We start from the raw sequence: 72,089 nt of genomic DNA on the forward strand, positions 1-72,089 counted from the left end.
CCTCACACTCATCAATAATGAATTTCTACCATGAAATCCATCTTCAGCACCGCTAACTCAACATCCCACTCAAACAGTTATGTAACGCTGCACTAGACTGACGCTGAAATGCCACACAGAACAGCCAACATGGCATTCTCCAAGATGGTGGGGACAATGGCGGGTCCCTATCAGGGCCCCTCCAGACCCGCCTGCCCGGACCCCCAGCTTTCCTGCCAGACCTTTTGCCCTGACATTTTGAAATGAGCACACTGGGTCAGTGGCGGTAACAAGCCACCACTGCGATGTCATTCCTGATTTGGGCTGCGCTGCCATTCTCCGACTTTCACACAACAACAGGGGGGGAGCGGAGGCACTTTTATTGGGAGTCCATTGGCTGGGGCGCTGACCTTTCCATCAGCGCTTTTACTGGAATAAACGCCCGATTAGCGCTGTTATGCCAAGTTGGACTGTGACAGTGATGGCTGGCAGGTGTGAGCTGAGCCTGCAGGTTGCTGTGCACCGGATGAGAACCTTTCAGACAAGTGTAGCGTTATGTGCTGACTGCAGTCTCTTAAAATAGGGGCTTTGCACCAAAACTTGTTTCTTGTCATAGGCCCTTTAAGGGGTGAGGGGTAAGGTGTTTCTATGGGGGATATGAGCGATCACAGTTTGCTTTAACCATACAATACATTAAGTCATTTTTATGTATTCATTTATTTGTGGGAAAAATTATGTTTGTGGGAAAGATTTTTGTAATTAAAATCTTTTCTGAGATTAAAAGCAGTGCATGAACTTTATTTTTATTCAAACCACACTGAGCTGTAAACCTTACCACAATAGCTTTGTATGACCTCAAGCCCAATAATAAATAAAATAGCTTTTGTGGAAAGTTTGCAGTCATCTGATAAATGGATTAAGATTAAGAAGATTATTAAGATTAAGTTTATTCATCATGTTGCATGCAATTCACGCACAAATTACATTGTTGGAAAATGTGGCCATGCAAAGAAATCATAAGAAAGAGCAGGGAGACATGTTTGAAGTTTGCTATGCAGAGTGATTTGATGATGATTCGATGTGATCATTGTAGAAATAAATCAGTATCTAAATGACATCCTAGGCTTTATTAAATTAATCACAAGTGGATTTGATTTAATGTCCGGCCATAAAAATGTAAAGCAAAGTATTTAATAGGCAGAAAACCTGATTTAGACAACCACAGATAAAAAATATCATTACGGCACAGTATGTGATCATAAATCTGCTGTGTGGAAAAGGCTTGGCCTGCAGAAAGTACTGCATAAAAATGCCAAAAGTGGTTTTAATTGACCTTGATTCTACACAGAGCGACATTTGGTGAGGTCTTGTCTCTCCTGTCATTTGTAAGTATATATACTGCGACAGTATATAATCAATATATTCCTCCATTCTATATTTAGCTTGAAAGAAACACGGATAATAATGAGGAGATCCCTGCAAAGTATCCTTACACATTGCCGTTATGTCACCTGACAGCATTTCATGTGGGAGAAAATGATCGCACTGGAGGCTAATTGACCTTGATGGTATTCATCATCCTCATCATCATCTGCAGAGGAATGTGGACAGCATCACGGTCAGATGAAGACGCAGTGATGTTATGACAACAGTGTACAGTTGGGAAGTGTCTAAAGTAATGTGCTTATATTCTTGGAAATAGGCCGTGGGTGGGCAGATCGTGGGGTAAAAATAAAGAGCAAAGAGGATGAGTCACCGTTCCCTCAATCCCAGCCTGGATATAAATACACGCACATACACACACGAGCGCATGTATACGCTTTTCCACGCGTGGCTGCCATTACATAAGCTGGAGCGTGGGAGGTGTGATGTGATGCATGTATAATTGATCAATGTGGGGACTGGACTGAGGGGGTAAAGCTCTTAACCCAGGCAGGCCCCCCCAAACACTTCACTGATGTTTTGGCTGAATTAAAACGGACAAAGCATTGGAAATGAGACTTCAGTGTTACGTCAGTAAAGTGACAGATGGCCCAGAGGCATCACACCGCTGCAAAAAAGAAAAGAAAAAGCACTTATCAAACATGACACTAAGCGAGGAGAAAGATCAGATTGTCACAGTTGTGGAGAAGAAGAAGAAGTGGGGGAAAGACAGCTGAGAAATCTCCCTGAAGTAAGAGAAAGCTACTGTCACATCAGCTCACATCCACTCAAGGCTGAGTACCTGCATGGAATATTAAAGAAGTATACAGCAGCTCACTAAACAATACCTGTGTGGGGAGTTTGTCGCAAAATTGGCTCCAGATGCGCTGAAGTGTTGTTATTGTTTCTTATCATGTCAGCAAATACTGGAAATGATTAAAAAGTGAAGAAACACATCATTTAAATAATAAAGGTCATCAGCTGCTACTATTAAAAATTCCAGTAAGAATAAAAGTGCAGGTTTGACTGGCTGTATAGGGAATATATACTTATACATAAACTTTGCACCAATCCTTATATTTTATTTATTTATTTTCTATGTGAACACATTCAGTATGTATTAGGAGGACCCAACCTGAGCCTCTATGCTTCTGTTTTGTCCACAGGGGGCGTTAGAGTGTTTATAACTCAGTGCTGCAGGAAGCTTCACTGCACAGCAGAGCTCTAACCCACACATCACAGCGTTTACATTATCCCATATGAACCGCTGTTTACCTTCAAACAGAGGACACAGTCTGCTGTAGGTGTGTTTTGTACTCGACTATCTGCAAGAGAAGAAAGCTGCAGTTGCTGCCAGCAGAGGGTCGAGGGAGGAATAAAGAATTTAGAGAGCAGTGCTGAGGAGAGGCTGCGTTTGATTTGGATTCCAGCATGTATAACTTCTTCAAATCATATCTTACTACGTGTTTCTCCAACTTGACTGATTGGCACCGGTGAAGGATAGTTTTTCTGTTATCGTTTGATACATCACAAGTCAATTATGACAACATTTATCAGAGTTGATGAGGTACAAAGATGTAAAGCTGTGATTCGCTTCATAGCATTTTATAGCTACTATAAAGTGAAGAACTTAAACCGTCGTGTGTGACCTCGGCAGTGAAACGTGACCTTCTTCCACACACACACACACACACACATCTCCCAGGGGAGATATTAGATGTCATATTTCATTAACCGAGGCCAAGAAAGTTTCACTTCCCCATAAATATCAGATGAACCCATGGCGAGAGGATGAAAAGTAATCAAACCAAAACAAGTTTCACTAAAACAAACCACTCAAAACAAAACACAAACACATCGATATTCGGTCACTTGAGTCACTGAGCTTCTTATCTCGGGTCATCGCTTTGCAGATCTTTGTATTTTCTCCAGTCAAATGTTGATTAGTATAAATGTGAAGGGAAAAGCACTTTGCTCTGTCACAAGATCTTTACCTTCCAACCCGCAGGGAATCGATGACGCAGCCGAGGGAGGAGACGTCAGCAGCACGGTGACCTATAGGTTGACGCGCTCTGTCTCTGGTGTTGTCACTCAGTGGTCTCTGCAGTGAGAGCTTATTCACTGTAATGTGTACTGTGACTGTACGAATCAGCTGATGCATGACTTGTGTGTCTATTCCTGCAAGTTTATGCCTCAAATGTTCCTCAGGCATTGTGCGGTTGATACAAACTTCATATCGTGCAAAGATTTTACCATTGCTTTTTAGTATTTCAGGTTTAAAGTTGGATGTGTTGTATGTATTCGATGTGTTACTGTATTTCCTATGCAAATGATTAAGTACAGCACAATCCCCTATTTACTTCTGACTTGTTACTTTCACTTCTGCAAAGTAATCTGAAGCGTTTTTACAGAAGAACTTCTCGGAAAGATAGTGGAATTCATCTCTGATTATTGTTATTCTCTCCTTCATCCTGGAAAGACCGTAGAGTTCATATTCCACACATCTGCTCTTTCCTCTCAAAAATGGTGTATTAACAAGGACCTGTCATCTCTTCAGGCTGACACTTCATGCATTTTCCCTTATTAGCACCGCCTGGCTTTCCCAACAGCAGGGATTTTTCCCACTGAGGTCATTTTCTCTGGAAACGTTGAGACAATATCAGGCTTCTCTTGAAAAACCGCACAACTTCCGCATCCAGGATTCTCAGTCTGGTCTCCAGCAGGTCTGCTCACTGCGGCTTCGGCTCTGTGTCATACCCCCCGAGTCTATTTGGGTCCTCCAGGTTGGCGGCTGTAGGTAAGTGGAAACACTGCATGGAGGAAATCTGTGCCGGTGACACCGAAAATCCTAGAGAAATAGGAAGTTTGGCCAGGCTTGAAAGAGCCGTTTAAAAAAAGAAAACTGGTTCGTGTTGGTCACATGGCAACAGTGGAAAAAAAACATTTTTCCAAAAGGCTCATTTTGTAGGGCGTTGAGAGCCAGATTGAGCCACCGGGGATGAAGGGGGCACAGGAACGGGGTTTACCACAGCAACGCTTTTCCCAGAAATGCCGTCTAAAGCTGGCGTTGGTAAAGTGATTTTCTCACCAGGGATTATTAGTGTCAGGCACAACACTTTCTCACTTAGCAGCCTCCTCTTCTGCTCCGTGTAGCAGCTCAATTGCTTTAGTTTGAGGAGATTTCTGCATTAACCAAACTCTAATTAAAACCGCCCAGTTGACCACAATTGATTCCGAGTGGTTGCACGTTATTTGTATCAAGCAGGATGTCACCACTCTGCGTCTGTGATTATGGAGGAACAAAGGCAGCTGCTGCTCTCTGACTTGTGATCAGGTATTCACTGCACAGCTCTGCACAACCTGCACAGCCATGATGGATGACATTGGGATACCATCAAATGTTCCCTTTTTAATGGCCAACGATCATCATCACCCTCCCTCTACCCCTCTCTCTCTCTCTCTCTCTCTCTCTCTCTCTCTCTCTCTCTCTCACATACACACACCTTCATGCACTGTCCTTCCCTATTTTCTTTTATAGATAAGCATCTCTGGATCTGTGCCCAGGCCCGTTTCGCAGTAGTTCCTTTTATGATCCTTGCGTACGGGAAAAATAAAGTCTGCAGGATCTTGGTAGTTTACGGTTTCAGTCATTTGTGTGTGTGTGAAAATGCCACATACCACATGTTGACATGTTGTTCATGCATGACCTTTTCAGTGTGACGGATCGTTCAGATCGGGATCACATGATGACACACCGATAGGGCCACATGTACTCACTTTATATGGTGTGTTTCTGTTTATCTTTCCGTGTCAGCCTTGTGTGTCAGCCTCGTCTGTACACAATGAACGGAACCAATCCACTTCTGAAGAGGCTTTCAGAAGGTTCTAACTTGGTTACGTCCACAAACACCATCGAAACTCTAATAACCACATTGTACAAGATATGGGAACTTGTGTTTTTGTTGCTTTTATATTGTAATTGAAATCAAATTCTATATGAAATCTACCACCAATATCTCTGACTTGTGCTTTTACTTGTCTGTCTACCATAGTTGACTTTGATATTGACCTTCATACTTGAAAATGTGCCAGTGAATGCATCAAAGATTTAAGGAGGCACTTCAGATTTCAACATTCAACTCCCCCCTTTTGAAACTGGAATGATCACCGGCATCACCGGTACAACAGTGGGGAAAGCCTGGATGTTGCAAACGGGGGAAGCTTCTATATCCGCCCGGACGTCGACAGACTGTCACATGTGTGTGTGAATGGAGCTTTGAGGCAGTGAGAGCTGTATAGAGAGAGTGCTCGGCGCTGTACTCTGCTACACAAAGAGACAGCTCGTGTGCGGGGATGCCTGGTGTTGTTATTGTACGGCTCAGGGAAGGCAGAAAGGCTCCCTGACCTTGAATTCATCTAGCCGAGCTGATTGCTCACACAAAGTAACGTAATCTGACTCACGTTGTTACTGTTCAGCTGCTACATTGTGCTGGTGTTGCAGTTGTGCTTGAAGAAAGGACGGGGCAATGTTTGTTTGGGTAAAGCCATAAATAACGAGGCTATTTCAGGTTGTGCAGGTAGTAAAAAGGTGGTGAATGTTCAATTTGTTTATAGCACCAGGATGGGCTATCATAGTAGAGATATTTCCCCTCCTGGTGGCGGTAAAATATCCCGTGGAAGCAACATTTCTGGACACCAGCGGGGCCATCTTATTAATAATGTGTATCAATGAGCGTTAAATCCGGCAGCCACGTGGTTAGAGTATGTCCTATCGCTTTAGCAATGAGGAGTGTGTGTGTGTCTGTCTGTGTGTGTATGTGTGTGTGTGTGTGTGTGTGTGTGTGTGTGTGTGTAAGGGTGGCTGGAGGGTGGAGTCTCAGCGTTTCCATGGCGACAGTCTCAGTTATGTAACAGATGAGGTGGTGTAAACAGAGCAACCAGCAGTGTGTCTCCTCCACCTTGTTACATTTCTGGTGAGAATCTAAGTTAGATTTTTCAAACGGCAGCGTATCAGATCGGGAGCGTATCTGTCTGAACCCTCGTTGCGCGGCTGATAAAAAGACTTCTTTATGGCTACAAATTACACAGACCACAGCGGACATTATAGCCTCATAAATGAGCGTTTACAACCACGCATGGCAGCTCTAATTGAAAATACTGAAATATAGTTTGTTAGGGAGACTAATGGCTGCTTGTGCACAGGTTCTGGATTCTATAATGGTGTCTGGATGGTAAACTGTCACATGTGATATGTGTATATGGTAAGGCTTATCTCCAGAGGGCAGCTTGGTGGCACATCTATTGTATTTATACAGGGTGTTTACAGCCTGTTTGTTTCATATCTGCAGGAATAGTGAGAGTGCGGAGAAATGGATGAAAGGACACCACCCTATAAATACTTAAGCAACATCAATCTTTATCCCTCACACTTCACTACAGTACATGCCAACAGAAATAGGACACTTGAGATATTCCCTCATTAATACGCTCTTTCTTTGCAAGGCCGCTTTCAATAAATATCTAGTTTTGCTACAAAGGAAAACAAGAATATTTATTTGAAAAAGCAGAGGAGCCCCCATAAACGTGGGCCACAGACAGCTGCAAACAGAAGTCCCCTTCCCTTCTCCGCAGTCACATAAGAGGCTATTGTTCAGGGGGACAGTGCTGGTGGACAGCTGTGCTTATTTTCTGAAAGCGGTCCAGGATATTAATAGCCTCGCCGCCATTCACTAACGCGGTCGTGGGGGCAGTTGAGGAAGTCCCCTACTTCAATATGACCAAATGGAGATTATATTGCCTCTCTGACAAAGATCTCACTGGCACATGGCGGAGCTTTGGGGATGACAGGGACTCCAAACAGAGCGACCTCGTGGTGAAGAAAATCCCTCCAGAGCTTCGTAGAGGCAGATGAGCGGAGACGAAGGCAGACCCAGAAGCAGCCCTTCAGTCTGTAAGTGGATACTCAGGTCTATGTATAAGAGGCAGAGGTGTCCGGATCGCTCCTCTTCATCACATTAAATCTACAACTCTGCTGAACCTTAAAGAAGCAACTGGATCTTCTCCAGCTCTCCCCAACAAAAACAACTCTGGCTTTTATCTGAGCTCACATTGACTTTGGCTCAAAGAGAGGCAGTTACGGGACTCAATTAATAAACAATTGTTCTATTCTTGGCAGTGCAGGAGCTCAAAAGCAAACAAGCTGTCCTGTGGTTATGTAAAACGCCTTTCACATTGTAAATCACATATTCTCCACTCCTTATCTTTTATCTCATAATCAAAAAAAGCTAAAAACTTTGGAGTGAGTGTCCAGACAGACAGCAGTAAAAACAAATTTAGAAACAAATGTATAAATATCTCAAAGAGAATCTTCACTAGAGTTGTTGGTAATGTTCTTCATAATGAGCCTTGTTATGTCAGAAAGGGAAACTATCCTCATTCAATCACATAAAACAGACAGAGGAATGGACTCATTTGCTGCGTCCATTCCACATTGTTGCATACAAAATGTCAACACTTATTTCCTATTCTTGCACGAAATGTTCCCCCTTATTCAAATGTGCCATTTTAAATTGTTGCAAGTTGAAACAGGTGAGTCACAAAGCTCAACACAGAGCCAGGAGTCCCACTCTGCAGTCAGCGGGTAGCCTGTGAACTGATGGTGGGTGGCTGTCGCACAATCACTTATTAATGGGTAGATCTGCCTCGCTGGAGCAAAGTTTCTCCAGGGTGAGGCTGTGTTTCTCTGTGCCAGTTTGCAGCAATTAACGGCAGCTATGTCTCGATAAGAAATATTACAAGTTCAAGCTGCGTTGCATTTCAGTAATCTAGGTCATCTGCTCATAGATGCAAAAGTCTATCCAGGTCTAATTAGTTTTGTTTTTCCGTTAATTCAAAGCATCCAACAGTGCCTTACGAGTACGGTGATGTTTTCCTCCTGTACCTCATTTTCCTGTCACCCCTGTTCACACACAGCACTGCACCACAAAATGGCTGCTGGCGTGAGAAGTTTCCAAGTGATTTACGCATTTATCAAGAGGAGGTATCTGTTAACGACGTGGCAAAAAATAGCGTAACCTTTTTCGTGCGTTGATGTGTCATCGCTGGACCTTCGCACCCTGACGCTGCCCATGATTCGAGGAATACAAGCGTTGGGATATAAATAACAGCTTCATCTTTTGGCAAGAGACGCACCGCTGCAGCCAACCCACTGCTGCACTTTCTTCTGCTGCTGTGGGCATAGAAACTTTATCCCATGAGCTATTCAACCACTGAAAATGGATGACTGCGCTGACACGAGGGTAAAACATAGCCTAAATTCAAAGGCCATCAGAAAATCTTGCTGAGAAAGCTTCACAAGTCCTTTACTTAACTGACACTTCTGAATTCTATTCTGTTCTACTTTTATTTAAATAATGAAACACCTGCAGGTAGATTGAGACTATTTTTAGTGGTTTCCGACGCATATCACCTTGTTTCGCAGGATTTTAATCACCCTGAGAATGTGTTAGATTATTGCGCTGTCCTAGCATATTTAAAGTACATTTCCACGAGTTTAAAGGAAATTAAAACACATTTACTGCTTTTATGATTCAACACTAAACTAGGCAACTTGATAAGATAAAATCTATCATGGGTAATTTTAGAGTGCAGGTGAAACAAATGTGTAAAAAGCTAAGTGTGAATATAAAATTTTAAATATTATCTGCTTGGCTATGTTGGGTTATATTGTTATTATATTCTTTTATCCATCTACATTACTGTGACAGCTGCACGTTGCACAATAACGTACAACACAAAGACGCTATGAGAACATTTCACAATAGTAGTGTTTAGAATACCAACAGAATGATGAAGTAGCCCAACCTGGTGCCAAACTGGACCGGCTACAACATTTAAATACTGTTTACACATTGGTATTTTACACTTTAAAAGAAGCTACACTTGATACTGAAGTACGTTTTGCTGCTAATAATTGTTTAATTTTAAAAGTCCTAGATCAAAATGTAAACTGAGGGGGTGGCTCCACCAGCCAAAAATCAAAACACATGATATGAGCCTGCAGTGGCCTCCAAATTAATTGGCAGGTCATTCAATACATGGATTAACTGACAATAAAAGCGTGTGCGTGGACTCCTGCCCCCCACAACTCTGCACAGAAGCAGAAGCTATGGAGAGTAGATGGATGGAAAATAAAGAACACTATATTTTTAACAACATGTGGCAGAGATAAAGCAACTTATTTATGCATGTATTTGTGTACACCTAATGGCTAAAAATAAATAAATAGAGGTGTTGTTGTTCACCAAAACCCATCTGACTTGACTTAACAGCATGCCATCTTTATTAAGAATCCTAAATGTTTTATTTTGGGGGATATGGTCAAACTTGTATAAATGAAACAATTGTGTGGTTATTTGAGAGGAGAGGAGAGTCAAACAGCACTGCCCTGTGTGTATTATTGAACTGTTGGTCTGTCTGGCACCAGCTGGAGGCCACGGCTCATCCGCCTTTATTATCCACCACCCGGGGAACCGGCTCTGGTGCAGAGAGACCCGCTGTTGTGTCCCTGCTGCGGGTTTGTGCATGGGAAAGCCCGGTCGGCAGTGGCGGAGGGGCACAACGTGACCTGACAACAAGGAACCTCCGGGAAAACCGTCAGTCCTAAACTATGTGCACAGAGAGGGCGGGTGGGGGCCTTAAGGAGGAGTCACGACAAACGGCACGGCCTGGACCTCCTCACCGGCCGACTAGGGAGGCGTCTATACTTCCACCGAAGACGTAAAACAAGCTATGGGTTCAATTACACCTTGAGGCCAGAGTGACATATTGGCTACAGCCCCAACGATACTTAAAATAATGTCGGCCGTGCTGCCGGCGCGGTTGTCAGAATCCTCCCGCTGTCGGAGCGCTCACCCCGCGGCTGGGAGGCGGAGACGGGACCCCCGTTGACGTCAGTGGGCCTGTCTGTTTCCTGCAATAGAAAGTGAGAGAGAAGGTGAAGGCAGAAAACACTGAGCCGCACTCCCTCCTCACACTAAAGGTGTGTTTCAAGCCTGACAGTTGCCAAACACCGCACTTGTGAGTATGAATAAACCGCGTGTGAGTGTTCCTGCTGTGTTTCCCCGTGTGTGTTTGCTGCCGGAGCGGCTTCCAGTCACTGGGAGCCCGCTCTCGCTAGCTGCAGCACCCGTGCAGTCGGACATGCTTTTGTCGCTGTCTGCCGTGTGTTTGCTCCTTCGTGTTTGCTTGTCGTCAACTTTGCGGCATGTGAGCGTCTGCTTCGGGCCGTAGTGACGCACCGAGAAGCCGCTAAGCTAGCTGTTGTTTCGGTGTTTGGACTTCTTCTGCAGAGAAACCGTCCTGAGCTGCGTGGAAGCAACTTGGGGCTCTCCGCTCGTCTTGCGCAGCGCTCATTGTTGCTCTTTTTTATTTTACACCGCGGACAAGCTAGAAAACCTCTTTGTGTCACCTGGCGTGCGTCCATTTATTCACCGCCTTTATTAACACAGTAGCAAAACAGTTTAAAGTGAAGCCCTGGTGGTGTTTTGTTGCATAAGGGCAAGTGTCCCGTTCAGGCGCTGTTGCAGAGACAGAGGGGTTTTCCCTGGCTCCTCCCTCGCTCACGGGGCGTTCAAGTGTTGCAACAGGCACAGAAATAAGCTATTCCCACGCGTGTTCCTGCTGCGTGCATGCAGTCATCCGAATACATTCACATCCATCATCTTTTGCTATGTAACGTGCTCACCATTTCCCCCGAAGTGACCTCAACACGGCCGCTTGACATTTTCAGCGTCTGTGTTTATATTTTTATGACGAGCTTTTTATTTTTATTTCTTTTTTTTTTTTTTTAAACCCTCGCACCCTCGTCTAACCTGCGGCGCTGCCCTTGTTTTCGTGGCCATGAGAGGCGTTTGTGTTTTGATCCTCAGGTGTGAGCGGAAACATGACTCAGACACCTGCAGGTACATACCTCGCTGTTAGGACATTGCGTTACAGAGCAGCTTAGGGCTTGAATCGCCAGTATGCTGCTTTGCCTGTCAGTATCAGGGTGTTTCCTCAAATATCTGTGTCCTCGCTCACACACACACACACGTACACGCACACGTACACGCACGCACGCACGCAGGCAGCGCTGGCAGACGGACTGACAGACACGCAGTGAAAATGAGCACGTCTCTCTCATCCATCGCGTCCGCGCCTTCGGATTTGTTGTGATTTGCTTTTTGTGGTACATCACTGCAGAAACCAGGTGAGCATCTCTCCGTGAAGCTTAAAACCCCTGCGACTATTAAAAAAAAACAAAAACGTCCTTAAAATGGTTCTAAACGCGACCTGGTGCATGCGCCGAAATCCACCGTGAGATGATGTCATTGCTCTAGCGCCACATGTACCCACTCTATGGAGAAAAAAAAAAAATCCTCATCCAGTTGTAGTAAATGTTATGTAATGTTGGTGAGGGGGAAACAAAGGCTGATTCCTCAAGCACTGCGCTCACTGCAACGTGCACTGGAATGGCAGGAGGTGGGGGCGAGGAGGTGCAGCAGAGGAACAACTCAGTGATGTAGTGGCAAAGAAATGCATCCAAATATCTAAGGATATCATTTGATTTCACGCCGATTCCTCTCAACTGTGCAGACGTTAGCTCTTACTCACGGCGTCTCAGGGGGCCAGAGGAGAATCTGCACTGCTGTGGGACTCAAAGGTTGACAATCTTAGTAACATTTAACTTGGAACACCCACCTTTTTTTTCCACTCTTGCATTCACTGAACCCGAATTTGCATGAAAACTATATTATGGTGAAACCGAGAAGGAGTTAAACTGTTTTTTGAAAGGTTCACGTCCCTTTGCAGTGATATAACTTTTCTATGCAGATCAGTCAGACACCTCCAAACACACACACACACGCAGGACCTTGTTGTTTGCACCGAACTGACATTTGCAGACTCTTGCGATCGGAATCTGACCTGTCAATCAGATGTTTTCCGTGACAACAACAGCCTAAGACACCACCTCTTAGTTTGGGGACCACGGTGGCGGATCACACCTGCTGCAGGGGTTATGCTGATATGGAGAAAACACATTCGCACCTCCTCCCACTGACAGTAGCCTGAGCCGCACTGCACATTAATGCTGCGCTGCTCGGGGAGAAGAGGCTTTCCATCTGGCCTGACATGAAGAGTCGGGCCGGCACACCTGTTTGAGGGATAAACTCGATCAATGGGCACAGTCCTGGACTCCCTGACAGCTGCCAAGGGAGGGCAAGGGAGAAGAGTACACACGGCAAGGCCAGCGCAGTGCCGTATTGATCCGTGGCGTTCATGTTCAGCTCATTCTGACTCTGTGCATGTGTGTGTTTTCCCTAGATGTTCCCAGACCGTGCCTCAGGAGTCAGCTCGTCTCAAGGTCCAACATTAGAATCTACTTTTCCCAAGATGCATCTGTGAGCCGAGGCAGGAAAATGCCACGCACCAAGCAGAACAACCCCAAAAATTTGAAAGGTGAGTCCTCAGATTGTGGCCGGATTTTGGACTTGTGCGTTGTCAGTTGTTGCTGGTTGTTACATTAGGACACGCAGTAGGTCTGCAGTGAGTGATTCTGTGGGATATAGTGAGTATGATGGCGTCCTGAGACTTCACAGCAGGCGGAGAAAAGGGTCAAGCTGTGTTTTGGGGTTTGATGTCTTCTGCCTCCGTCGTTGTGCTCAGTGTCTTTGTTTTCATGGCAACAATTTCAACATGTCCCGTCCCCCCCCACGTGAGCTCGCCACCGTGAGCAGACGGGGCTGGTTTTGATTTGTCTTTACAGATGCATACTTATTGTTATCCTTACAGTCGAGCGGAGACTTTCTGTGGTTGCATTGTTTGCTTTTCATCCCCCTTTTTAAAGGATATCACGTGATCTGCCGTTCCATCAATGACTTCGCCTATGTCTGGATGTTTCCCCTCTCTCTCTCCCTCGCGTAAAAATAGAAAAACAACAACAGAAACAAAGGAGCATATTGCTGCGTTTTTAAGACAGAAAACCTATTGGCTCGGCGGATTTTGTGTTGTGTCGAGAAATGACAGATTTACATGTTAACAGACGTTGGCAGTTCACAGAGCTAGGAAATTTGCAGCGTTACATGCTGGGTGTGAAAATGTGCATCACTGCCATTCCTCAGCAGCGGATCCACAGAGCAGCTTTCCTCATGTCTGCGAGCAGCCAGCCAGATCCCTCTGTTTATTTTAGCATATAAACACTTCCTGCATGCGTGTTTTTTTTTTTTGATTGAGCTTACTCAGCCAAACAACATAAATAATTAAGTTTGAGGACGGCACATTACATTGCCCAACTGAGGCCGATTGAAGCGGCAGCCAAATTAAACAGAGTTCTATTTTTAATGGTGGCAGGGACGAGCGCCGCATCTGACGCAGTGTTTCTGGATTTGTTTTTTTTGTCGTCTTGAGGCTCAAACGTGTGCACTTGTGAAGACTTGGAGCAGATAGTGTTTTGATTTGAGTCCTGCAGTCTCGCGTCTCTGCAGGACCTCAAGGTGTTTTCAATTATATACAAGCATTAAATTGAACAATTCGCCGTGTTCACATCATGGTAGTTTGATGATTGTCTTTATTCAAGGTTTATTTCAGTCTTAAAACCCCTGTAAGGTTTTATCTTTAACACCATTAAAGCATCTCAGAGGTGCTAATCTAAACCTGATCTAACTTGCCATCCCTGATGACATGAATGACTCTTCCTCATCAGCTCGCTGCTTGTCGGGACATTTGTTTGGCTCTTGTACGTATTTTGCCGTTTGCCCCCCTCTTCATGGCTTCTCCTCCAGGCCTGCACTCAGGCGTTTTCCTTCACCAGGCAGGAAATGCTGAGTGCATGCTATCACATGCTCCTACTGTGCTGTGGAGAATGTCTTTCCTGGAAACTCAAAGCAGCCTCCTCACGCCTCCTAAAGCCATCACATGACCATGCTTAGCCCACAACTAGCTTTGCAAATCATGGTAGTTTTTGAAGCTAAATGACCCTCTGTAGTTTGGCGTTCCTGCTCTTTGTGAATGACTCTGCAGTGTTTATACTCGGGTCAGATGGTGAACAGCTAAGGTGGTTTTTAATTCAGGATTCTGAGCTTGAGCCTTAGAGAGTTGCTCGGCCTTCTGACCCTGATGTACTGTAAGAAAGTCTCGACACACTTTGTCCTGTCAGAGGACACAAAGACGTTGTTGTTGTATTGACGGCGTCCTGGCCTAACTGCATTACTGACATGATCAGGTTTAAGGCAACAATGCATTCTTGCTTGTGTGTGTGTGTGTGTGTGTGTGTGTCCATGTGCGTCACTCACTGTCATTAATGTACAGTAGCAGCTTTGGCCCAAATAGGACACTAAGACAACACACACACAGCACAGAGTAAAAGTGTATACAAGGCATATAAACGGGAGGGAATTGGCAAAGAATGAACACAAAGAGCTTATATACATGCAGCTGTGGTAAGGAATTATGCTTTCTTTCAAAAATGTGCATCATCTTTGGGAATGTTGAAAGCCTTCCATACTTCCATACTTGGTGCTGAATGACAGTCACATGAAGTGTCTGCAGATTTAGGCTGCTTTCTGTTATTATCCCCCTTTCTTCCCCCTAACATAACAAAAGAATCCCAAATGTTTCAGTTTGATGGATGATGGTTCCACTCTGCCCAAGGTCTTGTGGACGTGGGTAATATGTAGGTGGGTTCAGGGACGTTCTGGGTTTCGGTGAATAGGGAAGGCAAAAGGAAAATGGACTTTTGGTTGTTTTTCTGTTCAGTTTTGTCAGGATACTTAAAAAAAAAACCCACAGCTGTTGCATTCATGGAACAATCGTGTCAGCTAAACAAACAACGAGGAACGGGCGAAGTAGAGAAATGCAATTTTTACCCACTCACTTCTTCATTCCATCGACATGTGTGTTTCTCTCGGTGCTATGTGCTTTGACTTCTCATCCTTTCGACTTATTTAATGTATAGTCCATGGACTTGTGTGTGTGTTTTCTGTGTGCGTGTGGAGCATCAGGAACGATGTTATGACGCAGTTTGCGGGCAACGAGGCAGGAAGTCAGGAACTCCTGTCCCTCTCCTCAGAGTCTTTTGTTTACTTCTGTCAAACAGCTGGTCTCCAAGCAGCTCTGGCGGGACACAGTAGTTTCCCCTTTAGACATACACACACACTCACACTCTCTCTCTCCCTCTATTTCTCTCTCTCTCCCTCTCTCCTGCAGTGGATATCCACAGAAATACAGTTTACTGCTCACTTCCAGGCAAACATAGCAATAATGAAATAGTCAGTCTAAATGACTTACTGGAATACGTGCATTAAAACAAATAGTGCATTACTACTTTACATTATTATTCTATGATATTATAATGAACAAACCTGAGGGTAAACGTGTGTTGCAGTCAGGATCAGTGCAGGGCATCGGACCAAACGACTCACAATGGAACCCCGTGTGGAGGTTTGTGCTTCTAATGAGACTTGTTCTGTAACACAAAGCACAGCATTAATATCTTAGTGTGTCTATTGCAACTGCAGGAGTGGCTGATGAGTGCCGAAGCTTTATGTCTGAATATAATAGGTGTTAGTTTGGTTTCAAAGTATCAAAGCTGAGGTGTGGATTTCCGGGCTTAGCTGCACAAACCTCAGAGCTGAAGTACTAAAAAAAAATGTCTCTAGAATTTAAAGGTCATATAGATATATACTTTATATACGTACAACTGTAAGATCTTAAGCGCATCCGCTTCCTTTGAAATTGTTGACACGAGGAAGAAGCAACATGATGAAAGACAGAAACATGAATGACAGCAGGTGAGAGGTTTGATGACCTTTTAGCTGTAATCTCACTTCTAGCCAGAATATCTAAATGTAACGCCTACATATAGATGTGGTCAAATAAGCTGCATTGAAGCTTATGACTAACATTGGCAAGTGATGTCGATCTTCCGTTGTCGTGACAATGCTCAAAAATGTGAGTGCTTTGAAACCCTGCAGATTTAATGACTGTGTTGGTATGTACTCTACATGTGAGTGATGCATTCAAGGACACAAGCTGTATTACTCTCTGTGCCATTTGTGAATGGTTTTAGAAAATGTGATCATCTACAAATGTGTAGCTCCTTTAGACTCTTATAAAGTAAAGTCATTTGTTTTGTTAGAATTTACTTATTTAAACAACCTTTTCAGTTTTATATATACAATAAAGGGATTTTGTGCTCATTGCTTCATTGCTACCATTTGCTGGTTAGAGGGAAAATTAAATAATTCGATATTAATAGCAAGAGGATTTGATGTAATGCTGTAGCCATCAACAATTCGAAGCAGGAGTGGAAAGTGGGACATTTAAAGGGGTTAAGTAAATATTCCTTCCTCTTATTGTGTGTAGTTGTAAATGTGGTGTTGATGAATTAGTCGTAAGTGTTACAAATGCACCACCTTTTGAAAAGCTCCAGTTAAATGAACATTCATCTTTCAGCAGGTACACACAATTGAAGCAGCGGCTGTGTTACTTGGTTACTCGCAGCGGAAAAATGTGACCCTGAGTTAAAAGCCTCTGATTTAGAAACGAGCGCAGAGTAGTAACCACCGCTCTCGCTCCCGTTAAGCGACTGTTGCACTTTTGTTCCTCGCGCTGCTGTTAGTGCGTTCCCGGATTCATCCCCGCTGCCTTCTCTGCATTTAGGTTTTCCTCCTCCACCTCCTCTTCCGCTTCCTCCCGCCCAGTCCTCGGAGTGCCCATGAAAATACCCAGACTTGTTAGCAATACCGGTGTTTATAGAACTGACTCTGCATTCCTCCCGCCTTATAAAAAGGCTTCTCGCGCCGAGGCCCCCGGTAGCTCTGGTCTCCCGGCCTCAATGAGGAACATGCTGTGTGATGAATGGCGAACAACTGCAGTGAAAGAGGTTACATTTAACAAGGTGGGAAATGTTTACGCTGTGAAGCCAGTTGCAGTTTCCCATCGCACCGTCATCCGTCACGACGCGGTGACAAGGATGTTTAGGGAAAGAAATGAAGTTTGCGTGTATTATTACATTAACCTGATGGATGGTAAATGCTCAGGTGTGTAATGTGTATGGATGGGGAATTTATTATGCATCAAGCAGGAGGAGAGTCGCTAAAAGGAAATGTTGTGATGGACCTCCTTAGCCCTCAGCTCTAATTCCCGTCCATAAATTCAGATTGACAGTGTTCAGCTCATGTTGTGTTTCACTGGCTGTGCAATTTGCAACAATATGACAACAGTTTCCTGCTAATGATTAACCACGGCTCTGACCTCAGCGCCGACTGTGCTTAAATATCCCTGGGTTGGAACGAACTCCTGACATTCTGTTCCAATCGAGATGTTCCCTCAAAGGACACACTAGTCACTTTTTTGGAAAACCTCTCTGTCAGTTTCAACAGGCATGTAGGAGTACCGTGTGAAGTCAACTGAGTTTTATTTCCTCTCGGCACCATCTGATAATGGAGGCCACAGACGTCTGAGTGTGTGTGTGTGTGTGATACCTCCTCCGTCAGCTCCTCAGTCTGACCTTACGACTCGTCTCTGACCTGCTTTGAGGTTACTGCTGAATCCTCTCTAATCCCAGCGAGGACGCCGTCAGGGTCTCCCACATGCCACAGTTGAGCGCTGGCTTTTGCACCCTACCTTAAGGTGACGTGCATGACTCAGCGTCATCAATCCACCCAAACAAAACAATATTTTCTTATTTTGTTTGCGCACACAAAGAGTTAACACCCTGGCCTCAGCGAATGGATTTTTACATGTTGTGTCATGATTAGGCAGCCAAACCAGTTTTTCCGTACGCTGCCTTCAAATTACAGTGTGCAAATGCTGGGACATTCACACAAAGGGAACTTCTCTCCCAGAGGCAGGAATAAACCAGGGTTTTAGCAACAGTAACTACAACAGACATGCCGAAACTAGTTCAGGGATGTCTGTTTAACTTAGTGGTAACCTCAGAGAAGCTTTCACTTTGGAAGAAGGGAGGAAGAGAGAGAGAGAGGCAGGCAGGGAGTTGGCACAGAGAGGAACCAGGGAGGGAGGAATTTTTATGGCCATATTTTGTGTGAATGAAATTGAAGGTGCTGTTGAGGAAAAAAAAAAATAGAAGGCAACTCGTAAGGTTGCCATCTCTAAATGTGGGTTAATGTCTATTCCTTCCTTCTGGTGGTGGATAAAGTCATGGAGTGTAGTCGTTCCTCACTGTGCCATGGCTTTTATAGACCAATATGTCAGAAACTGTGCAAAATAGATTCCGGATGATGGAAAATGTGAAGGACCCGCTTTCAGCTGGCTGCAGTTTCAAGTAGCTGCCCCTCGTTTCCATTTTATGTGAACTGTAATTATGAGGTGCATGTCACAAATGGCAGCAGTTTTTAATCACCTCGGGCCTTTCGCCAAGAGGAGGGTGATCACTCGCTGACGAATGGGCCCCCGGGGAAACTCCGGCACGGTGGCAAAGAGCAGAACCTCCCCAACACCTAGCATCATCTGGTTTTGAGGGGGAAACAATTTGTCAGCTTGCTCATTTAGAAAGATTTCAGATTATAGTGTTGTTCAGGTAATTCTGTTATTTCCTATCTGACTTTTCTGGTTCTTTAGGGTTAAGATTGAAAGATAAGATCAACAGAGGCTAGCAGAGGGTAATTATAACCTGTAACGCAACTGTTGCATTTGTGATCATCTAAGCCAGAGACATAATTTAAGCTTTTTAGTCATTTTGCTTTCATTCTTCAGAGGAACAAAAGCTTCCTTTTTGTCTAAATTCTGAGCAGACAATTGCTACGATGGCTGCCGAGTGTCTTTTGCCAAAGAACGTTTGTGTTGACAAGCTGTTCAAGTCAAATGAGACTCATATTTAGAGAAACGACATATTAAGCTTATTAAATGTCTCGCTATAAGGAAAACATACGGTAAATTGTCTGTTTCTGGAATATAATGAAGAATGATCGAAATGTTCTGCTTTTCCTAATTAATGTTGTAAATTCCCTATAAAAAAATGTTTGAAATATTTACAATATTATTTCATACTTGCTCCACACATATTGGTGGAATTTTGTGGTTTGTACAACGAATGTACAATTACTTTATCAAAAAGGAAAACTAATATTGGATACAGATCCCTGCATTAAAAAACAATTAAATAAGTACGTACTAATTAACATATTTTTTTTGATTGATGGATGAATGTACTAATTTAAGTGTTCTGGCTTTTGCTCTCATTCTGTTGGGGGCCTGCTTGAGGTTTTTCTCCTCCCACCTCACTTTAAACCAGTTGGTGTATGCAGGCTCTCTGAATGTCACACTGCCTGTTCATCAGACTCTGGTGACTAATACCACAGCTAACGCCGTCCGCCTGCTTGTGCAGAAAAGGTCTTGTTTGTGTGGTTGTGTGTGTGTGTGTGTGTGTGTTTGTTAATATAAGTTTTGTAGAATCCCTCTCTGGAAGCAGATATGGATTTTCCTTTGATACAAAATGTTCTACGAATGATTGCGGCATCATTCATTAACAGCCTGCCGAAGTCTTTTACCTGTCAGACATCCTGAGAGGAGGCAGATGTGCGTATGACTCGCGCTGTGCGCCAGCCACCCACTCTGCCCTCTACGTAGTACCCCCTGAAGACAGAGGTGTGTGTGTGTATGACTAAATTTTTTTTCTGCTCCCAGGCTTTTGCGTGGGTCAGCAACCAGAGCTGCTGTCCAATCAGTCAAATTATTTTCCAAACCGAAGTAATGCTGAAGGGCTCAGGTCAGCCGTGTAAAATTGGAGCTAACGGTGACCTTCACACACACACGTGCGCACACACACATAGGCGTGCACGCTCTTCCTCTACAGGTGAGCTTTGCGGACCCGGAGTGCCACTTCCTGGAAACTTGGTTGAGGAGCATTGATGTTGGAAACTCGGGAAAGGTGAGCGTTGGCGTGGAACTGGGATGATGAGGGGAAAAACAGGGTGGAGGCAGGCAGGATTTGCCTCTGCTCACGTCAGCGCAATTCTCCCTGCAGTGGTGAAGTGGACCTACTGCGAGTGTGGATGTCACATTATTTGGAGATGTGCTCATGATACACTGAGGGGGTGGAAAGCTCCTATAACACACACACACACTGAGGATATATGTCATGTGGAGAGAAATGCCCCAACAAAACCTGCCTCTGTTAGAAGGGGGCTGCTAATTCCCGGGGGCTCCTTTTTTTTTTTATGATTGCAGGGAAAATATGACGTGAGTTAAGCCGCTGGAGTTGTGGGTAAAAAAAAAAAAAAAAGGCTTTGGAAAAACTCAAATTAAAAAAAGAAGCAGTAAAGCTAATGTCTGCCAGCCGGAAACCCTTAAAAGGCTGGTGGTGTGGGGGCGCCTTTCTGTGTGTGTGTGAGTGTGTGTGCAGCTGCATGTGTGTGTGTGGCTGTGTGTTCAGTGCTGGCATTGCTTAATGGTTTGCACAAGCAAAGCCCAATGTAGGGGTTGCCAGGGAAACAGAGCAGCATGAGTCTCGGTCTGCAGGTGCTGTTCCTTGTGTCCTACTGCTGGAACCTCCTACGGATACGGAGGGAGGGGAGGGAGGGGTAAAAAGATGGACCCGCGCAGGCTGAGCTGAAAAACGCAGCGGAGGCGATCAAAGGAGGCGAGGATGATCGAAATGTAGCGAGCGCAGAAAAGTCAGGATTATGATGATGGTAACATTTGGGAGAACGGGGCAAATGGAGTGGGACGAAAGGCTGCGATGGGGCAATTTGGCGTCTTTGACTGTAGCGCCGGGCCTCTGCAGCCACGCACCAGGGGACCGTAACCAAAGTCACACTCGCGCTGTCAGAGACGGTTAAAGGTAAAGGGAGAGAAAAGGAGGGAGAGGCTGTGAGAGGAGAGGCAACAGGGCTGTCAGTTCGACCCCAGCGAGCTGGCAAAGAAAGGGCAGAGAGGTCTGAGGGGGAAGCTGATTGCCTGCGCCGATGCAAAGGGGCGGAGGTGGCGCTGCAACAATAGGCCCAACGCGTGGATGTCAGTTTAGTTCCTGCAGCTGGAGGGAATATTGCCGTTTACCCCCCACCCACCTTCTTCTTCCTCTTTGCTCTGGTTCAGTTCGCAGAGTGAGTGAAATGCTCCGAGAGACGTTCAGACACAAACACGCTTAGTTGCAGTCCGTGATATTCCTCTGCGTCTGCTCGTCTTCCCTCTTCCTGTCAGCGTTTTGTCCAGGTCCCGCAAGGCTCCACTCAGGGCACACATTGATAATTCTGTCATTAGTATTAATGGCAGCGGTTAGCTTCAGAGACATAATAGCTTGGCACATAATTAATTCAGTGTCAGAGTCTTAATCTTGCCCTCTGATGTGCTCGGTTCAAGTCTCTGTCACATTAACCCTGATGTATGCATTTGCCTCAGTGAGCTGCTTGTGCTCAAACACATTATGGTGAATACATGATCGTATAATTACCATTAAAGTTTCATTCCGGCAGCGTACGCATGCACGGGCGAAGCTTCAGAGGCCTCGTCCTTAACGCCAAGCGACACGTCCCAGTATCGACGGGGCGGCATGTGCTCGACAGATGTTGAGGTGGAGGGGAGGGCAGGTGGGCAGATGGGTGAGAGGGCGGCGGTTCTGAGGCGGTTTTCTTAAGGTCAGGCCGTGGGCTGTATTTATCAACACTGACACTTGCTGTTTCGCTGCTGCTGCTGCGTGGGACGACTGTCATCGTCACATGCCCAGCGGCCTATCGGAGCGCAGCTGTGTGTCACATGCGTCGGCCTGGGGAATGACTAACAACCGGGCCCCAACCACGCTGGTGCGTCGCTACACACAGCAATTGGTTCTATGAAGTACCCCATCCTCTCTCTCTCTCACACACACACACACACACACACACACACACACACACACACACACACACACACACACACACACACACACACACACACAGATTAAGACCTTGTTAAAAGACGTGTAATTAGCTTTTTTTATCTAAAGCAATCTTACCCAACAATCCTCTGCGCCATTAAAGCCGATCTCTTCACCTCACCTGAGAGCTCTTTTCAAATATTTAGCGTCCCCCCCGGAACAGTCGGTGAAAGCAAAGATGCTCTCAGGGGGACATTTTTTAAGACCGTTTTTGCATTTAGCAACACAACAAGCAATTTGAAATGATTAGAGAAAATTGCACCAAGCTTTGTGCGACGGTTTGCAATGAGTTTCTGCTGTGTGTTTGTTGATCCGGGCGCTATTGAGACAACAGAGTCGCCTCCAGTTGTGCTACTAAAACACAGTCTGCTTCTGCTTAAAATGCGACGAGCCCGCTCTGCTTCGCCACGTGGCCTCGTTTTCTTGGCCTTTCTGCTGTATATGCATTTATGTAGTCGTTCACTCAGGAGTCTAGACACACACGCATACGCAGGATTCACCAGTCAGTCAGCATTCTCTGGCAGCAGCGGAAAGGAGGATGCTGAATAATGACCTGAGAGCGGTAACTCCAGCAAGAAGGCCGTGGGCGTGCTTTACTGGAATTGGCGTACCCCGGGCAGGTCGGCAAACAAGTCCCCTCTGTAAGGCTTCGCTCCAAAAGCAAGGGGCCCCGCCTCATAAAAACGAAACCTCGCCTCTTCATTCATAAACGTGGCGCTTTGTTTTGATCGCTATCTTGCTGTGAAAAGTGTTTGTGTGGGCCAATTGCCCACCCGTAGGAAAATACGGCTAGTCTTTGTGTTCTGGTGGAGTGTCCATTGTAAATACGGCATTGACTGAGTGCGGAGGAAGAAGAGTGGGAGGAAGTGACTTTGTCTGTCAGTGTCAAGGGAAGGGGAGGGGGTGAGCAGGTTCGCCCTTGGCCAGCGGATTCCAACAGGGTCGATGGTGAAAGATTGAAAGCCCCCCCCCAGCAGTGTGTGACTCATCGGCAAGATTGTGTGGGGTCAGCGAGGTCAAGTCAATATTTTTAAAACGCACACGCACGGCCAAGCTCTGTAGCACTGTATGTGCACGTAACGAGGACGGATACCCACAAGTCAGGATGGCTCAAGCGTGAACACACACACACACACACACACACACACACACACACACACACACACACACACACACACACACACACACACACACACACACACACACACACACACACACACACACACACACACACACACACACACACACAGAGTAGGGTCAGAAGGTTCTTGACCATCCTCCGCTCGCTGCAGGAATGGAGTCGGTGATGACAGGTGGCAGTCGGGTGTGAGGAGTTCAGGTTTATGAGGGGGAAACTTGTGCGTTGGCTCCCCCGCGGTGGGTCAAGCGGTCACGTTAAGCTTCAATCTACTTTGTCTCAGGCAAACGGTCAAGTCTGTTGGCCGCCGAAATAGATTTCTCAAATGTTAAGCCCCTAGCTCAGTATCTCTGCAGAAAGGGCCGAACATAAATGCCACCCACCTTCCATCCACATCTGCAAAAGGGTTCAAAGACGGCAATGTGGGAAAATGATGTCAGGGTGAGAGATTGATGGGTGAAGAGAGTTAATAGGGAGGCTGTGAAAATAGGTGTTAGGGGGTGTAAGAGAGCAGAACAGAGGAGGAGGAGGAGAAGGGGGTGACTGTTTACTGGCACCGCTTCAGCCTCTTGCGTAACATGGGCTGTCTTCCTTTAGCCGCTGTTGCCATGGGAAGAGATGTTGGGGTCTGTGAGTGGAGGCAGGAACTCTCGGGAGTTCTGCGCTGCGGCCGACAATCCCAGACGTCCCCCTCCTCTAATAGCTCAGCGCTCGATGAAGGAGAGCCGGAGGAAAGAGGTAACATCTTTAGTCCGGAGTTGATTCAAAGCCACGACGCCGCACAGTGTGAGAGGGAGAACAAAGTTGTGTGGGAACTGTCGAGGGTTGTCTCGTGACTCAAATCCACATTCAGGTGCGCCTTGTAAAACAATTGCGGGCATTGTTTGTACCTGTTTGATTTTAATTATCCCTGTTTAGAGATGAGAAACGAGCGTGTCTCAGTTTGCGCAGGTGTTTGTCCAAGACGGTTCCTGGGTTTGTGTGCGTCCCTACAGAAGCTTTAGAGCTAATTAGCACAGCTGCAGGCCTCAGAATGTCCACACCGACCTCAGAACCCGATACAGAGCATAGAAACAAAGCATTATATCCAGTGGAAAGTGGTTGCAGCTTGTTCGACACCGTGTAATGATTCTCCTCCGCTGTATTATGCTCTTAAACAAAGCAGCTTCAATGCTCCACTGGGTCTGTCATGGTGAAATGAGGAACAAGGAAACAACTCTGTACATTTCACTTTTCCAGAAGCTACACTCAAACCTGAACAACTGTAAAGTCCCTTACAGATGGGCAAGAATGTGTAACAGGTTGAAAAACACTTGAGGATCTGGCAGGTAAATGTGATTTATAGGAAACCCTGACTTTGATGAAGCCTTCATCATCGTGCAGGTAACAGAGGGAAACAGAGAGGTTGCAGTGAAGAACCTAACTCTGTTCTCTGCCTTTGTTCGGTGCTGTTGCCTGCATGTCCAGGTTTAACCCTTTATGTCGCCTGCCTCTCTCTCTCTCCCTCCCTCCCTCTCTCCCTCTCTCTCTCTCTCTCTCTTTCTCTTTCTGAATGTGCACGTCACGGGTTGTTTCGCCGGCTTCGCCCATTAGCACCTTCATTAGCGCTTGCTGTGTGTGGCAGTCCCTGGAGCCTGCGCGCTTGCCCCCAACACAGATAGGATCAATGTACAGACCGGATAGAGGGGTATTTATAGCCTCTGTTGGAGCTTGGGAGGTTGTACGCCACAAGTAGGTTAGTGGCTGATCTGATGTTGACAGCATTTTGGAGTGTGTGTGTATGTGCACAAGTATGTAGCGCCTTGTTTGTGTAGAGGAATTAGGAACCGTGCCGCTTTTAGACCTTCCATCCTGCTTTGTTTTGCTTTTTTTTTTCTCTCTTCTCTTTTACAGAGGGAGAGAGCGCTGCCATTCAGCACACAGGCAGGCAGGCAGGCAGGGCTTTCCCAGATTTAGAGTAGGGATTTTGAAAAAAAAAGGGAGGGAGGAGAGGAGAGTAGAGGAGGGAGGGAGGGAAAGCAACACGACGGCAGGCAGGCAGGGAGGAGAAGCGTGGTTGCTACACTGACAGAGACCGAGGCAGAAGTGAGAAGTGAAAGCTCGGCTCTCAGCACAGGGGAAGACAGACACAGCTGTGTATTTGTGTGCTCGCTTGGTGTGTGTGTGTGTGTCCAAGTGCGAGGACAGACGGCAGCCAGACGCTCGGCTTTCCGCTCTGCTGTGGCATTTCAGTTTTTTTTTCCCTCCTTTCTTTCTTTCTTTTTTTTTTTTTGGAAGAAAGAGAGGCTCGGGAATGTCAGCAGTCATTGGTTGGGAAAGTGTCTGTCTGCCTGGTTCGGGAACGTCAGGTGTTCCCCCGTAAGCTCCACTCTTAAGGGGAACGGCTGCCGCTCTCTGGAGAGGCTCGACCGGGGAACACAGCAGAGTTCTGTGGTGAATCAACAGGTATTGTGCAGTGCTTTGAGCTCGTCTTTGTGCCTCTGCTGATCACTCTGAGTCATATTTCTCGCTGTCTTGAGTAGTTTGTTCCCTTTCTCTGTCTATCCTGCTTTTCTCCTCTTATCTTTGTCATCAATCTATCTTTCTCCCTCCCTTTCCCATCATCTCCCTCCCCCCTGTCTGTTTTAATGTGTCATCTAATCTGTTGAATGTTGTAAACTCCAACTACAAACCTCATGGATATCCTCTGGTTAAACTGTGACCAAAGTTAGCCTACACTGTTTACTTTAAATTCCACGCCAGTCAACAAGTTCGACTCTGCCTTTCCATCAGTGCGTGTCTGTTCTCAGTATTTCTGTAGCGGCGACGTCGGTCAAGGGGTTAACGGCTCCCCGCGGCTCACTAACCCCCCCACCCCCCCGGGCCCGACCCCTTGCTCAGCGACTCGCATCGCAGACTCAAGCTCCAGCGCACGTCTGTGGCGTGTTCCTCCACGCTCGGGCAGCTGACATAATAGAGCTCATAACGAGGAGCGCCCGGATAAGCCTATGTACCGCAGCCCAGCGATGAGCTGTTGGTGTTACGCAACAGCCCCCGGTCCAGAGATAGATAGAGCAGAGCTGAACTTAGACACTGATGACTTCTTCATCACACCGTGAGATCATCAGGCTCAGTTGACCTCCCCCTCCCCTCCCTCCCTGCTAGGTGGCTCCACGTCAGAATAGATCCACTTATTATAGATGAGAAATCCTCTGCTGCTGTGCTGATGCATACACTAGAGACCCTCTATTTATTTGCATTATCGCTCACTAATTGCCTTTGTCTTGGTTTTTTGTCTTCTGTAATTTCATCATAGTCTTTTAAATGCATCATGATCTTATTAGCTCTGCTTGAAGCATCTCTATCAGCACCGGGCTCAGTTAATCCTCTGTTCTGCAGGATTTCCTGGACACACAGAGGGGCTGTTTACCACATTCACTTATTGTCTCCGAGTAGGTATCCTGCATTTGTGTTGCTAAAATGGATTGGATGAACGTGCAGGCAGCTTTTACACGTTTGCTGTTATTCTAAGATGCACTGAGGGAGAGAGGTGTGGGTATCGTTTGGAGAGAGAAACCGGGATGGGGGAGGGGGGGGGGGTAAAGGGGTGACGATGCGGGGTGGCGAGTGGGAAGACGAGGTGGGGAAAATGAGGCCTGTAAAATTAAGAGTAGGAGAAAGTGAGATTAAAAAAAAGGTGTGGGAGGGAGCGCTGTGCCTTTTTAACTCCCGCTCTCAGTGTTTTGCGCTCGGCGTGGTTATGTAACTTTACCTCCTGCAGATTCGTGAGGGCAAAGGAAGGCACAGAGTAACCCTCAGTGGATGACACGGTAGGTGGGTGGCAACATCAGGCCCCCACAAAGCTCACCAGTGTGACCCATTGCAAACGCACCGGAGCCCCCGTTCCTTCTGCTGTATTCCCTTTTAAAACTCCTGTGAGTCCGCTTCGTCAACACGCTCCAGAGCTACAGTTTACAGCATAGTATCAAATCCCTCAACGTCGCCTAGATCATCAGGGAAACGCTGTCACAACAAGGTGGCTTCCCCGGGAATAATCCTTCAGTCATTTTGGTCCGAAGCACCTTGTGGTACCATGAGAGTGTACAGTTTCACCCTGGCAGATAACTACAGGGTGATAAGGCGCCTCAGTTCTGTAGTCTTTTGTTCTTGCTGACCTGAAAATGAAAATAGAAGTGAAAATGAAGTAAGTCGGTGAAACTAGTTGTACCAGTTTTGATGGTAACCTGCCATCCTTTTTTTATGCATGAATGTAAGCCCGTTTCCTCCACTGGTGCTGTGCTTCAGCGGCTGAGCAACACATAACACGTCTGTCGCTTCACCCCGTGTTTACACGGCGGACCCAGGCGTGTATATGTGAACGTGTGCGTGTGTTAAATGAGGTATAAAAGCAGATGGTTGTCTGGCGGCATCCAGAGATCGAAACCAGAGAGAGACGCAGAACAGCTGCAGCAAAGCCCTGTGGGAGACGAGGGAGAGGGCCACCAATCTCTACGGGCAAGCACACTGTAACAACACACTGTGCCATCTTACAATAACACACTCTTGCATGACGAGATCTATGCTCAAACAGAAAATACCAGAGCTTCAATCTTCGGCAGTTTGATGACAAGGAAATTAAATTGGCAACGACCCCATCTGGACGAGGAACTACTGTTAGTGGTTCCTTCAGCAAGGCTCAGTTTAGCCCTGTGCTTCAAGTACATTAGAGATGTGGACTGTAACGTACCTAATGCAGCTCAGATAGAAGTAGGAAGATGTTTTTGTTTCCGTGTTTACAGAAATGAGTTGAACATGATTGATTTAAAAATCTACCTGGGATAGGAACTAACATGGTTCCTGGTAGCTCCTAAAAACGTTTTTGCAGTATCCCGAACCGTGAAGACATCCAGCATGAGAAAGCTTCGAGCGGCTTTTCTGAGAGCATCTTGTTTTAATGATTGGTTTATTTTTGGTGACAGTGCAGTGCTGATCGTGCTTTGGTCATAGGACCTAGGTCACCAATGTGGGCACCTCTCCGATGTCTATCTTTGGATTTTCCGTTGATGGTGTTGAAGCATCTGTAGGTGGCTGTCGAGGTTCATGCTAACGTCATACTGCGCAAAGACCCAACACGTTTACAGCAGCGAGTTAGACTTTATGTAAGTTCAATCTGATTGTGTCACGTTCTTAGCCGAGAGACGGAAAAAATGCAATTTCAATGAAATGATAATGGATTTTGCGCATTTGCCGTTTGCCGTTTGCCGTTTCCCGTTTCCACGTACAAGACTTTCACTTGCACTTGTGCCGAACACAACGGCGCTCATTAACTTCTTAGCTCCTCCCCTGAGGGCGAGCAGTGGGAGGCGGTGCATGGTGGAGAGTGTGATGGTTGAGGGAGAGCCTTGTTTTGTAATCTAAACAGAAGAGAGGAGGGGTGAAAGAGTGGCGATGGGGGCGGGGGGGGGGGGGGGGGAGAGAGAGAGGGAGTAGGAGGAAAAGAATGGATGAATGAGAGCTACAACGGCATAAGCAGGCTCAGAGCAGGATCGCGTTCTTCTAACGTGTTCATCAATCGTTTCGGCATCAGCGTACATTGAGATCATTATTGCTCATATTGGCCTTTGTTATAATCTTCCCTCTCTACCCACACTCATGAGCTCCAGATCAAATCAGGAATTTCCTCTTTCCTGGGAGGCCTGACGGTTTTAATAGTTTCTCCTCTTTTACCGCAGATGGCAAAGATTCTCACCGTGATTACATTCACAGATACACCAGCAAACATCTGTCAGCCGGCTGAAACTTATTGTCCAGAATTGTGTTAGATTCCACAGATTGGACTCACGTTTGCGTCAGTGTCTCTCAGTTCTGAATGTGTTCCTGCCAGTAATGTTCATCCTCCTCTGTGATAGGTTATCGGAATGATGCACCGATTTGGGTGATTTCACAACAGATGGCCCGCAATAGTCAGCTGTCGGTGACCACAATGGCTCTAGGCTGCAGTTCACCATTCCAGGAGCCTTGTGCCGAAAAAGGAGCAGCTCATTCCGGCTGCATAAAAGAACGTTTCAATGAGGCCTTTTGTCAGCCGAGCACAGCTCTGATCACGATCGCATACATTAAAGTCTTGAGACAAGGCCAAGTGAAAAGGCGTTTTGTGATGGCAGCTCTCAGAATAGACGTGGAGTACCAGCTTTTCTAACCTCTCTGTGTAGTTTTGGATTGGTATTCAGAGTTTGAGTATGATGGGGTCAGAGTGGGTGGCTGATTGTAGCCAAGCAGAGAGAGAGGAGACGATACTGGAATTTTGGCAAAAAGCCTGTTCAGTTTATAGCGCTTATGAAACTGAATGATGTGACGACAATGATGTTTGAGTCTCTTCCTGCGCTTCTATTTGTGTGTGTCGCCCTGATTCTGTGTGTGTATGTAGACAATTTAATCTAATGGACACCCAGCACACAGAGGGTAGGGTGTTAGAGGTTACTAGCTGGATTACTTCATTCAGGTTGTTGCATTATCACCAGCTCAGCTGTCATTAACGGAGATGTTCCCACAGGAATGAGGCGGTGTCCTCCACTGCTCTCTTCACTTTCTGCTAATACACTCTCTCTCTCACACACACACACACACACACACACACACACACACGCACACACACAGGCCATACAATGTTTGCAGAATGAGACCTCCCTAGGTCATTATATTTTGAAGAGGAGTAGAGATTCTGCACTGAGCTGTCCAAGTGAGTCAGTGCTTATTTTTGCTTTCAACTTGCCAACAGCAACTCAATGTTGTTGGTTCAGCGGCCTAATTACAGGCCCTAATGTTGATCCCAGATTTTTTTTTATTTTTTCTGCCTGTGAAGTATTTATCTTCTATATTCCGTGACATTCAGTGACATTGCAAAAAGAACCTGGTCACACCGTTTGTTGTCATGGCCTGGGTCAATATTTACCCGAGTCGCTGCTGAGCTCATTTTGCGGTCAAACTGCTAAATCTCTCACTGGCCTCAGAATTCCCCATAATGACAAATCCAAAAATAAGACAGAAGGAGCTTCCCCCTTTTTTTGGACGAGCTACTACAGTGAGGCTGAATGCCCAGGCTGGTGTATATTACTATGAAAGGTATTTAATTATTTATGAAACGCTCATGCCATATTGAACGGACACTCATTTAGTCTGGGCACGCTCTGTCACCCAGTCAATCCCTTCCTCCTCTCAGGAAGCTAACTGCTCTGCTTTGATTTCACATGTATGGAGCCAAAAGATGTTTTAGAGTAACGGCACTTACCTGCTGTTTCATGGCCACTTTCAGTATTTTGTTTTTGAGCCACACAGCCTTTCAAGTCTCTTTGAGCGACTCCTTCAGCTCAGTTAAGACAAAGAACAGCTGCAGTTAGCTGTTGTTTAGCGGTACGAAAGTTTTAGAATAATAAGCCAGTCTCTACTTAACACCTTTAAGGCTTTCTCATCGGGTGAGTAAAGCTGCTTGGGCAACCAGCAGTTGTTGGGGAACGATGTCTGCCTGCTCTCGTGTCGTGTGTGTGTATGCGTGGGTGTGTGTATGCGAGTGCGTGTGTATGTGTGTGTGTGTGTGGGTGCCCGCCTGCCCCCTGGCACATCACAGGAATGAGCTAGTCAGACAAACTCAGGGAGAGAGACAGAGAGAAGGATCCCCAGGAGAGTGCCAGAGCCGGTTTGAGTGACGTCACCCAGCCTGCCATGTTTGAGCAAGCACCTCTGCCCCTCCCCCTCCTCCCCCTTCCTGGGCCTTACAGGAATTCCCCTCCTCGTCACATCATTGAGAGGAAGCCACTGGCAACGCCCCGACCGCTACACAGACCCACAGCTGATAGGGCGGAAACAGAGACTTGTGACTGCTTGTGTTGACACAAGAGTATGCACTTGTTGTTCTTTCTCGGCTGCCTTTTGTTCCTGAACAAAAGGAGTCGCTGAGCATTGTTTTGTTTTTTTTCCATGAGAGATCAGCAGCGGGGTAAGAAGTGAACATTTTGTCCTTTTACATTATTAGGAAACACGCGCACGAATGTCCTCTTTCAGACGCCTGCCCGTGCGCTGGGCTTTTAAAGGGAACCTGCGGCGTCCTGGCTGGTCAGATGTGAGGGTGTGTGTGTTGGTGAGGGTTTGACTGCTGCTAAGTGCCACAGTCCACAGGAACATCTCTGCTCGTGTACAGTTTGACGAGAGCTGAACAGACAGGAAGCAGTCAGTGCGCTGTCACTCAGCCTGGGAACAAGCCGACAGTGGGACAGCAGCGGCCCAACGTGTTTTGACGGTTGTTTCTTCACCTCTTTATGTCCCTGCACATCTCCTTCCATAACAGGCAGCTCCTGCTTTCAGTTTTGCTTTGACAAAACCAGGTCGCTCGACACATGAAACGGCAGCAGCAGATGATAGATCCATAAATTAATCTGTGAAGTTTGTCTTTTGTTGTTGTTTAATAAGTACTTAGGCACCCCCGTGTTCTTCACTTTGCTGCTCTTACTGTCACTGAGTGGCAAACTTCTCCAAACTAATTGCCTTTGCTAATGAAGCGCTCAGCTTTTGTGCACAAATGGAAAAAACCTCGGGGAAAAGTATTTATAATTAATTAACACAATTACGGAGTACATTAAGGTTCTTTCATTTCTGTCTGCGCTACCCCCCCCCCCTTCTCCTCGCTCGGCTGATGCACAGTGCTAATGTGTGCAAAGTTTGTTTTTCCGCCCCGACGCTAATGAAACGCGCTTCCTGCCCCGGCCGTCATTTGACGACACGCTGGCCATCACTCGCCGGGCTCGGTTAAGTGGAGCCGCCGGCTTGTTTTGAGTCTTTTAGTCTCTGAATCACAGCCCTCACAAACCCAGGGGGAACTTTAGACGCCGACTTGACAGAGTTTGACATGCAGTTTATTTTACTTCCTTTTTTTTTTACCCTCTGCGAAGAAAGAAGCGGGTGTTTGTGTACAGTTTGAGGTTTGCCGCCGCATTTCAATGACCGCTTCACATCTTATCTAAAGCGTTTAGGCTCAAGCAGTGATGGAAATGAAAACTGAAAACAGAGTTCCGTTAGAAATGTGTCCGTGCCTTTTTGTAATGAACAGTGAGTTGAGGTCAGAGATGAACTGCAAAATGTAGGTTTGAGTTTAGTAAAAAATACCTGAATTTATTCTCACATTCCGAGGCTTTTGAGCTTTGCTTCATTAAAGGGTTAAACTAGCTTTACAGGTTTTTTGCACCTTGCATGATTTGTGACAAAGGAAGGAAATGATTATCAAGTGTTTCTTGGCAGGGAGCGTCTGTATTGTGTTTTGCTGTCTGGCTCTTGTCTGTTTTGGTGCAGCAGAGATATTGGGGAGGTTAAATGTGCACCGCCTGAAAGAGATGGAAGAGGTTATATTCAAATTCATGTTCATCTCCGCCTCCACCATTAAGCCCCCTCCACACACACATACGCACACTAGCACACTCCTCTACCCACCCAGTGGAATTCTCCTTATATCAATTTTTCACAAGGGTGCCCACGCAGTCCCAACAATCAGTGGCCTCCAGTCTGCTGCTTCTTCCACCTACAGTTTCCTGTGGGGGCAGCAGTACTGTACAGATACCACACCGAACCACTGTCTTTGTCTCTGTGTGCAGGAGGGAAAGTGATCAATGTTTTCCCTCGTTGGCAAGGAGTTCACGGTTGATTTGGAGGTCAGATTAGTAGCGATACTTTGTGCCGTATTGACAAGTTGTTAAAGGGGAAAAAAAGACGGGTAGCAGACGGTTGAAGCAACATTCTGCACTGTTCAGAAAGTGTGTGTGTGGGGGTTTGTGCATGCGAGAGATTTGCAAACTGCTCCGTGTGTAAGATCTGCATAGACTCACCGCCTTTATAGCCATACATTATTAAATGGTGCATGCCTGAAGCAGTGGGGAATTGTGTTTTCTTCGCTGTTACTCATACCTGCACTCGCTGCATCATTACCATTCAACATGCTGTTTCATGCCTCGCATAAACAAGCTCCCCATGTCTTTTCGCAGCTGAGGTTAACGGCTAGACCTCCTCCCTCCCTCCTCCTTCCTCCTCCCCCTTCCTTCCTATCCTCTGTATTGTCTCACCTGACACTGTGACGCTTGGTCGTCATTACATGATCTCTCCTTGTTTACGCCGCACCTAGAAAAGTTTCTGCGTACGTTTGTGAAACATCTGAGCTGTTTACCACCATTAGGTTTGATAATGCAAACCCCATCAGTACCTGGGCTGGCCAGTGTGTGGAAGGAGAGGGAGGGAGGTCACTTTGTGCTCCTCTTAAACTCTGCTGATGATGATAGACTGCAGGGTAATGAGACTCGCTGTTGCAAGGGATTCCTCTACTCCCCTGGATCGGCTATACCTAATTGTATCACCTTCTGTCAAGACCAGAGAGAGCGAGAGAACAATAGTACTTCCTGTTGCACTTGCCCTATTTGTGCATATGTTAACCCTAGCTTTTAGTGTTGACTCTCCATTATGATTGGCTGGACTTCCATGAGGCCACTGGGAGTCTTCTGTGAAGATAAAGAATGTGTCAGGTGCTGACATTGACCCTTGTGGACTCTTACTGCATGGGTCAGCTGCTGAGCGAAGCACAAAATCTGACATCTCCTCCGCAGGCCACAGGAAGAAAGCGAAGATAGGATCAACACACACTTCCCTTACAGTAACTAGGAATTGTGCAAAGCTCACGTATGTTCCAGCTCTTACCACTGTGGCAGGAAGACGTGTCCTTGTTTCATAACTTCACTGCATTGCTGCTTGTTTTTGTGGCGCTAGAAAACCTCCTTCTGTATGACTGTTTTAAGTATGCATCAGCTCCTCTCTCTGTTTGTGTTTGTGTGTGTGTGTTTGTATAGAGTAAGGTGTGTACAACAGGCTGGTGGAGGTGCTCAAGTTACATAATCTCCCTCTCCCTCCCGCACAGTGACAGCCAGGAAGGGGGCAGCTGCTGACTCCTATCTCATCATCTCCAGCTTACTGAGTCTCCTCTCCTCCTTTCCTTTACTCCCCTCTCCACTCCTCTCCTTTCCGCACCGATGAAACACAGCTATGTTTTCCTGTGCTTCACAGTGCAAACCATCATCCAGCTGGCATTACAACCTCCCTTCCGTCCCCAGACATCAACCCGTTATCATCCAAATATCAAATCCAATCCAGCTAGCTGATCCCCTCCACGGTTGATGCGCTTGTGTGTGTGTGTCTGAGCAGCTGTCTCATCAGAGCCGAGCAAGAGGCAAATCACTTTAACCTTTCACTACCTACAATGCCACTTGTCAGGTAACAACATGTGGGCACAGTAAACTTGGTGTGACGAAGTGACTGGAGCCGGTAACAGGGGCTGCCCTCGCTGCCATGCTGCTACAGGATTTACTGCAACTCTTTACTTATTATTGCTGGTGGGCGACCATCTACCCACAGACTGTCATCCACTGGCATTGTTCTAGCTTCTTGTCGGTATGCTGTTGTGGTGTTGTGCATACTGATGACAACCCAGCCTCACAGATGCTGTTTTTACAAAACAACTAGTCCCCCTCCCCACCACCCCACCCCGACACATTTCTCTGATTGTAGAAGGCAAAGCAGCAGCGTGCCGAAGCGGCATCATCAGGGCCATCTGAAACATGAACACCATGCATATGGACTCTGCCACGGAAAAAGCTGCCACTATGCCATTGACGGCCGCCATTTGGCACAGCGACGCCCAGCAGGGAGGCTGCGGAGCAAAATATGAATGTGTTACAGACGGGCTTTGTGGGTAGGAGGGGTGTATGGGGTCTGTCAGAGCGAGCCGTCAGGCAGAGGGGGAACTGTCGCTCAGGGAGAATCCAATTGCAGGCAAACGCATTTGTCATGCTGTTCCATTGTAATGTAATATGCAATATAATCTAAAGTTCGTTAAACTGACAAGGGTGCAGCTCTGTTCACGGGCTTGATTAGGTCACTTTTCCAGAAGTGTTGGCCATTAAGATGTGTTTGACGCTGCAGTTATGTTTTCCCACAATTACTGAATGGATTTGGGTTGGGCTTCCCCTCCTCCTGTGAAACCTCAAGCTGATGGCTCGTCAATTCACATCAGGTCGGTGTTGGGATTCTAACTCGTGCCTGTTTCCTTTGTGATGATGTCACTTTTGCTCCCGGGACACAAGTAATCACGTTTCCCCGCTCAGAGAAGGGAAGGGGCAGGGGAGGGGGGTCGGAAGATGCAGGAGGGGCGCATTAAATATTCCCGGTTGTCATGACAGCGACAAATGAGGAGCCCCTCGCCCACAAACACTCTAATTGACAGTCACCCGCCCACTGCAGCTCCTGCAAGGCCGACGCTCACATATCCTTTGGTATCGGGTTGCAAAGATCAAAGATCACAAGAATCTCTCACCTTTGGGACTGAGGGCTTAAATGAGCCTGGGTCTGATCTCATTCCCTGCTGTTGGCTTTGTCGGCTCAAAGCTCGCACATTTGAAGGACTGCTGTCACAGAGCCAGAGCTCTCTCAGGAGACGGGGTGGTGAGAGCGACCCTGGAAGATGAAACGACAACCAGTGGGCGATCACGATTGACAGGATGGCTCTGGATAGCGGCGTGTAACAGTCAGCACAGTGATCATTGGGATTGGGATTCCTGTAAGTGTTTTGAAAGATTCCCATAGTGTGTATTGACTCATAAATGATTGAGTTATTTCTGAAAGCGTGTCAGATTCAGAACATCTTAAGCCTCGTTGCACCTCCGGCACATGTTAGACAATGTTCGCTTGGCAATTAGTGTCATTTATGGGTTGGAAGTAGATTTCATTTTGACAAAAGGAATGACAGTGTGGATTAGTACCTGTATCTGCACAGCAACACAGTGCAGTACGCTTAAAAAGATTGAGTATCCCACAAACTAGGGATTTTCTCTGTTTGTTTATGACCGCAGTTGTAAACAGTGGAGCTACTGGCAGCGGTTTAAACACACGTCTCACGAGTTGAGTCCGCTCAAACGGCATTCTCTCTCTCCCTGCCCTTGAACCCTGTTGTAATGGAACATGCTCCACAATGAACTCTGGTTTTCATCACATCCCCACACACGCAACATTTATTTACATTCCCTTTTATTGTTTTCCTCTGGGTAAAAGGACAATCGCATGCCTTTCAGATTGCATGATGAATGTCTCCGGCCCGTAGTGAAATACGCAGTCGTCACCCTGACCGCCTCATAATAGTAACAGTCCTCGTTAAACGTTGGCCAATATCCTTTAATAACGGCCGTACAGGAATAACAAAGCGACCCCACCGGCAATAATGAGGGGAATATGAACAACCCTATAATCATTCCCTGCTGTCCTTTCAACTACAGCACTCCGCATGGAATATGTTCTGTCCTTTTTTGTCGGCGTGAGGGAAGAGAGAGAACAGTGCCTTGTCATTCCCTTTCCAGTCCAGTGGACTGTTGATTCCTGGTGTTTCCTGTTCTCTTCTACGGTCCAGAGCTCGTGTGTGTGTGTGCGCATTTTCACAGTGGGCGTAGCGATCTTGACTTCATGGGTGTCGTTCACCGTGAGAGGTCTTGTTTGCGGTTTATTATGTAATAAGTGGAATCTGATCTATAATAGCGTATTCTCTGGCCTCTTACAATACAAAACCACTAATAAGATTTTTGTTGGGCAGTAATCACTTAGGGCTAGGTTTGGCAGTGTGGTCTAATACAAGACATATGTATCAAGCTGTGCAAACAATGAGGCATATACTAGTGAAAATCTACCCCCCAATCTCCTAACCGCTAAAATAAGCATATATTATCTCAAATTGGGTTGCAATAACATCGCCATTTACTTGAGGAAGCTGTGAGGTTGAGGCCGTTGCAGCGTGGAAACCCAACATGTCTCTTCTGAGCTGAGGGAAGCGAGCGCTCGGATACAGGCTCCCTTACTCATCCCCCCTGTGTTTGGAGAAATACCAAGCTGGTGTCACTGCCAAGAAAGCAGAGCCTCCCTGATTCCTTTGTCTGAGGGCAAGCGCAGTTCATTTGGTCATTTATAAGCAAAAACGGACACACAAAACCCCCTTCTCCTCTTTCTGTCTGTCTTTCCACCTTTCTCCACAAATCCACACACAAACACTTTGCCCCTCTCCCCATGTGCCTCGGTTGCTGTGTTTCTGCTGGCAGGGTGCCTTTGTTTTGCTTCACGGCAGCACGGGGTGGGGACGCATTATGTAATCTGTGGCATGTGCTTGGGATACAGAGCAAAAGAGAGGGAAAGACAGACAGAGAGGGAGGGAGGGATGGAGATGGAGATGGGTGTGCCTATAGTAACATATACACACATGATGACATAATCCACTGACCTCCTCCTCTGTGGCCTGCTTGTGTGTGTCCCCCCCTGCCCCCCCTCCCTTCTCGGAGTATTGCATTGCACTGTGATTTTGGAAACCGCAGAAGAACATCCTCTTTCACCCTCAATTTATATCTAGGACAGAATTGTGAACATTTGTCCTTGAAACCTTGTTTTGCATTCTGGTGTAACGTGTAGGACACAGAAGCCTCAGTGGGTTTATTTTTCCATCTCGTTTCCATGGACATGGGAGGCAGAAACGTGCCGCAGCAGGGCTATGCTTCTTCTGGTCGTGGCACGTTTCCCTTTCAGCGAGTCGCATGCGCGCTCACACATGAATGTACAGATCCACGATGTGTACATATGCCCTCCTGCCTCCTCCCACGGCCTGTGGAAATGACCCAGCAGGAGCAGGAAAACAGTGTTTAGGCTCCCTCTGTTCCCCTATTGATTACAGTAACGCAGCCAGTGGCCGTGTGTCACCTCCTACACACCCATATGGCTCACAGTGGAACAGGTCCTTCACCTGCTGCACTGTGGGGTGATGATTATGGTGTATAGAAAGCCCTAATGATGGATTTGTCTAACCTGAGGGGTAAATTGACCATAGTGACTTGTTTGCTAACTTAACCCCCGTCGTATATGTTCATACTGTGTTTTTCTCTAAGTGTGTGTGTACTTGCATGGTTGTGTCGCAATGAACTCACATGAATACCCCAATGTGAAATACCCCATTCATGATTACTGGAGTTTCCATGATGGGCTGGTGCTCTCTCTCTCTCTCTCTCTCCCTCTCTCTCTCTTTCTCTCCCTCTCTCTCGGCTATGGAAGAATATCTGTTTTTCATTAGAAGGACCTTCATCCTGCTGCAGCCTTGTGGAAAGCATCTCCCAGTATCGTTGGCTGCACTCTGCACCGTCTTCGCTGTGGAACATGTATCTGTGCAGCACTGTTCTCTATACTGAAAACACTATCCTCCTTTGTGTTACAGATAAAATTGAAGAGGCACAGAAAGAGCTCAAAGACCCCAAAAGCTCACAAAAAGGTAAGAAGATTGTTTTTATTTACTTGTTCTAAGTGAAATCTACATTTGTTAACACTTAAGGTGAAAGTTCCGTATTTTAGCATGAGTGTTAATTACAACTTATTGCTTAATTAAGTGAGTTGTTATGTAAATACTCTGCACTGAAATAGAACAGCAAATCAGGTTAACCCAAGTCGGTGTTATAGTGTCAGCTTAAGCTCTGCATGAGAATCACCGGCTAATCTGACCTCATCCGTTCAGCATGTGCTCTTTTTAAAACAGCGATCTTATTTGTGGGACATGCAAGGTTTGATTGAATCACCCATCGTAAATTAGACTGGGTGGAGACAATAAATAGAAAGGGTTCAAGTAAGAATATCTCAATCCCCTCAACTGCTGATGTGACCACTGGCTATTCAAAGGTTAATCTGTTTGACAAGCCAGTTTTAAAAGATGGTTAAGGTTGTCACTAGCTCTGTCGTGACCGGTTTAGGACTTTGTATGAGGGAAAAATCGTGGTAAAGCCATTAACTCTCTTTTTTGACATATAAGTGGGAAGAAACAAATTACTTTTCCAAGCGTTTCAGCTGAAGTCCATACAGATCTCTTTCTTTGTCTTGTTTGAGAATGCTTTAAGCACACATTTCATAGGTTTTGCCAAGTGGACATGAAGAGAGGATGTATGTAAGGGTGGGATGATGGTATAACGGCTCTTTGCCTTGTTTATGTGGAGACCGGATTAGTTTAGGTAAAGACAGGGCGTTCTTTAATTCAATTATGTCAGGAGGAACCCTGACCTCATCTTGGGAAATACCGGTTTAAGCCAGGAAACTGTGACACAGCAATGCTACTAGTTATGCAATGTGTCCTTAAAACCACTTTTGCAAATCATAGTTGTGGAGCCAACTCTATAAGTTATGGATTATTCTGATTTGGGGGTTTGGGTGCATCTTTTAAAAAATAGTGCAGCTTTAGCATGTAAATGAAGTTGTAGTTTGGGAGTAAAGTGTGAGATCTGTGTACTTTTTTAATGAGCCAAGCAGCAACCGGAGTGGAAATATTTCCATCCAGCAGAGAAAGTGCAAGCATCCGGTTTTCATGAGGGTTCAAGACAGAAAGAACTGCTTTTTAGCTGCATTTGCATTGCGCTTTAATAGCTATAGAGTACAGTGTTTTTGTTATCTAACAGTCATGTATTTTATATAAGTGACTATTACACAGGGATCAAATGCAAAAGTGTCTTTATTTACAAACTGACTTGCTGTTTCAAAAGGTTGGACTGATTGCAACAAAGCAGTCCAAAGCTGTATATTTTTTTTCGTTTAAGCATGAAAGTGGTGTTCAGACAATTTGCAATATATGAGTGAGATCAAACATAATTAAGGGGTTTTTGATACATAATGACTTTTTGGTAGAAGTCACTTTTCATGGGTGATATATTTATTTTGTCCCTTTTGTTTTGACACTGCACACAAAAATGTTAACAGGGAAATGTGACTAATATATGACAAGTGTACTCGTTTATAATCTCGTCATGACCTTGTGCATTCAATACTGCTAATGGTATACAAATGTGATGTTAATGTTGTGGAATAAGTGCTCCTTCATGAAACAATTTTAAAAACAAAGCCCAAGGCAACTTTTTCATTATAAACTAGTGGTTTTGTGTTGTCAGGGCAAGGTTTGGTTTTTCTTATTATCATTTTGACTTCCTGCGTCTTTGTTTAAACAGCCAGGTGACTTAATATTCTCAACCCTTAAAGTAAATGCAAAGTAAACTACAGTTTGATTTTTAAAAATAATAACTATAGATTCACAAAGTTTGTTTCCACTGCATCAACTAACATAATGACATCATGTGGTGGATTATGGACTTTTCTTGTCTTTGTGTTCACAGGTATATCGGAAAGCGGTCGGCGCAATGCAGACAACTTGAAAGGACTGAAGAGGAAGAAAGTTGTTGCAGAGAATCAGCTAAAGAAAATTCCTAAATCTCCAGTGAAGAAGCCCCTGCAGCAGACAACCCCAGAAACTGGCCCACACGGAGCATCATCCAAGGAAACTGCACCTTTGAGCTCTTGCTCTTCCTCCAACAGTCCTTCCCACAATTCAACGAGGTCACCTGGTGGGAACAGAGACCAAGAATATGCCCAAGCGATCGCAGCATCCCTTGATGAAGGGGCTTCTCCCACTGATCATGAAAGACTAAATAAGAGAGAAACCTCTTCAAGGCCACCATCTCTTGATTCCAATGATGGTGATGAGTCTGTGAGCACTGTCAAGTTGTCACAGCCTAAAGAGTGCCACAACCTAGACTCCAGCTTTGAGGGAGATCCTTTCCACACCAGTGCTCCGCTCGATGTTCTATTGAAGGCCATGGAGGCTGACTTTACTACTTTGACTGAGAGGAAAAATTTGCAAACCACAATTGGAAAATCAGCTCACACCCTTCATGCTCAATCCAGTAGTGAAGTAAAAGCACTGCCAGCTGTCAATTTTGGTCTCCAGCCACAGTCTTCACAAGTGCAGACCTATTATGTTGACAAGCAAGGTAACTTCATCGGCATCGCAGCACCAATACAGGGTAACATTCAGACGTCTACCCAGGGTAGCCCGTTGCAGCCCTCTCGACATGCTACAACTCATTTTATGCCTATTGCTTCAAATCAGGAAAAGGCTAGCCTGCACATGAGCTTTAATACTGGACCGTCTACCATAACACACGCACCTGTTCCCTCGGGCTCCAATGTTTTGCCACAAAGCCAACCACCAGTTGTGCACACATGCCAATCCCTCTCAGCAAGTGTCCCCAGCACCATTCAGGTTCCAGTCACACCTGGCTGCAACCAAGTTCAGATGACAACTGCTATGAACTTTGGTGCTGAACAGGTGTCTAAAGACCAGAAACCCAAGAAACAAGGAAAGTATGTGTGTGAATACTGCCACCGGGCATGTGCAAAACCCAGTGTTCTGCTTAAACACATCAGATCTCACACAGGGGAAAGACCATACCCCTGTGTTACGTGCGGCTTCTCGTTCAAAACCAAGAGCAACTTGTACAAGCACAAGAAATCACATGCTCATGCTATAAAACTGGGACTCATTGCACGCTCTGAATCTGGAGGTGGATCACTTTCCCAAGAATCTGACAAACCCTTTGGAACACATTCAGAGGCAGAGGACAGTGGTGACAGTGATGAAGATGGAAGCACTGCAGATTTGGACCCTGACTCATCACAGAGCAGTGTGACGGCTCTGTCTGAAAGTAGTTTACAGAGTGCAGGTACAGCCAAAGCAAGCCGTGGGGAAGCAGACTCAGTTGTCTTTGAGTCGGTCAAACCAGCCGCTGGTCCTAGGGGTCATGAGCCCAAAGTAACAGCTGCACTTCCAAAAGTTGTTGTATACCCAGTTAATGTCTCCCCACTGAGGGCAGACAGCCCAAGAGTAACAGGTGCCGCACCTGAACAAGCTGCAGCGCAACGGCAACGGGAGACTGCCTGTCTGAGATCGAGCATCACAGTCCTGTCATCTCTAAGAGAGGTGGACGGTACCAACCCCCTACTTGATAGTGTGAGTGAAGATGAAGATCAGCAGTGCAAGTCTCCACTGTTGGGTGGACACGGTCAGCTTCAGAGACAACAAGCAACAGACTTTTCACAACAGCAACAGGCCAAGTGCCTGCTCAGTCCCCGCAGTTTGGGAAGTACAGACTCTGGCTACTTCTCAAGGTCTGAAAGTGCTGACCAGGCCATGAGTCCCCCTAGTCCCTTTGTAAAGATTACTCCACCAGTAGACATTGATGGTTCCAAGAATTCTCTTCCAACTGTTCCTCCTGTGATTGGCACAATAATGCATGTAGCAGGGGAGCAAAAGACACGTGCCACAGACGGACAGATGCGTCCACCATTAGAAGCAAAAGCATTGTCTCTGGAAGAACGCATTTCAAAGTTGATATCGGATAATGAGGCAGTGGTTGACAACAAGCAGCTGGACAGTGTAAAGCCAAGAAGGACATCTCTCTCAAGGAGAGGAAGTATAGATTCCCCCAAGTCATACATATTCAAAGACTCTTTTCAGTTTGATCTTAAACCAATGGGAAGAAGGTCAAGTTCCAGCTCGGATATCCCAAAGTCCCCATTCACTCCTACAGATAAATCAAAGCCAGTATTTCTTCTCTCTGTACCTCCTCAGTACCCACCAATGGATTGTTTGCCCATAACAAGGAGTAACTCTATGCCGACTACGCCAGGACACTCTGCCCTTCCCCTTAATGTCGCCCCCCTGCCTCACCCTTTGCGCATCTGCCAGTCATTTGATGAGAAAATTAGCCCACTGAATGATGACGTATTTTCATCGGCCCCGTCGACCCCATATCCAGCAATACATTCTCGTACCCTAGTAAGACAAGCAGCAGTGGAAGATTTTTCCACAAGTGAGGGCCAGGGGCTCCCTTCTGTCCGCTCTATGGACGAGGGCTATCATTGTCAAAGCAATTCCATAGAAATGATGCAGAGAAGTAGATCTTTTGAACACAGCCATGACAGGAACCGAAAGCCTCAGCAGACTAAAGGCACAATGTATGAATGTGAGACCTGTCGGAACCGGTACAGAAAGTTAGAAAATTTTGAAACTCACAAGAAATTCTATTGTTCTGAGCTTCATGGTCCTAAAAACAAGCCAGCTGCTGTTAAAGAAAATGAGCAAGATGTTTTTCAAGTGGACATACAGCAGCAACCCATAGCCCCCAGATCAACTTGCATCTCAGGAATACTCGATCAACAGACGTCAATTAGAAAGAGGAGGATAATGAAGAGTGTTGGAGATGAGGATGACCAGTCTCCAACGGACACCATTCCACCTTGCTCGGTCAGCTTTGATACATGCCAGTTACCAACAGCTCTGTTGGGTCGGACGTTTTCCCAACATGCTGTTATCGTCGATATACAGCCTAAGAACAACCAGGCTAAACTACCTCAGATTCAGCTTGTAGCAAGAGGTATAAATACATCCGATTCCAGACTGTCACCGATACGAGAAACTCAGATCAGCACTTCTACTAAAGGGGAAATGCAGAGGCAAGGTAGCGGAACGTCGGTTATTAGACACACCAACTCTCTCAGCAGACCCAGTTCATTTGAGACGGACACTTTTGATAAAGCTTCCCCTGTTGATAGTATGGAAAAAGATATCCAGAACAAGACTAAAACGGATTCTACTGCGAGTGTTTTAACTGACAGCTACCATGAAAAATTATCCAAACCCAGAAGTGTTGAGTATGGGAAACAAAGGATGGAACACTGTGCCGAGGATACAGCAGCAGTCGCCGGTGAAAGCTCTACTCCTGTCCATCAGTCTCGTTTGGTTCGTCAAAACAATATTCAAGTTCCTGAAATTCTTGTTACAGAGGAGCCTGACAGAGAACATGAATCGCAAAGTACTGAGCCAGTGGAAAAGGCTACGGATCAGTTCAGCTGGCCTCAACGAAGTGAGAGCTTGTCCAAGTTGCCAGCAGAGAAACTTCCACCTAAAAAGAAGCGAATTCGTCTTGCACAAATGGACAACTCCTCAGGCGAATCTAGCTTTGAGTCCAGCCTTTCACGAAGCCTCAGCAGGGACAGCAGTCTTTCGCGATGCTCCAGCATTTCAGCCTCCTTCGACAGAGATGAGCCATCTAGGTCTGAGAGTCCTTCTAGAGGAGAGAGCGTCAGCAAGATTCCAGAGCCGCAGGCTTTGCCCACAGCCTTTAACACACTTGGTGTGCCAGGCATGATGAGGCGTGCTGCATCTGAACAGATCACTTGTACTCAACCCTCAGTGGAGATATCATGTGACTACCGCAGCAAGTCCTTTGATTGTGGCAATGTATCTCCCAGCAGATCTCTGTCCCCTGTTGGCCATCCAAAAAGTGCACATACCTCCCAAGTTGCCCAGGTGCCACTGATTGAAAGGAGGCGGGGACCATTAGTTCGCCAGATGTCTTTAAAAATAGGCCCAGAGAGTCAGCAATCTGTACGGAAGCCCATTATACCTCTAGAGAAACTTTCCATAACAAATGTTACCTCTTTAAATAGATCCCAGCAGATTCATATTGCTAATAAGCATACTGTGGGTCAGTCTTTCATCCTTCATACTGGAGAGGCACCCTTACAGAAGAATGAGCAAATGGTGCAAAGCATTAATTTGGGTAGCGCAGCTCTGCACCCTAAAATCCTGGGCCTCCCACATCCTTGGCACCAAGCATCAAAGGTTGAAATATGCCAAAAGATACAGCAACCTCCCAACCAGATCTTGATTTGTTCTGACAATGCCCAAAATAAGTCTGTTAACCCTGATGAAAATAAATGTTTTGTGCCTAAATACCAACTGCAGTGTCCCTCTCTGAGGCCCAGCCAAACATTTTCCTTCCCAAGCACACAGGGAACTCAGATTACCTTGCCAGTTTTAACAATACCTATTGCCAATCAGATTTTGAGCATTTCAAAATCATCAGACGCACTGCAAAATGTATATGTGGCTCAACCAACTCAAGAGGCCTCTCAGATCAAGACGGGTGAACACCAAAGGGACATATTCAATCAGAGCCAAGCAGGTGCGGTGCCATTGCCACAGATCCTGATAACTCATGAGCACATGCACCCCAGTCCCTCTGTGTCTAATAAAACCAGCCTGTCATCCACTCACAGTGTAGATAGTAGTATCCATTCTACAAAGAAGGACAGAATTCACTCTCACACAGTCAGCACTCATAACCAGCCCGCAGAGAGATCTTCTCCTGTTGCGTCTTTACACTGCACTCAAAAAATGGCGTCAGTGACCCTCTGCCCACAGCAGGAGCCCACTGCCTCAAGTAAACGCATGCTGTCACCTGCCAATAGCTTGGACATCTACATGGAAAAACACCAAAAACGGGCTAAAGACGAGCACGGTGTGGCCTGTCTCACCGACGGCAGGTCAGTGAATTATCTCAATTCCAAGATGTCAGAGGTGACTCGACAGCGGAAGCTAACGCTCGTTAGACAAGTTTGTACAACCGAACCAGTGGACAGTCCGATTGAAACCGAGGCCCCACCTCTTCCCCACACTAAGACCGATGGGGAGAAGGACTCAGAGGCTAATGATGAGTGTAAACCTATGTCACCCGACGGAGCTGATCTGGAAAAAGACACGATTACCGTTGTTCCCGAGCAGCCAGGATCTGCACTGAATACTGCACCCAGTAGCCATGACACTTCCATACCAGCTAACAGCACTCTAAAACCTCAAGCTGAAGAACAGAGATGGACTCCTGCCAAATCTCCTATTAGGCCCTCCAGTTTCCACGCTGGTCAGGTGAAACTAACCTCATCAGTTTCTGTGGTTAACACAAAAGACAGCCACCGCCTGTCTTTCCCCAGCCTGAAGACGACCACAACTTTCACATGGTGTTTCTTGATGAAGAGGAAACCTCTTCACGTTCCACAAACCGATCTGAAGATTTCGGCATACGCTACCTGGAGTATCAGCCCCAACAACCCTAACCCATTTGGTCTGCCCACAAAAGTGTTCATGTCTTTATTCGACTCCAAGCAGAGCTCCAAGAAAATACACTACACCTCCGCCATAAAGACGTGTGGAAAATCTGACATCTTGTCTTACTCCAGCAAGCTGAAAGACATCATGCCAAGGGTAAGTGTGGAAAATCCTAATGCATATTTCTGTTTGTTTTGTCTCGAGGCCTTCTTTCCTCAATCTGATCCATAATTACATCAATCCTTTCGTCTCTCTGCAGGTGCCAAAAACTCAGAAGTCTACAACGGCTGAAAACAGAATCAAAGTGCAGCCAGAGACTCAACTTAGTAACGATTCAGAGAAGGACTCATCCAAAACAGAACCAAGACGGGTCAAAATATTTGATGGCGGGTACGAGCCTACACAACAAAGACATCTTGTATTAATGTGTAGATAAGTAAAAAACAATCAGGAACCTTATTTACATCCTGTGTCTCATCCACTCTTCTCACTTTAATGTTTTTATTGACACTCCCACAGGTATAAATCTAATGAAGAGTATGTGTACGTACGTGGCCGTGGGCGTGGTAAATACATCTGTGAGGAGTGTGGCATCCGCTGTAAGAAACCCAGCATGCTGCGCAAACACATCCGCACCCACTCCGATGTCCGGCCGTACCACTGCGTCCACTGCAACTTCTCCTTCAAGACCAAAGGTTAGAACTCAGAACAGAATGCTATTTGGTTGTTAATTAGTTTCATAGATGAACACATAAGTATAATGCTCTTAAAGGGCATGTGGCTCTCATTGAATGGACTCAGACATATGCAAATGCTAATCTGAGTGCTACAATATTTAGTAAACATTTATGTACATTTGCATACGCATGAACATACCTTTCATTTAAACCATCTTTAACAATGGAGGCCATATTCCCTTCATTTTCCGAGCTATAGAATTAAAGATGTTGTTCCACCATCTCTTAAACCAAGACAGTATGATTCACCATTCTTTATCGAACTTGCCTACCTACACAACGCTGCAGAACAGTACTTTGTGTCAGAGCAACCCACGTTCATTTAAAAATGTCTTTATCAGTTACTCACCCTTTACATACTGCCTGCCCAAAAGACAGCGTTCACTTACATAAACTCCTTCTGTACTATTGTTCAAACTCTGCCCACCTGTAAGACCTTTCTGCCTCTCTGTTTGCAGGAAATTTGACCAAGCACATGAAATCCAAGGCCCACAGTAAGAAATGCTTGGAGATGGGTGTCCCTGAGGGTCTGATTGAAGATCAGGATGCAGAGGACTCTGGTACAGTGCTTAACTTCTCAACATCAACTGAGATGGAAAGACAGAAGTCAGACTGTGTGGTCTGGAGCTAAAGCGTACTGGAGAACATTGCAGGAGAACATTGTTGGCTATTTCTTAGTAGATTAATACAGAAACTTCTTGTTTATCATGTTTCCTATGGATTCAAAACAATAGGATTGCCCTTCCTTAAATAGTTCTCCTGATAATGACAAGAGATTCCAAATGTGGATTGTTTCTGCTTTTGCTCTGGAGCTATGTCAATCAATAGCTTTGCCACGGTCTAATTAGAAATTCTAAATGCAGCTTCTTCTTCTGTTAACTCTGAGCGCATGTGGGCGGCATGCACAGCGTTTAGAAAGAGGAAATTGCTGCATCTAATTTTAGAAAAAATGAGAGAAGCTGCCTGAAAGCATTCTATGGTCCCAGTCTCTGAGAGCATGTTTGTTTTTCCTCCTCTGCTTGTGATGGAGCTCAAGGGTGTAGGGTGGTCTAGGGCAGGAAACACTACAACTACCATAGTACACAACTTCAATGAATCGTATTCAGTTGTAGATTTCCTCAATTTGTGAGAGTTATTCAAAATTATTAATGAATGAACTTGTTGTGAGAGTTTCCATAGATAATCTGATGACAATACTAAGGATCTTTTTTATTTTATCACCTGTAGGAGACCGCAGTCAGGTGAGCAGTGCTGACCGTCCGGATTCAGATGGGGATGAGTCTGACGGCCCCGATGATGAGGAGAATGACGACAACGAGGAGGAGGAAGAGGACAGCCAGGCAGAGTCCGGCCTTTCAACCAACCCCTCTGTCTCTGCCAGCCCCCAGCACATCTCATTCAGAGAGGCCGAGGTTCCTCCGAGTGCCCTCCTAGCACAGATGTCAATCAGCGCAGTTCCCTTCCCTCCACCCCTGCCTCCAGCTCCGGAATCCCAAACTTCCGACTACGAATCTGTTCCCATGATGAGCCCCGTGTCTCTTTGCAAGCAGATGTCCCTCTCCGCGCCCTTCACCATCCCCGTGCTGCTCCCTTGCTCCCCTCTGCCTGTTGCTCCCGCATTTGATTCCAACACCTCAGACACAGAGTCGGTGCACATGATGAGTCCAGTGTCACCATGCAGGCAGATGTCCATCGACTACCCTGACTTTGATGTGCCCCCTAGTCCCCCAGTGCCAGGCAAAGCTTCCAAGTTCAGCCAGGTGAGACCCACGTATACTCATTGTGCGTCTCATTGTGCGTCTCCCCATCCCTCCCTGTCTGCCTCCCTTGGCTTTCTTTCTTATCCGTACTCATACCTTGAACCCTGCATGCGAGGCACTTCCACAAAGCTCCAGTGAATGCCCTGGAAAGGTGATTTGTCTTGTTAATGTTGATTGTGCTTGGTGGATCAATTCTAAATCCATTGCATCTCTTCTTTCTTCTTCATAATTAAGTCTAGAAATGTGATTTGTGAAATTGAAATCCCTCTCTTTTTTTATCTATTTACACAGGATGCTTCTTCTCCTCTTACTGTGCCAACCAGTGAAACGGGCGTACCAGTGGACCGCAGCACTCAGACTTCATTCTATGCTTCCCATGGGCCCATGCACTTTCCTTTACAGGGTCTATCGCAAACACCAGGAACAGCGACACAAGCCCACCTGTTCAGTCACCTGCCACTGCACTCCCAGCAGCCTTCTCGCTCGGCTTACAGCATGGTCCCGGTGGGAGGGATCCAGCTGGTGCCTGCTGGCCTGGCAGCTTATTCTACCTTTGTACCAATCCAAGCCGGTCCCGTTCAGCTCACCATCCCAGCACTGAGCGTCATTCACAGAAACGCGAGCCATCTGCAGGCTCCTAACACTTCACCCCATCCACAGGGCTCACCAGCTCAGCCCCTAGTGGTCCAGGAACCAATCAGTAGTGTTGTACCCTGCTTTCCCCTTGGGCAGGTTACCGGCCTGCAGGCTCAGACATTACAGCCGTTAGGTCTGGAGACACTCATGGGACTGGCCAACACAGGCCTTGCATCCACCCAGCTGCTGAACCAGCAAGGGCTTGCCCTCAATGCCACGCTGGGCCTGCAGGTATTAGCTACCAACCCCACCTCAGTAAGCAGCACTGGCCCCCAGACACATGTCCCTGGCCTGCAGATAGTAAACATTGCCCTACCCGCCCTTATTCCTTCTCTAAGCCCTCTATCCACAATTAGTCCTCTCCCTGGGTCCTCTGAGAGGCAGGGTAGCCCAGATGCTTTTGGATCTCAGCCATCTCGACTTGAACATGGGATTGGCCCTTCAAGGAGCTGCATCTCTGTTTCACCACCCACCGCTTTGAAGATCAGAAGCCCTGAAGACCCAACTTTGGGCAGCATGCCCAGCCAGGGGTGTGGTAGCGGAGCAAAACTTGTACAGACTGAGGAGAAGAAAGAGAGGAATAACTCCCTACAGCGTCATCCATCACCAGCTCCCATGAGTCGAGTAGACAGTGCTAAAGAGTCGCCAGTCGAGGGAGCTAGTGATCCCGCACCGCCGAGACCACCGCCAGTGTCCTCCTGGCAGAAGGTAAATGATGATTATAATGAGGCATCAAGTGATGACGAAGACAGACTAGTCATTGCCACCTGAAACACCAAGCTCTTCTTTGTTCTCTTTTTGTAATGCTTGTCACTTTGTAAGACTGAAAACACTTCAGGGGTTTGTTTCTTTGCAAATCACCTCTCAAAGCACAGATACGGACATTCATATTGTATGTGCAATCATATGATAATTACGATTATAATGATGACCAATCATTTTATTTTTCACTGTTTGTCAGCTCCAGACTATTTCTTTTTGTACATGTTGTATAGACAATTGTGCCTTTATGGAGTTTGTTTAGGAACCTGTATATAATTTGTTTTGAATCCAGTAGTTGCTTGCGTTTATTTCAAATAGAAGTAGACAGAGATATAATGGAGGATATCAGTTTATTTTGGAGGATTTGTCATTCGTAAATTTATGAAAAAAATAAATGTTGTACTGGTATATGTACATTTCTATGGATTATGGGGCAATGTTTCTGTGTACAGATGTTGTGTTCAACTATTTATTAAATTCCATCTAGTGCCCATTATGATTCATAAGTCCATAGGTATGTGCATTATGGTAGCTTTACATTGTTGTATCAATATTATTAACTGTATCAGTAAAAAATTTGTTTACAAAGATTCACTGTTTAATGTATTTTATTTGTCAAATATCTGAATCATTATGTCATTGCCGTATACTTTTAAGTAGAATTTTGGCTTGGACACCAAATTAAGATAAGTATGTTCATTCACACTGTTTTAATTCTAGTTTTAGACGGCCAGAAATTAATTCTAACAGCAACATTCATTTGGCACTGTGGAGCAAAGATGGTCCTATTCATGCCAATCCTCAGGGGACATCCTCATTATCCTCTCACTATCACAGTGAAACACTTGCCCATCGTTTCAGTAGCAGCGCTTGATATTCGCATGCTCGTCATTTTACTTTACTCTTACTGTGAAAGACGAGGAAAAGAGTTCTCAGAGAAGCAGGACCAAACACTGCAATGTGGTCTCAATGAAGGAAACTTCAATCTGATCTCAAAAGGCTCACAGTGAAAACCTCCTCATTTCACCATTCAGAAGGTGAGTCATCCAGCTACAGTACAGCTCCCTCATCCCACCCCCTCTTACCCGAGGGGCTGAAAACTGTGGGGGAGGCTATGACGAGCTAACAGAGCCACCTAGAGGTCAACATCTGCCACTACTATGAAGTGAGGAACCCATTTCAACGAGCATGGTCTCAACAACACCAGATTTCTGTCTGAACAGTCCCTTTGTAGCTCACTTGTATGTTCAATGATCACTTTCACTTCATTCACTAATCGTTCATTAATTCAACACAGCAGACATGTCGACTAGCTACAAAAGCTTCATATTCTCTGAAAATTAGAGAGATTTGTTTTGGGTCAAATTCTCAAAAAACGTAAAGGGTTACACGTACCAACTTTGAAAAGGTTCAGATTCCTAGAAATGGGCTTAACTGTTTGACCAATACTGCAGTGTGTGTGTAGGTCCTACACACACACTGTAGTATTGGTGTAACTTTGGGTAAAATTAAGATGTTTTTGACTTATAGAATTTTTGGTCATATTCTCAAAAATGTCAGTGATGGATTGTTCATTTTTGTAAATGGCCCAATCTTGGTGAATTAAGGAGGTAGAGCACTAGAATTTCAAACACAGCATCTATTTGGCACTGGGATCCATTGGTGTAAGTTTGGAGCATTAAAATTTTTGGCCCAAATTCCCAAAATGACAGTGGAGCAAATCCCTATAAAGCCCATATAATTTATGAGCTACAGTTCATGGACCAAATCGTTCGGTGTCTTCAAAAGCCCATATCTCGGTCAATTTAAGAGCTAGAGCTCTAATTTTTCAAAGTTGGCATCTGCAGGACACTGGGATCATTTGCTGTGAGTTTGGGGCAAATTATTTTTTTGGTCCAATTTTCCCGAACGACAGTGTAACCATGGACCAAATCGTTCGGTGTCTTCGAAAGCCCATATCTCGGTCAATTTAAGAGCTAGAGCTCTAATTTTTTCAAAGTTGGCATCTGCAGGACACGGGGATCATTTGCTGTGAGTTTTTTTTGTCCGATTTTCTGGAACGACAGTGGACCAAATTGTTCATCCTTGAAAATAGCCCATATCTCTGTTAATTGAGGAGCTAGAGCGCTAGAATTTCAAACACAGCATCTGTATGGCATTGGGATGCATTGGTGTAAATTTGGAGCAAATTTAATTTTTTGTCCAATTTCCCAAAATGACAGTGTAACCACAAAATTGTTTATTTTTCTAAAAAGATAAGTCTGAACTTTGTTAATTTAAAGGGCCATTGTTGGAAATGTGTCCTTCGAGCCGAAGTTGAACAAGCGACCTAAGGATGACTGATTTATGCCACTACAGTCCTCCTTTCTACCAACTTAGCTATTGAAGGGGTATGTGTAGACCAACAGTAACAGTGTAACCATGGATCAAATTATTCATTTTTGTAAATTGCCCATATCATGGTCAAGGAAGGAGTTCAGACATTACATGGGCTTTTGTGTCCTTGCACCAGAAGTTCAGCTGACATTGTCAGTGGGGCTGTGGGGTTCAACAAGGTTGGCTATGAGAGCCTAAGGGTAGACTGTTGTGTGCTTAGGTATTGATGTATTGTCTGAGACGGGGAAGTCACTCAGGGCCGTACCACTCTGACTTACAGTCACACAGTTAAGGTCATTTCAGGGCATTGTAGACACTGTGGCTATCCTGCCCAGCAGCAAACAAACAGATCATCACAGTAACGCTCACACTGTTTGACTGTTCTCATCCATTCAATCTTTGATGACTCCTTTCCACTTAGTGAACTTACTTGCAGCTAAATTTGTATTATAAACATTTATTATTTGTGACTGGCACAAAATATGTTCCATAATATCTTGGACAAGTAATGAGCTAAAACTACAGTTTCAGACACAGCCTCCAGAGGGCGCTAGTATCCATTGGTATCCATCTGTGCAAAAAATTTGATGTACAGCCCGAGGTAACTGACACAATTGTACATACTCTATGTAAATATCTTTCAACATACATGTTTTAGTTGTTTAGTCAATTGAAATGTAACAATGGTGGTTTATCACCTTTTCCATCTCTAAATCCGTATGTTAACCACTTGTTGACGTGAATACCTGGTGTAGGATAATACTTTATCATTTTTATTTGTATGTATGGCGTCTATGTCCATATGAGTCTGTTTCTGACTTTGTACATACTCACATATCACAAATATGATTGATGTATTGTAGTTGCGTTCTTTCAGACTGTGTCAAGTATTGTTATGTGTGTCATAGTAAACATTTAGACATTTAGTGTGCGTGTGTGTGTGTGTGTGTAAGATGATTTGAAGTTCTGTTTACAATTACAAATAAAGCTTATGTTGACATTGTAAAGTAGTTTGATGCTGGACATTGTAAATTGACAATTGTACGCCACTGTAAAAAGTAGTCAAAACAAACAAAAACGTTTCCATTGTTGTTGCTGTAATGAAATGCTTAACCTTGCTGAATAACATCTGTACACACACTCAGTCCATCTATACCAGCTTCTCATTCAACTTCATATAAGATGCATGTATAAATATATCAAACCCTGTCACGGTTCCTGTGTGCAGTATACAGGGTCAGAGAATTAAGTGTCATTTGACTGCCACCTGCTGTCCGACCAGCGCAGCTACAGCTGCATAGAGTCCAATGGGAGTTTGCCGCAGGTTGCAGGTCTCCACCATCCCATAAATTGGAACGAAGGAATCTCAAAGTCCTTATCTCGGCGCGCACGGCTGCTTATCGGAGACCGAGTACTAACAAACAGCATTGTGTGTCTGTGGGTATAAGCCAAAAGGACAGAAGTGTACAGCACGGGACCGAGGAGGAGGAGGGAGAGGAGGAGGAGGAGGGAGGGAGGGGAGGTGGGGAAGCACTTGTATAAAGTCAAAGGGCTGCACACATGTGGAGCCACACTGTCACAGTGACTCGATCCGCACCGACTCTTCTGCGCTCCTGCATGGATCTCTGAGGAAGACATTGATTTATCCTCTCTGGATGATTAACTTGTTGTTTAACTTTGATTTTTCACTTCTCGAGGATTATACAGCTGCGTTAGAGAAGCCTTGGAAAATGGATTTACACATTTTGCTTTACGTGTTGTCAGTGATGTACTCTGGGATTTTGCACGCAGGTAAATACTGGCGAGGAATTCCAACAACCTAACGACTAATTTAAGTACTTACTTGAATAATTAACTGTAAATCTAGATACGTAATTTCAATTTAAATGATATTACTCGGCTTCAGAGACAAGACAAAACAATTACAATATAAATGACTGGTTGATACCTGTCTATTAGTAATGTTGTGAACTGTGTTTTGATGATTGCATTTTTATTTAATTGCAGCACTATCAGCGCCTGCCGGAGGTTCACCCACCGCCTCCGCCGTCACCCAGGGGCGCCACGCGAGGACCAAACGCTGCTCCTGCTCCACCTTCCTCGACAAGGAGTGCGTCTACTTCTGTCACCTGGACATCATCTGGGTCAACACGCCTGAGTAAGTACGCTTGGAATGTAGCATTCTAAACGCAAAGCACGATACGGGTGGATATAAAAGAGATGTATTTTTCAAAAGGGATTAATTTACCAGTTTAAATGTAAATAAAGTAACTTTGGCTTCCTCGCTCTAGCCCGGGTTTATCTTTATTTATTTCATTTTAATTTTGAGAAGAGAAACAAACAAATGTATCGCACTCGCCTCTGTAGCACACACACCTGGCCATGTTCTAATGGTTTGTTCTATTCTTTGATTTTTAGGCGCGTGGTCTCATATGGCCTGGGAAACGCACCGAGGGCGAAGCGCGCGCTCACAGACTCCATGGTAACCAGCAGCGGACCTCGCTGCAAGTGTCTCCGTGACGCCGACAGCGCGTGCTCAAACTTCTGCCAGCCGGGACACGCAATCAGGTAAGAATCAGGACATTCGATCGCAATGTCTCAGCGTGTAACACCCAAAGTAGCTGGTGTTCCATCTGCACAAACAGCCATAACACGAACACGAGCTAAGCAGCGAGACGAACATATCGCCTCAATCCATCGTTTTTTCACGTGTGGAAACAAGTTTGGTGGCATAAAGCCCTTAAACTGCAATTGCAATCTTATTCCGTTCTCATCGTGTCTTTTTCTGTACCCTTCGCTCACAGGTATGAAAAATCGGCAGACACAGTGATCCCTCCTGCCTACGGCGATGGTTGTGCCGAGACGCAGTGCAAACACAAGCTGGCAGTCGACACGGGCAGGATTAAGAGGTAAAACAACCCTGACAGTCGAAGGTCGCATGCCAACAGATCTCTGCTAAATACACAGGCTTGGAAATTACAACCTCACGCAATGTCGAGGTCTTTTGTGGGGCAAATTATCCGAGGGTGCATCATTTCTAAGAGATATAAAAAGCTTCAGATTCCAACCCCTGAAGGAGTAAATTCCCTACAAGCACCATGATGGATTCTATCAAATCTCCATGTAAAACTCGTAGGATTTTATGGAATTTACAAAAAGTCAACCACACCAATTTCCTCTGAGTGAAGTGTCAGAGTGATGTGGGTGATAGAGATCCTCGCTCATGATTCAAATTCAAACCCACAAATATTTGCGGCGCCTTGAGTCTGCACTTGTTTTATTAAATAGGAATATAAAACTGTTGAATGCCACTAAAAGTGCGTGTTCATAGTAGTTTGACTGTGAGTGACTGACACGGAGCTCACCCAGCTATAGGTCTACATTTGACATAACCTGAGAGGTCTAACGAGCATCCCTCTTTCTTTGTCTACAGAATGAAGGACGGCAACAAGAAACTGGAGTTGCCCCAAGCACTCAGGGCTGTGCTCCGAACCCGTCTGCTGCTGGAGAAATGGAGGGCAAAGACAGCGCCACAGGGCAAGAGAATGGGAGGGTGAGAGCCCAGCCTCCTAAAGACGACAGATAACCTCTGCACCTTGTCAGACAGAGGGAGGAAAAGGGTTTCACAACCACAGGCCCTTCTCTAAAAAGCCGTCTGCCCCATCAAGGAGCTCCTTCGCCGAACCCGAAGCGCCGGGGATCCAGAAAGACGTATTCTGTGTGGGCCTGGTCGGCTGTGTTGTCGTGAAGCGTCTACAAGAGCGTGGAACGCATTCGACACTCGACTCGATTGCACTTCAGGGGGAAAGATGAACAAGTTCAGCGACATTGCAAAAGAGTTCAGTTGAGGAGAGATAAGCTGAAGCGAGGACTCTAGAGAATCAAGGACACTGGGTGATCAGGTGTCACGGTCACACCAGAGGCTCTCTGCTCTGTCACCGTACAGTCAGTGGGTCACGCCTTTGAACTCTAAATAGCATTTCACAGACTTGTTTACTGGGAGGATTGAATGTGTAAATTCCTCCGTTAAAAAGAAAATGAATCACTGCTGTGTATCCCTGAGGCAGTTCTACTCATTATATTTTTTCAAAAGGTCACACACACAGTTTCATTTACAGACACAGCAGAAGAAGAAGAAAAAGAAGAAGAAGAAGAAGGGCGTCCTGTGTCAATGATGCACATAAGACATGTTGTCTTTGACTGAAACTGATTTACATAACAGATCCTCTCCTGTATGTGAGGTCACAGGTCATTGTAACTATGCAACAGTTCCTGGGAGATTTTCTTGCTTATCACAGATTTTTCTACATCTATTGTAATTTAATTTTCATGAAATACATGTAGCTACAATGTTCTTTGTTTTATTTATTCATCTTACATTGTAATTTGATGGCCATATCGGTGCATCGCTTCATTTTACCTGTCATGTACTGTACATGTACTTCTGTCATTTCTATGAAATGTTTTGTCTTTAAAATGCCAATTTCTGGCTAAACTTGGATAAAAACAAATTCTACACACTTATTTTTACCTACCTGGTCAACTCACACACATGCTCTGCAATATAGTAATATTTAATTGATCATTGAATAGAAGAAAAAGGCCATAAGAGCTCAATTGTCAACATAAAGAATGAAAAATGAGTTTCTATAAAGGTCTGAAGTTAAAACAGACAAAGCAAAAAAGTAAGAATGGGGTGAAGTGTGAAAGAGGGATAAAGGGAGAGACAGATGAAGTAAGTAGACAGTGGTGATGTAGAAGATGAGGCAAAGTGCAATAAACCCTCACTAACGCCGGCCTTTCATCTCTCTGCCAGTGGCTTCTACAGTGCTGCTGAAAATGGATTTAACATTTCTTTCATATGAGGCAGTTTGGATTTCAAAGGAACATCCTGCACTGTTTATTTTCAGCGCTGATCCTTTTTTTAAATACTTTTCAACAATGTACCCCAGCTCCAGTGACTCAGCAGAAGTCAAAGTGTGACTCACTGTTAGGTTCCTCTGCTCGCTACCTGCTGAGTCCTTTAGAGACGCACATCTCCTCTCCGCTCGGATGAGTCTTAAGGATAAAAGGCCATCATTTGCAGCTGCGGTCCCTTAATCACCACTTCACAACACTGCAGGGCCTAATGAGACCATTTGTCCCCCAACCTCCTGACACCTGCAGAGACGTCTTTGTCTGCACCTCCTTCAATTAAAGGTCCCTGAGTTTTGCAACTGTAGGATAAAACCTCTCCGTCTCCAAAATGTGTAAGAGCTTTGTGACAGCATGTCGGAGGAGCAGGAGGAAATTATTAGACCTCTCTGAAACATACATCCCCCAAAACAGAGGATATGTGGTTTCTCATTGGACAGCAAAACACTTTCTTCCACCACTTCACTCCTAAAGAGCTTGATAACACTTTAGTCGCTTACACCTCCACTTTTCTATAGATACAATCTGTTTCAAGTACTAACCCTTCTAATGTACCACAGAACATAGAGTCAATATTGATTTGTTTGTCTTTGGCATTGTTGATTCCACTTGATGATTATCAGGCAACAGGCAGATTTCAGATCATTGCAGCATGAATTCATGGTTTTCTACAGTCACAGTTTTTTCCTATTTTAGAGACAGGGGTGTCTCAACTGTGCTTGCATGGCTCATCAGCAAGCTGCTTGAAATGCCAGTGGAGAACAATCCAGTGTAAATTGGTGGAACAGTCTTATCTAACCAGCCCATTTAGCAAACAAATCCACTGTGGGGTTTGTGCTGCTGGCTGATTTTCAGAAAAACTCTGTGCACAATCCAATAATAACACAAACACCATATTTTCCAGGCAGACTTTTCATTTCAAAACTCTTTTTTAAGAAACAACTGCTTTTTTTAGACAGCCACGACTAAAAGTACATAAGAAAGATGATAGAAATGTGTAAATATATGCATGTAATATGCTCTGTACTGAACAAGCCATCAGGGCGCCTGGGACACATGGAATGTTTGTGGAAGGAGAGCTGCTGATATCTCAATCTATTGGAATCTAACAGAGCAAATGTCATCCAGGTAACAAGAAACCAATATGATGCTTGATACAGCAAAGGTCTGTACATGATTGGGGTTTAGGGCATGATATGATACAAAACATGCCATGAGGTGAGTCCCATGTTTGACCCTGCTGTTGTTCTAGCCCACTTTCAGTGGGCTTCACTACAGCACTTTTCACACAGTGACTCCACGTTATCAGATAACCTTTATCAAAGTGACTCCTGCATGTTTGTTTTCAACGTGGCTCCTGGGCTGTGTGTTATCATCAAAATGAATACCTCCTATCTACGTCACCTGTCAGTCATTATTACCTGCTCAGGTCTGCAGATGCATTGCTCAAAGGAGATGTCACCATACCAGCATGCTAATGACTTGAACAGCATTTAGACAGACTTGGACTCCAGCACAATGGCAGTTGCCCTCTGAGCTATGCAGCTCAATGCACGAAAATCCCCTGAGACATTAGCTTTTGGCATAACTCATTAGTCTATTGAATAGAGTCAGCGGTAACATAATAGCCCATTACACAGCGAGGAATCTCCTCGACTCAACGGGAATTCTCGAGCTCTGGAGGTGAACAATAGGACTCGATGCATGGAACGTCTGGGTGTGGCGGACTGGCCTCGGCTTCTGACGTCTGACCAACGCCTGATGCTACCGTCACACACCCTGTTTCCATCCAACACTCCCATCGGTGCCAAAGCAACTCACAAAACCCTGCGGCCGTACAACCAGAGGGGATTAATTACCTAAATTAAGATCTGGATTATGATAGAAAACGGAACACAGAAACGTGGAGATGACTAACCTGTCATGGAGGCTTAATAGAGGTTTGGAGGTGAGGCTTGGACGATGGTTTCCTGTAGGGAGATACAACTAAGTCAGGGTGGCAACTTCTAACTTTAGGTGAATCTCCTCTCTGGCCTGAATTGTAGGCCAAGGGGGCGTAGGGGAGAGGGAGGGGATGACACACTTCTCAGAGAGCTGGTTATGGGAATCTGTGCAGGTGCCTCTCAGCACTCTGTCTGGCTGTAATCCCGCTCTCACCACCACCCGGCTCAGCTACAGTCATCTCAGTCAGGAAACACAACAGATACTGAAAAGCATTACAGGAATATCCCCTGCATATTCAAAACACGCTTTGCTGACAGACGTGAATGTGCAGCTGAGTCAAAGTCTTGTCTGCGGCCGTGTTTACGCGTTAATGTCGCTGCGCTTCAACATCAAAGGCGGCTGAGCGTTGTGCGTTTGCAGCGTGCAGAGCGCTCTTATGCACATTCGGAGGGAATGTTCAGAATGCTCGGAATGATACACAGTTTGAGGAACGGGACAAGTTTTTGCACTTAAATCACCAGCACCAGCTCCATCAAAGTTATGCAAACACATATCACACACAGTGTATACAGATAATAACCGCATGGCATTGTGTGCATCTATTTGGCAGCTGGGGTAATTATTTGCATTTCTGTTTAAGTGGTTGACAGGTGTTGGTCTTGGAGCATTCCAGAGCGAGCAAATCACCCTGCCTAATGTATTACACAAGAAAAAGCTCCAGGGCTTTTACCAGCAGCGCTAGGTTGACTTCCGTGGAACCCTGGTGGGCCATTAAACAGAGGTAGTCATAGTTTCGGGTGTGTAATATAATGGCATCAAACACAAACAGCAGTTCAGGCTCGATCCCTTTGCCAACATTTAATTATATTTCCCTTGCAGTCTAATGTTATATGCGATTAAAGTGGTGGAGGAGTTTAGTAATATATCTTATTGGAATAACCCTCTGCTGTGGATTTTGACCTATATTTCATTCACGGCCATATTTCTCAAGATTATGTCCCGCGATGTTGGGGCGAGAATAAACATTTGGCTATCACTGGGAAAACACCAGACAAAGCCAAACAAACAGATATCAATCTCACATGGATTCGTAGACATTATACCGGGGAAAAGCGCAGTGGAAAGTGGGTGACAACTCGTTTACATCGCACGCTAAGTAGAAGCTTTTGTGTGGCTGTTTGCTTTGCTCTGCCTTGTCAGCGTGTTTGCTTACATTGCTGGGCAGGTGGAGATTTAACTCTTGATCTTTCATCTGAGGTTTTATCGCCGCAGTCTCTTAAACCACGACAAGAATCCCCAATGAAGGAGGCATACAGTAAATGCAGAAGATTGTATGAGGCTTCTTTCTTTGCATGCTTTGCAAAAACGTCATCTCGTCTAGATGTAAGACGGTTTTGTGACCATATCTGTTATTGTTTTTTTTATATTTATCCTAGAGGTTTGCAAAGGTTGGTGTGCAGTTCACAATGGCCCCCCCAAAAAATCTAATCTAATCTGCTGATAACAAACAGGACATGAACTCAGAGGCTCCATCATCTAAACTGCCAGCGACAGCCACCATGGGCTGAGACAACAACTCCAGCAGCGCGGCTTGCTGTTTTGACAGGATGGCTGCCAAGTGATAAACTTCTGGGTTAGACGCATTGTGTCAGATCATTTTACACTTCATCATCATCATCCTCTTTACAGCCAGCTTTCATTGTCTGCGGTCGTCCCAAGATGATTGTTCTGGAGGGGCTTAGAATTGAGTCTCTTGTCAACAACTAAATTACAAAATCAATCCCAAACAGCGCTGCAGTGACAGAAGGCTCAATAAAATTTTCAAAGCCTCATATATTAAAATGTGTTTTTACACACTTTTGCTGATAAGGCTGAAAGTAAAATATTTAGTTGTGCTATCTAATCAGTCAGTCATTTGTCGAGGGGCGTGATAATCTCAGGCCAATCAGATTTCACAACATACTGATGTTTTTGTCTTCATAATTAATGCTGGTTGAACAACAATGTCTTAGCTGCAGTGCTGAGCACATTGTCATCATGCTACTTAATTAGAAAAGATGTTTAGAGCAGAATTAATAGAAGTGGACCAAGTAGTGCAGATTGAAAATAATAAATGAATGCAGCTTTCAACATGCAGCATATCAAGAGAGTAAAAAAAAAAGAAGTTAGAATTTCTTTTACACGCTAACTTGGATCAATGCAGTTCAGTGGAAGTTCAGAGATTTAATCCCATCCTGGGCGGGGAAATAAAGGAGCAACAACAATACGGGATGAGCTGCTGAATGGGTTCTAAAAATACGGGATCTCGCAGGAATGAGAAGACTGTTGACATGCATGTACTAGTATGAAAAAGGATGCAGCCGGGATGTAAACACTCCACCTCTTTGATGTAAGGAGCCATGCACGCAGACAGGCCTGTGCGACGTGCATGCACAGGAATGAGCCGGGGCATCTATAGGTGAGCCCTTATTGACAGGACCATGGGTCACGCACAATTAGTTTGAATTTATTTCCAAGGTAATTAAACTCTAGCTGACTTGTTAGGGTCCCTACCAGCTGCATCTGCCATTGTCTGTACAGCTGAGCCTCCATCTGACCTCATTGTTGCACAGGTGACACAGAAATCTACTGTGAAAGTGCTACAGGATCAAGATAAGCACGTTAATCAACAGAACTAAAACAGGAACTATCTGAGTATTTAACTTTTTAACATAGTTCTGGTAATCATTCCTATCAGTGTTAACAGCAGCATCACAAACAATCAGACAGGTTGTAAACAAACCCACAGATTAGCCACATGAGTGTTTAAGTGAAAGTGAGTGCACCCAAAATGTCTATTAGCAAAGCAGTTGGTTTGTTTACAACCTCTGGGAGCTGCTTGACCTACTGAACTGTTTTAGTGATGTTTACTACGTCCCCAGACCTCCCTGAGCAATGAAACCTGTGAATGCGCTGCATTCAAAACCCCATGAATGATATTCAGAACCATAAGAATAACACCCACATTGAAAGAGACCACATATTATATTCCTTTGTTGTAGAGTGAGTTTAACTTGAAACAGCCAATAAAACACACAGTTAAACTGCTACAGACGGGAACAAGCAGTAAATCAACAGGTGAGTGATGGTTTATGGCTGAGACGTGACCCTCAACCTTGACCCTCAACTAACCTGAGCTAAACGACTGTACATACTGTAGATGTGGGTGATGGCAGCTGCTTTACACCTTTGAAAATTATCTGCAAGGCCAAGGAGTCAAATACTTACATCACTGATAAACAGGATGATTAACCTAACTGTTATGAAAGCTCTCTCTCTCTCTCTCTCTCTCTCTCTCTCGCTCGCTCGCTCTCTCTTTTTCCAAAGCAAGATGTAACACATTCCAGACATATTTGCTGCAAGGCCATGTCCCATTTCCCTACACATCTGTCAGTCTCCACCCAGGCCCCCCATGTCCCCACTCAACACTGAATACCACACGGCCAGTGCCGGCTGTAAGTACGGAGCGTGCAGTCGGTGCAGCTGCACAAGGGCCCCCCTTGGTTCTGAGGTCCTGGGCTCCTATTATGGGGCCACAGTCGGTGATTTCAACAACATTTAGCTAAACAATCAGTCCTTAACTTGCAACGCTGCTTATTGTGGATCATTAACCAGTAACATCTTCTTTTGTGATGAGTTCACTGCCCTGCTAACGTTTACGACATCTAGTTTACTAAGAGCATTTGCGGCGTGACTGAGAGTTTAAAAGGCGCAGCTGAACCTGGATTCTGTCCAACATGGAGCCATCAACAAGCTCGGGAAATAAACAAAGATCTAAATTCAGTTATATTGAAATACAAATCCAAATTCAATGTCAAAACATTTCATAAGGACACGATTCAACTTCAGCAGCTAAAAACTGAATTTGGGCTTTAATATAGCTTCATTCATCTGAAGCTGCTCTTCTGAGGCTTGAATAGAAAACTTTCTCTCTTATATTAACTCTGATCCACCCCTAAATACATATTCATGAAGGAGAGAATGTGTCAAATCTGCGCCCAAAACCAGCGCAAGTCTTTTAGTCCACCAGGCTCTCGGTGTACGTGTGTGACATCATTACACAAAATCTTTGCACCGATCCCTGTCAACACTGCCAACCACTGCTGACCTCCAGATAAGCCAAATCCCGTTTAAGCAGAGCAAAAGCCACAAAACGTATCGCCTCTAGCCCAACTCCAATCCGTGTGCGACTCTGTGGCTCTAACGGTGTCGTTTTGTCCCGTTGCCACATAATTAACCTTCCTATGCTGTTTTAGCACAATCTCAGTGAAACTAAACAAGATTGCTTGCACCTGCGCCATGTTACCCAAACAAAACGGCGATTTCGTCAAAACCCAGCGAGTCAGCCGAGAGCCGTTACACTCTGTGACTTTAAACCCAAACACACAGAATCAGAGAACAGAAGAACTTGGGCCTGTACTGATATGTAGGTGCAGTGTGTTATATAATGTACTGCACGTAATAATGGGATAATGGGATTAATACCTTTGAAGGAGTTAATAAAATGACTCTACTACTTCTTATTCCTGCTATAATGAAGCCTGATATTAGACTAAATATTACAAATTACAGGGGAAAGGCCAATGGCACAACCTTCATGAGTTTAAGAGGCAGAACGCTGAACCGCATCGACCCTGACACGAGACCTGATGTCCTCAGGGGTCAAACACCCACCCTGCCTTTATGAGGGCTATTCTGGACTCCACTGGTGACCTCCTCTGTGGGAACCTCTGCCTCGGGGGCAAGGAAGGAGGAGCAGGGGAACAATAGGGTCTACCCCGGCGCTGCCCCTTTATTATTCAGCTCATTCTCCATCTTTTGAACTAGTCGCGAGAGAAATAAGGCGGTTGAGCGCCCAGGCCGGACTGGTGACGGCAGAATTTGCGTCACTGCTGCTCCTCACGGACATGAAAGGATTTAAAAAAGGCCAGTTATCACGCTTTGTGGTAATATCTACAGGATTAAAGATATGTTTTGGTAAAGCCACCTGTGCCACCTGCAAGTTAAGAGCCATTAAGAGTTATGAGCACAGATGCGTTATTATCTTCTTGACATGTCACAGATGGCAGTTAAGGAGTAGATTCAGCTATCATTCTGGAAGTGTAGTTAAGATGCGCATTACTCTTGTTTGGGTGCTGTAATAAAGTGAAACAATGAAAGAGGACATTGTCTTTGTAGAGTTTGTCTGACATCAGATGCTGAATCAAAACACGGCTCCTTCTGATGACCGCGGAAAATGCAACTCTCCCTCCTTGATGCCGAGCTGGGCAGCATGTTCCATAATATTTAGCTTATTCTACCGAGTGAAATATACACAATAAATAAATCCAATCTACTTCAAAACACGAGTTATCGACTGCAAGAACAATACGCTGCTGGAAAATTACACAACTTAAAAAAAGGGAAAAAAAGAAAATGAAGACTGCAAGGGTGAAGTCAGTCCTGTTAGCACCCCCTAGAGGCTGCAATGTTAGTTACATCCCACAGCACAAAAGTACATGACGACACTAGAGACACTCTCTGCATAGAAATGTAAAGTTCCATCTGATGGTGAGTGCTGATAGTGAGAGGAAGTACTTATTATGCACCAGATTGTGTTAAAGTGAATAAAAAATATCTAGCAGGCGCAGAGACATAATCATTATTCAAAAGCGAACAAGCAAACGAAATAAGACACATTTCCAAATCCTACACTTGCACACACACACGTTCCAGATTTGGTCTTGGCAAAACACAGAGCAGGTTGTTTGGATCAGAGTCAGAGGGAGTTTATTTAGTGATAACAGCGCTGACAACAGGACGCTGCTCTTTGTCTCCATGTCACTCACTGCACTTTGCTGCGTGACACAAACAAGTCTGGTTGCTCTTCTCCTATTTATTTGACGTTTAATTTCCCTTCACAGCATGGATCCCTCTCTGCTTTACATATTCAGCTAATTAAAATGTTCAGAAGGATGATTATTCTGCCTCACCCATCACTTGTTGTACCTGATGAAGCATAACGATCAAACATCTCTTAACAAACTCGTCGAGCTAGTTGTAAACAATGCTTAGCTGATTTTCATTTACTTCATTACACATCACATCATGACCCACCTCGTCTTCGTCTCATCCTCGTCTTCACCAGTTTTTCCCTTTGACCTCCAACATCCTCCATTCAGACCACACAGCTCATCAACCACCAACCTAGTGGGTTGTTGGGAAATGAAGGAGACCATCATTAATTAAGTGGGAGAGACCGGTTGAGCCACAACTCAAGTAATTGCTCCGTATTTTAATAAATGTACTAAACGTGATCTTATCATTGCTTCCAACTGATTTTCTCTAAACATACAAGGACATGTAAAGGCAAATCACGTCATTATGTTTTTGTGTCAAGCCACCACGCCTACTGTAGCACAGCAACACGTACGGTACACATACACATACACATACACATACACATACAGTGAGCTCAGTGTGTTTGGATCAGCAGCACCTCCTCTTCCATACATTGTGATCATCCTTCTCACTTGTTGTCTGTTTGTCAGCTTGCATGTTGTTGTTGTTGTTGTTGTTGTTGTGCATTGCGCAAGAAGGCCGGTTTGTAAGTTTTGTTATGTTATACTTTGGTTGTCATGTTATTCGCCTTGACACATGGATTCATTTGGTTGTAACTTAACCATAATGGATTATTCCCCATGTTGTCTGTCATCTATTGGATAAAGTGGACTCGCCTTGACGCACGTTAGTTTGTTTGACACAAGAGATGGGTGATTCCCCCTGTTTTCTGTTCTCTATCTCATAAAGTGGACTCGCCTTCGTGCATTTATGAGTTTGTTTGATACAAGAGACAGGTTATTCCCCGTGTTTTTGTTTTCTATCTTATAAGGTGGACTCACCGTGATGCTATTATTAGTTTGTTTGATACGAGAGATGGGTTATTCCCCCGTGTTGTCTGTTCTCCATTCCATAAAGATGGACTTGCCTTGACACATTTATTAATTAGTTTGACACACGAGTCGTCCCAGAGGCTTTTTTTCCATCTTGTAATTGAATTGTGCGTGCCCGTTCCTTCGCTGCCTTTGCCTCGTCACCAGATACGGCTAAGCCCAGTCTAACCATTTTTGAAGACTTCCAAGCAAGCCCTCCGATTCCTTCCTCTCACTCTCAGCCAAGTGGCTCAGCAAGCTCAGTGCAGTTTACAGATTAGAATAAGTATTAGGTTGGGTTGGACAAAATATTGAGCGGGTCTATCTAATAAAGTGTCCACATACCAAGACTCAAGGCTGAATTATGTCTCAGTTCTTCATCAGTAATGCGTCCAACCAACAAAGATGACTTAATCCAAAAAGAGTCAATAAACTATAACATTTCAGAATTCTAGACCAGAGTTTTGAATTTGCGTTTTGTTAATGGACTAAAACGTCTAAAAACCCTGATTTAGCGCCTGTAAGAATGCGACGCTAATCGAGTTTAGCATTCCGAGATCAGGAAATGGGAACAGTTGTGTTGTCTGTCAGTGTGAGTGGAAGTGATAGTGGCTCTGTGGTGCATTAATCAGTGCACGGCTCGTATTTGTTTTGCCGAGTGTACCCTGTCTGAACTGCTGGTCCCGTTTAGTGGTGGAGGTCTTTAATCTCTTTCAGTAACAACATCTCCTATCAATGCTCCGGCCATTCCAATGCAGACATCCAGACGAATCAATGTACATTTCCCTTTTATGCTCACTTGCCAAAATGTACAGAGCAGAGGATGCAAACTGGCCGTGTGGCAACTGAGGTGGTAGGAAGGGATCGGGGTTTGACCCTTTATCTGCCTCAGGAACTGCAGAGAGAGGATGACAGCAGCATGATGAAATGGTGGCGCTTTAGAATTGGGAGTGAAAAACAGAGCGTGATTTATCTTGGCAGCTTGTTTGTTGTTCTTAACAAAGCACTTAGAAACCGGGGGGGCGGTTAAAAAAATTCTAATGTCCCTTTGTAGATTGGAGCAATTTTAGCGGAATCAAAACAGCCACTATTTCAAAAGCGGCAGTCTGGAGGAATGCTAGCAGCCAGCAAACTTCTCGCCTCACCTGAGAGACTTGTTTGTTTTGGAGAGGCGGAGAATGAAAGGCGATGACTGATGTGACAGTTTGGGATGCTGTGGAAGCTTGTGGCCAAGTGGAAGATGTAGAGTCCCTCCATGCGTCTGTATCTCTGCCTTCAGGCTCACGCAGAGGAACTGACAGTGACCATATTAGGGATGACTTATCTGCTGTCGCTGGAATTTCATGTTATAAAATATTATGACTGATTAAAGAAGGAAGGGTGGAGGTGGAATTCATTCTTTAAAAAAGTTTATTTCTTCATTCTATATGTGATATCTAGTACATTTATTCATTTCCAACATTTGCTTTTAAGTACTGCTGTTTGAAAGCATGATCATCTCTCTATCAATAAGGTTTTGACATGTTTTTTCTCTTTGTTGTTGCTCACAAACAGGAAAAATGTGATTTCTCTTCACAGAAACTAAAGTCCAACCCAAACTTTCAGACTTACACAACCGTGTTTGATTCCCTCTGCATGTTAGTGACTGAACCTGAAACGACCAAGTGACCTGAAGGTACAAAAGGCTAGGAGACAAGAGGGAAGGGTGTGAGGGAGGCTACAATAAACCAAGCTCAGGTCAAATCTTTCTAAAATCCAAAGCTAAAGACAGATGTAGCTGTGATCCTGAATTCAAATTCACAAAAATAACGTCAACAAAATGTCCGAGGAGATCAATAAACAGATATTTCAGCCTTGCTTTGCTCTGTTGGGATATACCTTCAATAAAATCACAACAGCTCCAGGAACTCACACGCTATTTTCATCATAACCTAGGTATTTGATTCCACAAACTCATTAACCCTCACTTCTCTTCTTCCAGCCCATGTCCTGAGGTGAATAGGTGGCTGGTGCAGTGCGTGTCAGATACAGATCACCTGTCACTGCTGAGAAACAATCCCGTTGCTATCTTCAGTGTTTACAGAGTTTGTTTATTAGATACCTGGTAGCTTTCATTGAGCAGTCTTAACAACAAAGCTAGCAGAAAGCCCTGCCTTAATACCAGTTTAAACATCGGCAACCTCGTGTGATTTCATGTGACATTGTTTTTATATGAAACCCTGTCAGTTCATTCAGGTTGACTTCCACGCTTCCATTTGTTTTGATGGTTCATGTTTAGGGTTTGACAGATCGTCTCTCTTAGACACATTGATTCTAAAAGCTAAAAAAAAACAGGTTTTCATAGTTCATGGGCTCAAATAGAGACAAATAGACGAATATCAAGGCTACGAGTTTAAGAGATCTGTTGATGTTATGCAACTAAAATGATTGAATACCTGCTACTGAGCTCGTAACCTACTGGTGGCTCCATTTAGACATTTCTTTTTCATTTCTATGCATGCAATAACAACTATCCACATTCCTCACCTCTCCCTGATGATGATGATGTCACCAGCAGCTCTCTCGCCTCAGTCACACTCTTTGGGTAATTAGATTCAGGAAAGCCTGGTTAAGAATTTCATATTGGAGCAAAACATTTGCTGTTATTGAACTGAACTGAACCTAAACTTCCTCCTAATTCCTCAGTTGTCCCTTAGAGATCCCCGGCAACAACACCAAGGATCAAAGCTGGATCCTAAGGTCACAGAGGTCAAACCCCTAGTGGGCTGATTAAAGCCATCAGAGACGCCGTTCGAAGCAACCGCTGCAAACAATAAAGTTTATAGTTCACAGCTCTCTTGCAATTGTAAGAAATATTCCTGTTGTAACCGAGGGGGACCAGAAAGGCCAACGTTCTGAGGTCTCTCCTGACAATGAGGTCACCCAGTCAACTCAAATCTGAGGAAACGGCCCCCACGCTGTCTGACAGATACACATCTCAAACACTCTTTAACTGCTCCATTACTTTGCTTGCCACAGGCCACAAGCGTGGACAGACAGACAGCTTCTCACTGGGTTAATCCTGCTGCTCGCCGTGGCTTCAGTGACACGCCGGGGTAAATGATCTGAGGGGTGCGGGGCAGGTTTAGGGTGAAATAGGTTTACTGCTGCACCAGTGAAGTCTAACAGGGAGCAGGAATCTCTCCCAGGAATGATGAAATCTCCATAAAATCTACAAAAACTGTTGCTTTCTTGCAGGAAGAATCCAAACGAGTGCCTCATCTCCTCTACATTTTTGAGCCAAGTGGGAAAAGATGAGAAAGAGTAGAAAGGAGAAGAGCATGTACTCATCCCCGCGTCATGGCATCATCTTCAGCCTCCTGAACTTGTTTGTTCCCTCACTGTAACAGGCTCTAGACCTCCCAGGAGCTCTTCAAACTTTCCATGAACCGATGTGTTCAGGTTGAGTGGCATCAGCTGAGAAATGTGGTTGGATTCTCTTGCAGAACTCTTAAACTTTGTGAAGAGTCTCAGTTGCAAAAGTTCTTCTGGAACACTTTAATTAATGACCGTGCAGCTTTCCACACTTTAGCACTTCCACTTCATCCGGAACGCCACAGTGTTTAACAGCAACAATACAAATCTGCACAAGCCTCTTTACTCATCAGCAGCGGCTTAATGTTTAGCACGCAGACACACAGGGGAGCGCAGGTAAAGCCGAGACAGGGAATGATATGACTAAGAGTCGCTCAGAGACTTGCGTGCTATCACAGGCGCCACGGTCCCCTCAGGGAAGATTACATGTACAGTAAGCACGCTTGCAAGCACCTGCTAAGGATTTTGGAAAAAGAAATTCCTCGCATTCATGCTCTCCGTGCTCGGCAGTGACCCCTCGGTTCACACACACCAGGATTCCAGAGGAGGGAATGATAATTTCTTTCCAGCTTCACTATGCAAAGAGCCGCCGCAGCTTTTGTCCTGCACACCTTCAAACTGACACATGGAGCAGATTTAGGGTGAAGATGGCCTGACAGCTCGTCTTTAGGCGTCTAGTGATGTCTGCAGCCACAGGCGAGTCTTACTGTGTGTGTGTGTGTGTGTGTGTGTATGTGTGTGTCAACGTCTATAAGCACAAGCAGGGATCAATAAGAGTCAATCAAGTGGAAACTAGGATCAATATCTGAAGGATTTTGAATTAGATTGTTTAGTCTGAACTCTTCGTTTACACCGACGGTTTTCATTTTTCAGGCCCGTCCGTCAGTCCGTGTGTGTGTGTGTGTGTGTGTGTGTGTGTGTGTGTGTGTGTGTGTGTGTGTGTGTGTGTGTGTGTGTGTGTGTGTGTGTGACAGCTCTCAGGTTCACGGAGATCACTTTTAATTTCACGCAGGGAATATGTGCCCACCGCATCTGGAGGTCACCAAGCTGTGACAAGGAGGCAAGACCAGAGGAGCCCCACCTGGAAGTACTTCACCTAGGGTCAAAGGTCAATGCTATTGAATGTGAGTGACAACATCTTTGCAAAAACAAAGTCTTAACGAGAGAAATGCTGCCTGCGTGGCAACAAAAGGGGGAATGTAGAAGCCACGGTTTTCTTTCGGTTTTCCGAGATACTTTGATTCAACAAATGCAACAAAGCGCCACAACATTTGTAATTTATATGAAGCCTTTGATAAGAGGCTTTCTAAAACTCACTCAATCCACTTTATGTTGACATAAAAAGGCCAAATATACTGCAGATTAATCAACGTTGCTAAAACAATCATCAAAGCAGAAAAAAGGCTAACCGAGCTGTTTTGACTGGACTGGAAACAATTGATGTGTCGCTCGCAGGTCAAACCCACTCTCTCGGTGCCGCCGTGACCTTGAAAGTGAATTGAAAGTGAACAATAATAGGAAGCATTAAAAAGCTCCTAATATCAGGACAGGCATCTCTGCTGCTTCATGAGTGCAGGAGCGAGAAGGAGACGACTAGAGGAAGGCATCGGCTGCACAGGACAGACAGAGGGAGATGTTGGTAGTCGGCCTGTTTAAGCGAGGAAGATGTCGCCTAACAAATGATACAAAGTTTCAGATTAACACGGCTGAACCGCAGGAGGATTCCAGCTTTGCAACAAAAAATTATGCCCGTAGATAAGGAGCTCGCTTCTTCTAACTATAAATAACATCAACCCAACGTTTCAAAACAACAACAGGGCTCGTTCCTGCAGGCAGAGTGCTTGTGTGTCTGATTGTGCCCCGTTGCTCGGCGATAAGCGATGTTCCAGGAATGGTTTTTGCTTTTGTGCCGATTCAAAACAAGAGGCGGTGAAATTGACAAAACATAGCAGATAAACTCCAGCGTGGTGTAAAAGTTTAAGATTGGCGGCGGGTCATGATGCTTTTTGAACTCCTTCACCGCAGCGATTAAAGACGAGAGCATCAATCGCACTTCGACCCATATAGAAAATGAGTCCGGACTGAAGCGAGGCCATCCAATCATCTCGCCAGGTCCCCTTATTTAGTCTATATCAGCCATCGCTCCTCATAACACCCCGGGGGGTTCACAGGCTTCGTGTCTCTGCTTATCGAGGCATGCCAGACATTCTCTCCGCTGTGTGTATGTGTTTGTGTATTTGTGTGTGAACTCATGCGTGTGTGTATGTGTGCATGCATGTGCGGCTGGCTCTCTGTGTGTGCGAGTGTGTGTGTGTGTGTGTGTGTGTGTGTGTGTGTGTATGCATGCTCTGACCTGAGCGCAG

General features: G+C 45.2%; 2 protein-coding genes across 3 annotated transcripts; both read left to right on the top strand.

Annotated features, from left to right (window-relative positions):
* The first annotated feature begins 10,382 nt into the window (after nt 1-10,382).
* hivep1 (HIVEP zinc finger 1) lies at nt 10,383-50,769 on the top strand. Of its 2 annotated transcripts, XM_076139231.1 has the most exons (9): nt 10,383-10,479; nt 12,766-12,900; nt 38,752-38,805; nt 40,682-46,449; nt 46,553-46,683; nt 46,813-46,988; nt 47,489-47,590; nt 48,258-48,790; nt 49,082-50,769. In XM_076139231.1, exons 2-9 carry the CDS (start codon nt 12,861-12,863, stop codon nt 50,195-50,197), a joined length of 7,920 nt encoding a protein of 2,639 aa, XP_075995346.1. In that variant the 5' UTR covers nt 10,383-10,479; nt 12,766-12,860; the 3' UTR covers nt 50,198-50,769. The 2 variants fall into 2 exon arrangements, with proteins under 2 accessions (XP_075995346.1, XP_075995347.1); XM_076139232.1 differs by lacking the exons at nt 10,383-10,479; nt 12,766-12,900 and adding an exon at nt 31,243-31,425.
* Nucleotides 50,770-54,145: 3,376 nt separating this feature from the next.
* edn1 (endothelin 1) lies at nt 54,146-57,075 on the top strand. The gene is made up of 5 exons (XM_076139411.1): nt 54,146-54,355; nt 54,572-54,722; nt 54,983-55,132; nt 55,369-55,473; nt 55,998-57,075. Exons 1-5 carry the CDS (start codon nt 54,220-54,222, stop codon nt 56,119-56,121), a joined length of 666 nt encoding a protein of 221 aa, XP_075995526.1. The 5' UTR covers nt 54,146-54,219; the 3' UTR covers nt 56,122-57,075.
* Nucleotides 57,076-72,089: the final 15,014 nt, after the last annotated feature.

The sequence above is a fragment of the Genypterus blacodes genome, unplaced genomic scaffold (genome assembly GCF_046128005.1).
Source record: "Genypterus blacodes isolate CSIRO-AG114 ecotype Tasmania unplaced genomic scaffold, CSIRO-AGI_Gbla_v1 ptg000438l_1, whole genome shotgun sequence".
NCBI classification, from domain to species: domain Eukaryota; kingdom Metazoa; phylum Chordata; class Actinopteri; order Ophidiiformes; family Ophidiidae; genus Genypterus; species Genypterus blacodes.

Coding starts and splice junctions, on each gene's coding strand:
- hivep1 (XM_076139231.1), top strand. CDS start 12,861: ATGCCACGCACCAAGCAGAACAACCCCAAAAATTTGAAAG. Junction 12,901..38,751: donor CAACCCCAAAAATTTGAAAG/GTGAGTCCTCAG, acceptor TTTGTGTTACAG/ATAAAATTGAAGAGGCACAG. Junction 47,591..48,257: donor TCAGGATGCAGAGGACTCTG/GTACAGTGCTTA, acceptor TATCACCTGTAG/GAGACCGCAGTCAGGTGAGC.
- edn1 (XM_076139411.1), top strand. CDS start 54,220: ATGATTAACTTGTTGTTTAACTTTGATTTTTCACTTCTCGAGGATTAT. Junction 55,133..55,368: donor CAGCCGGGACACGCAATCAG/GTAAGAATCAGG, acceptor CTTCGCTCACAG/GTATGAAAAATCGGCAGACA. Junction 55,474..55,997: donor GACACGGGCAGGATTAAGAG/GTAAAACAACCC, acceptor CTTTGTCTACAG/AATGAAGGACGGCAACAAGA.